The 72,089-nt window shown below is 46.1% G+C and overlaps 1 long non-coding RNA gene and 2 pseudogenes across 35 annotated transcripts; all 3 read right to left on the bottom strand.

Annotated features, from left to right (window-relative positions):
• Positions 1 to 17,225: 17,225 nt before the first annotated feature.
• Positions 17,226 to 18,220, bottom strand: LOC109740086 (RAF-like serine/threonine-protein kinase PRAF; annotated as a pseudogene).
• A 9,916-nt stretch (positions 18,221 to 28,136) lies between these two features.
• Positions 28,137 to 28,774, bottom strand: LOC109740087 (uncharacterized; annotated as a pseudogene).
• A 5,038-nt stretch (positions 28,775 to 33,812) lies between these two features.
• LOC109772350 (uncharacterized) lies at positions 33,813 to 53,436 on the bottom strand. Of its 35 annotated transcripts, none has more exons than XR_012202845.1 (14): positions 52,669 to 53,436; positions 52,539 to 52,571; positions 52,263 to 52,351; positions 51,979 to 52,031; positions 51,658 to 51,782; positions 51,154 to 51,361; positions 50,649 to 50,717; positions 50,482 to 50,550; positions 49,769 to 50,417; positions 49,368 to 49,510; positions 48,877 to 49,000; positions 48,073 to 48,190; positions 35,046 to 35,132; positions 33,813 to 34,264 (listed from the first exon to the last, which is right to left on the bottom strand). It is a non-coding gene; the product is annotated as an uncharacterized lncRNA (long non-coding RNA). The 35 variants fall into 35 exon arrangements; XR_012202844.1 differs by lacking the exon at positions 33,813 to 34,264 and adding an exon at positions 34,517 to 34,737; XR_012202846.1 differs by lacking the exon at positions 33,813 to 34,264 and adding an exon at positions 34,517 to 34,737 and having other exon boundaries at positions 35,046 to 35,123.
• Positions 53,437 to 72,089: the final 18,653 nt, after the last annotated feature.

Below are 72,089 nucleotides of genomic sequence, written 5' to 3'. Positions count from 1 at the left end.
CCGTAACTAACTCATTAGTCACATTGCTTGCAGGGCTTATAGTGATGTGCATTACCGAGAGGGGCCAGAGATACCTCTCCGATACACGGAGTGACAAATCCTAATCTCGATCTATGCCAACTCAACAAACACCATCGGAGACACCTGTAGAGCATCTTTATAATCACCCAGTTACGTTGTGACGTTTGATAGCACACAAAGTGTTCCTCCGGTATTCGGGAGTTGCATAATCTCATAGTTCGAGGAATATGTATAAGTCATGAAGAAAGCAATAGCAATAAAACTAAACAATCATTATGCTAAGCTAACGGACGGGTCTTGTCCATCACATCATTCTCTAATGATGTGATCCCGTTCATAAAATGACAACACATGTCTATGGTCAAGAAACTTAACCATCTTTGATCAACAAGCTAGTCAAGTAGATGCATACTAGGGACACTCTGTTTGTCTATGTATTCACACATGTACAAAGTTTCCGGTTAATACAATTCTAGCATGAATAATAAACATTTATCATGATATAAGGAAATATAAATAACAACTTTACTATTGCCTCTAGGGCATATTTCCTTCAGTCTCCCACTTGCACTAGAGTCAATAATCTAGATTACATAGTAATGATTCTAACACCCATGGAGTCTTGGTGCTGATCATGTTTTGCTCGTGAGAGAGGCTTAGTCAACGGGTCTGCAACATTCAGATCCGTATCTATCTTGCAAATCTCTATGTCTCCCTCCTTGACTTGATCACGGATGGAATTGAAGCGTCTCTTGACGTGTTTGGTTCTCTTGTGAATTCTGGATTCCTTCACCAAGGCAATTGCTCCAGTATTGTCACAAAAGATTTTCATTGGACTCGATGCACTAGGTATTACACCTAGATCGGATATGAACTCCTTCATCCAGACTCCTTCATTTGTTGCTTCCGAAGCAGCTATGTACTCCGCTTCACACGTAGATCCTGCCACGAAGCTCTGCTTGGAACTGCACCAACTGACAGCTCCACCATTCAATATAAATACGTATCTGGTTTGTGACTTAGAGTCATCCGGATCAGTGTCAAAGCTTTCATCGACGTAACCATTTACGATGAGCTCTTTGTCACCTCCATAAACGAGAAACATATCCTTTTCAGGTATTTCAGGATGTTCTTGACCGCTGTCCATGTTGGGGAACGTAGTAATTTCAAAAAAATTCCTACGCACACGCAAGATCATGGTGATGCATAGCAACAAGAGGGGAGAGTGTTGTCCACGTACCCTCGTAGACCGACAGTGGAAGCGTTATCACAACGCGGTTGATGTAGTCGTACGTCTTCACGATCCGACCGATCAAGTACCGAACGTACGGCACCTCCAAGTTCTACACACGTTCAGCTCGATGACGTCCCTCGAACTCCGATCCAGCCGAGTGTTGAGGGAGAGTTTCGTCAGCACGACGGCGTGGTGACGATGATGATGTTCCACCGACGCAGGGCTTCGCCTAAGCTCCGCGACGGTATTATCGAGGTGTAATCTGGTGGAGGGGGGCACTGCACACGGCTAAAATATCGTATATCAAGTGTGTTCTTAGGTGCCCCCTGCCCCCGTATATAAAGGAGCAAGGGGGAGGCCGGCTGCCCTAGGCGCGCCAAGGAGAGAGGGGGAGTCCTCCTCCTAGTAGGAGTAGGACTCCCCTTTCCTAGTCCTACTAGGAAAGAAGGGGGGGAAGGAAAGAGAGGGAGAGGGAGAGGGAAAGGGGGCTGCGCCCCCCTCTCCTAGTCCAACTAGGACTCCCCTTGGGAGGGGGCGCGCCACCTCCTGGCTGCTGCCCTCTCTCTCCCCTCAAGGCCCACTAAGGCCCAATACTTCCCCGGGGAGTTCCGGTAACCCTCCGGCACTCCGGTTTAATCCGAAACTTCTCCGGAACACTTCCGGTGTCCGAATATAGTCGTCCAATTTATCAATCTTTACGTCTCGACCATTTCGAGACTCCTCGTCATGTCTGTGATCACATTCGGGACTCCGAACAACCTTCGGTACATCAAATCACATAAACTCATAATATAACTGTCATCGTAACTTTAAGCATGCAGACCCTTTGGGTTCGAGAACTATGTAGACATGACCGAGACACCTCTCCGGTCAATAACCAATAGCGGGACCTGGATGCCCATATTGGCTCCCACATATTCTACGAAGATCTTTATCGGTCGGACCGCATAACAACATACGTTGTTCCCTTTGTCATCGGTATGTTACTTGCCCGAGATTCGATCGTCGGTATCTCGATACCTAGTTCAATCTCGTTACCGGCAAGTCTCTTTACTCGTTCCATAATACATCATCCCGCAACTAACTCATTAGTCACAATGCTTGCAAGGCTTATAGTGATGTGCATTACCAAGTGGGCCCAGAGATACCTCTCCGACAATCGGAGTGAAAAATCCTAATCTCGAAATACGCCAACCCAACAAGTACCTTTGGAGACACCTGTAGAGCACCTTTATAATCACCCAGTTATGTTGTGACGTTTGGTAGCACACAAAGTGTTCCTCCGGTAAACGGGAGTTGCATAATCTCATAGTCATAGGAACATGTATAAGTCATGAAGAAAGCAATAGCAACATACTAAACGATCGGGTGCTAAGCTAACGTAATGGGTCATGTCAATCACGTCATTCTCCTAATGAGGTGATCCCGTTAATCAAATGACAACTCATGTCTATGGCTAGGAAACATAACCATCTTTGATTAACGAGCTAGTCAAGTAGAGGCATACTAGTGACACTCTGTTTGTCTATGTATTCACACATGTATTATGTTTCCGGTTAATACAATTCTAGCATGAATAATAAACATTTATCATGACATAAGGAAATATATAATACTTTATTATTGCCTCTAGGGCATATTTCCTTCAGTCTCCCACTTGCACTAGAGTCAATAATCTAGTTCACATCGCCATGTGATTTAACATCAATAATTCACATCACCATGTGATTAACACCCATAGTTCACATCTCTATGTAACCAATACTCAAAGGGTTTACTAGAGTCAATAATCTAGTTCACATCGCTATGTGATTAACACCCAAAGAGTACTAAGGTGTGATCATGTTTTGATTGTGAGATAATTTTAGTCAACGGGTCTGTCACATTCAGACCCGTAAGTATTTTTCAAATTTCTATGTCTACAATGCTCTGCACGGAGCTACTCTAGCTAATTGCTCCCACTTTCAATATGTATCTAGACCGAGACTTAGAGTCATCTAGATTTAGTGCCAAAACTTGCATCGACGTAACCCTTTACGACGAACCTTTTGTCACTTCCATAATCGAGAAACATATCCTTATTCCACTAAGGATAATTTTGACCGTTGTCCAGTGATCTACTCTAGATCACTATTGTACTCCCTTGCCAAAAACTGTGTAGGGTATACAATAGATCTGGTACACAACATGGCATAGTTTATAGAACCTATGGCCAAGGCATAGGGAATGACTTTCATTCTCTTTCTATCTTTTTGCCGTGGTCGGGCTTTGAGTCTTTACTCAATTTCACACCTTGTAACACAGGCAAGAACTCTTTCTTTGACTGTTCTATTTTGAACTACTTCAAAATCTTGTTAAGGTATGTACTCATTGAAAAACTTATCAAGCGTCTTCATCTATCTCTATAGATCTTGATGCTCAATATGTAAGCAGCTTCACCGAGGTCTTTCTTTGAAAAACTCCTTTCAAACACTCCTTTATGCTTTGCAGAATAATTCTACATTATTTCTGATCAACAATATGTCATTCACATATACTTATCAGAAATGTTGTAGTGCTCCCACTCACTTTCTTGTAAATACAGGCTTCATCGCAAGTCTGTAAAAACTATATCCTTTGATCAACTTATCAAAGCGTATATTCCAACTCCGAGATGCTTGCACCAGTCCACAGATGGATCGCTGGAGCTTGCATATTTTGTTAGCACCTTTAGGATTGACAAAACCTTCTGGTTGCATTATATACAACTCTTCTTTAATAAATCCATTAAGGAATGCAGTTTTGTTTATCCATTTACCAGATTTCATAAAATGCGGCAATTGCTAACATGATTCGGACAGAATTTAAGCATAGATACGAGTGAGAAACTCTCATCGTAGTCAACACCATGAACTTTGTCAAAAAACCTTTTTCCGACAATTCTAGCTTTGTAGATAGTAACACTACTATCAGCGTCCATCTTCCTCTTGAAGATCCATTTAATCTCAATGGCTCGCCCATCATTGGGCAAGTCAATCAAAGTCCATACTTTGTTCTCAAACATGGATCTCATCTCAGATTTCATGGCCTCAAGCCATTTTGCGGAATCTGGGCTCACCATCGCTTCTTCATAGTTCGTAGGTTCGTCATGGTCTAGTAACATAACCTCCAGAACAGGATTACCGTACCACTCTGGTGCGGATCTTACTCTGGTTGACCTACGAGGTTCAGTAATAACTTGATCTGAAGTTCCATGATCATCATCATTAACTTCCTCACTAATTGGTGTAGGAGTCACAGGAACAGATTTCTGTGATGAACTACTTTCCAATAAGGGAGCAGGTATAGTTACCTCATCAAGTTCTACTTTCCTCCCACTCACTTCTTTCGAGAGAAACTCCTTCTCTAGAAAGGATCCATACTAAGCAACGAATGTCTTGCCTTCGGATCTGTGATAGAAGGTATACCCAACTGTTTCCTTTGGGTATCCTATGAAGACACATTTCTCCGATTTGGGTTTGAGCTTATCAGGATGAAACTTTTTCACATAAGCATCGCAACCCCAAAATTTTAAGAAACGACAACTTTGGTTTCTTGCTAAACCTCAGTTCACAAGGCGTCGTCTCAACGGATTTTGATGGTGCCCTATTTAACGTGAATGCAGCTGTCTCTAATGCATAACCCCAAAACGATAGTGGTAGATCGGTAAGATACATCATATATCGCACCATATCTAATAAAGTACGATTACGACGTTCGGACACACCATTACATCGTGGTGTTCCAGGTGGCGTGAGTAGTGAAACTATTTCACATTGTTTTAACTGAAGCCAAACTCGTAACTCAAATACTCTTCTCTACGATCAGATCATAGAAACTTTATTTTCTTGTCACGATGATTTTCCACTTCACTCTGAAATTCTTTGAACTTTTCAAATGTTTCAGACTTATGTTTCATCAAGTAGATATACCCATATCTGCTCAAATCATCTGTGAAGGTCAGAAAATAATGATACCTACTACGAGCCTCAATATTCATCGGACCACATACATCTGTATGTATGATTTCCAACAAATCTGTTGCTCTCTCCATAGTTCTGGAGAACGGCGTTTTTAGTCATCTTGCCCATGAGGCACGGTTCGCAAGCATCAAGTGATTCATAATCAAGTGATTCCAAAATCCCATCAGTATGGAGTTTCTTCATGCGCTTTACACCAATATGACCTAAACGGCAGTGCCACAAATAAGTTGCACTATCATTATTAACTTTGCATCTTTTGGCTTCAATATTATGAATATGTGTATCACTACGATTGAGATCCAACAAACCATTTTCGTTGGTGTGTATGACCATAGAAGGTTTTAATTCATGTAAACAGAACAACAATTGTTCTCTAACTTAAATGAATAACCGTATTGCAATAAACTTGATCAAATCATATTCATGCTCAACGCAAACACCAAATAACACTTATTTAGTTTCAACACTAATCCCGAAAGTATAGGGAGTGTGCGATGATGATCATATCAATCTTGGAACTACTTCCAACACACATCGTCACCTCGCCTTTTACTAGTCTCTGTTTATTCTGCAACTCCCGTTTTCGAGTTACTACTCTTTAGCAACTGAACCAGTATCAAATACTGAGGGGTTGCTATAAACACTAGTAAGTACACATTAATAACATGTATATCCAATATACCTTTGTTCACTTTGCCATCCTTCTTATCCACCAAATACTTGGGGTAGTTCCGCTTCCAGTGAACAATCTCTTTGCAGTAGAAGCACTTAGTCTCAGGCTTAGGACCAGACTTAGGCTTCTTCACTTGAGCAGCAACTTGCTTACCGTTCTTCTTGAAGTTCCCCTTCTTCCCTTTGCCCTTTTCTTGAAACTAGTGGTCTCATCAACTATCAACACTTGATGTTTTTCTTGATTTCTACCTTCGTCGATTTCAGCATCACGAAGAGCTCGGGAATTACTTTCGTCATCCCTTGCATACTATAGTTCATCACGAAGTTCTACTAACTTGGTGATGGTGACAAGAGAATTCTGTCAATCACTATTTTATCTGGAAGATTAACTCCCACTTGATTCAAGCGATTGTAGTACCCAGACAATCTGAGCACATGCTCACTAGTTGAGCGATTCTCCTCCATCTTTTAGCTATAGAACTTGTTGGAGACTTCATATCTCTCAACTCGGGTATTTGCTTGAAATATTAACTTCAACTCCTGGAACATCTTATATGTTCCATGACGTTCAAAACGTCTTTGAAGTCCTGATTCTAAGCTATTAAGCATGGTGCACTAAACTATCAAGTAGTCGTCATATTGAGCTAGCCAAACGTTCATAACGTCTGCATCTGCTCCTGCAATAGGTCTGTCACCTAGCGGTGCATCAAGGACATAATTCTTCTGTGCAGCAATGAGGATAATCCTCAGATCACGGATCCAATCCGCATCTTTGCTACTAACATCTTTCAACATAATTTTTCTCTAGGAACATATCAAAAATAAACACAGGGAAGCAACAACGCGAGCTATTGATCTATAACATAATTTTGCAAAATACTATCAGGACTAAGTTCATGATAGATTTAAGTTCAATTAATCATATTACTTAAGAACTCCCACTTAGATAGACATCCCTCTAATCATCTAAGTGATTGTGTGATCCAAAGCAACTAAACCATGTCCGATTAACACGTGAGATGGAGTAGTCTCAATGGTGAACATCACTATGTTGATCATATCTACTATATGATTCACGCTCGACCTTTCGGTCTCTGTGTTCCGAGGCCATATCTGTATATATGCTAGGCTCGTCAAGTTTAACCTGAGTATTCCGCGTGTGCAACTGTTTTGCACCCGTTGTATTTGAACGTAGAGCCTATCACACCCGATTAACACGTGGTGTCTCAGCACGAAGAACTTTCGCAACGGTGCATACTCAGGCAAAACACTTTTGTCTTGAAATTTTAGTGAGAGATCATCTTATAATGCTACCGTCAATCAAAGCAAGATAAGATGCATAAAGGATTAACATCACATGCAATCAATATAAGTGATATGATATGGCCATCATCATCTTGTGCTTGTGATCTCCATCTCCGAAGCACCGTGCTCGTGATCTCCATCTCCGAAGCGCCGTCATGATCACCATCGTCACCGGCTCGACACCTTGATCTCCATCGTAGTATCGTTGTCGTCTCGCCACCTTATTGCTTTTACGACTATCGCTACCGCTTAGTGATAAAGTAAAACTATTACATGGCGATTGCATCTCATACAATAAAGTGACAACCATATGGCTCCTGCCAGTTGCCGATAACTCGGTTACAAAACATGATCATCTCATACAACACATTATATCACATCATGTCTTGACCATATCACATCACAACATGCCCTGCAAAAACAAGTTAGACGTCCTCTATTTTGTTGTTGCAAGTTTTACGTGGCTGCTACGGGCTTAGCAAGAACCGTTCTTACCTACGCATCAAAACCACAACGATAGTTTGTCAAGTTGGTGTTGTTTTAACCTTCGCAAGGACCGGGCGTAGCCACACTCGGTTCAACTAAAGTGAGAGAGAGAGACACCCGCCGGTCACCTTTAAGCAACGAGTGCTCGCAACGGTGAAACCAGTCTCGCGTAAGCGTACGCGTAATGTCGGTCCGGGCCGCTTCATCTCACAATACCGCTGAACCAAAGTATGACATGCTGGTAAGCAGTATGACTTATATCGCCCACAACTCACTTGTGTTCTACTCGTGCATAGCATCAACGCATAAAACCTGGCTCTGATACCACTGTTGGGGAACGTAGTAATTTCAAAAAAATTCCTACGCACACGCAAGATCATGGTGATGCATAGCAACGAGAGGGGAGAGTGTTGTCCACGTACCCTCGTAGACCGACAGCGGAAGCGTTATCACAACGCGGTTGATGTAGTCGTACGTCTTCACGATCCGACCGATCAAGTACCGAACGTACGGCACCTCCAAGTTCTACACACGTTCAGCTCGATGACGTCCCTCGAACTCCGATCCAGCCGAGTGTTGAGGGAGAGTTTCGTCAGCACGACGGCGTGGTGACGATGATGATGTTCCACCGACGCAGGGCTTCGCCTAAGCTCCATGACGGTATTATCGAGGTGTAATCTGGTGGAGGGGGGCACCGCACACGGCTAAAATATCGTATATCAAGTGTGTTCTTAGGTGCCCCCCTGCCCCCGTATATAAAGGAGCAAGGGGGAGGCCGGCTGCCCTAGGCGCGCCAAGGAGAGAGGGGGAGTCCTCCTAGTAGGAGTAGGACTCCCCTTTCCTAGTCCTACTAGGAAAGAAGGGGGGAAGGAAAGAGAGGGAGAGGGAGAGGGAAAGGGGGCTGCGCCCCCCTCTCCTAGTCCAACTAGGACTCCCCTTGGGAGGGGGCGCGCCACCTCCTGGCTGCTGCCCTCTCTCTCCCCTCAAGGCCCACTAAGGCCCAATACTTCCCCGGGGGGTTCCGGTAACCCTCCGGCACTCCGGTTTAATCCGAAACTTCTCCGGAACACTTCCGGTATCCGAATATAGTCGTCCAATATATCAATCTTTACGTCTCGACCATTTCGAGACTCCTCGTCATGTTTGTGATCACATCCGGGACTCCGAACAACCTTCGGTACATCAAATCACATAAACTCATAATATAACTGTCATCGTAACTTTAAGCGTGCGGACCCTTTGGGTTCGAGAACTATGTAGACATGACCGAGACACCTCTCCGGTCAATAACCAATAGCGGGACCTGGATGCCCATATTGGCTCCCACATATTCTATGAAGATCTTTATCGGTCGGACCGCATAACAACATACGTTGTTCCCTTTGTCATCGGTATGTTACTTGCCCGAGATTCGATCGTCGGTATCTCGATACCTAGTTCAATCTCGTTACCGGCAAGTCTCTTTACTCATTCCGTAATACATCATCCCGCAACTAACTCATTAGTCACAATGCTTGCAAGGCTTATAGTGATGTGCATTACCGAGTGGGCCCAGAGATACCTCTCCGACAATCGGAGTGACAAATCCTAATCTCGAAATACGCCAACCCAACAAGTACCTTTGGAGACACCTGTAGAGCACCTTTATAATCACCCAGTTACGTTGTGACGTTTGGTAGCACACAAAGTGTTCCTCCGGTAAACGGGAGTTGCATAATCTCATAGTCATAGGAACATGTATAAGTCATGAAGAAAGCAATAGCAACATACTAAACGATCGGGTGCTAAGCTAACGTAATGGGTCATGTCAATCACGTCATTCTCCTAATGAGGTGATCCCGTTAATCAAATGACAACTCATGTCTATGGCTAGGAAACATAACCATCTTTGATTAACGAGCTAGTCAAGTAGAGGCATACTAGTGACACTCTGTTTGTCTATGTATTCACACATGTATTATGTTTCCGGTTAATACAATTCTAGCATGAATAATAAACATTTATCATGATATAAGGAAATATATAATACTTTATTATTGCCTCTAGGGCATATTTCCTTCAGTCCAGTGATCCACTCCTGGATTACTTTGGTACCTCCCTGCTAAACTAATAGCAAGGCACACATCAGGTCTGGTACATAGCATTGCATACATGATAGAACCTATGGCTGGGGCATAGGGAATGACTTTCATTTTCTCTCTATCTTCTACAGTGGTCGGGCATTGAGTCTGACTCAACTTCACACCTTGTAACACAGGTAAGAACCCTTTCTTTGACTGGTCCATTTTGAACTTCTTCAAAACTTTATCAAGGTATGTGCTTTGTGAAAGTCCAATTAAGCGTCTTGATCTATCTCTATAGATCTTGATGCCCAATATATAAGCAGCTTCACCGAGGTCTTTCATTGAAAAATTCTTATTCAAGTATCCTTTTATGCTATCCAGAGATTCAGTGTCATTTTCGATTAACAATATGTCATCCACATATAATATTAGAAATGCTACAGAGCTCCCACTCACTTTCTTGTAAATACAGGCTTCTCCAAAAGTCTGTATAAATCCATATGCTTTGATCATACTATCAAAGCGTATATTCCAACTCCGAGAGGCTTGCACCAGTCCATAAATGGATCGCTAGAGCTTGCACACTTTGTTAGCACCTTTAGGATCGACAAAACTTTCTGGTTGCATCATATACAACTCTTCTTTACGATATCCATTAAGGAATGCAGTTTTGACATCCATTTGCCATATTTCATAATCATATAATGCGGCAATTGCTAACATGATTCGGACAGACTTAAGCATCGCTACGAGTGAGAAGGTCTCATCATAGTCAACTCCTTGAACTTGTCGAAAACCTTTCGCAACAAGTCGAGCTTTGTAGACAGTAACATTACCGTCAGCGTCAGTCTTCTTCTTGAAGATCCATTTATTCTCTATGGCTTGCCGATCATCCGGCAAGTCTACCAAAGTCCACACTTTGTTCCCATACATGGATCCCATCTCAGATTTCATGGCCTCAAGCCATTTCGCGGAATCTAGGCTCATCATCGCTTCCTCATAGTTCATAGGTTCGTCATGGTCAAGTAACATGACCTTCAGAACAGGATTACCGTACCACTCTGGTGCGGATCGTACTCTGGTTGACCTACGAGGTTCGGTAGTAACTTGATCTGAAGTTTCATGATCATCATCATTAGCTTCCTCACTGATTGGTGTAGGAATCACATGAACTGATTTCTGTGATGAACTACTTTCCAATTCGGGAGAAGGTACAATTACCTCATCAAGTTCTACTTTCCTCCCACTCACTTCTTTCGAGAGAAACTCCTTCTCTAGAAAGGATCCATTCTTAGCAACGAATATCTTTCCTTAGGATCTGTGATAAAAGGTGTACCCAATAGTCTCCTTTCGGTATCCTATTAAGACACATTTCTCCGATTTGGGTTCGAGCTTATCAGGTTGAAGCTTTTTCACATAAGCATCGCAGCCCCAAACTTTAAGAAACGACAGCTTAGGTTTCTAGCCAAACCACAGTTCATATGGTGTCGTCTAAACGGATTTAGATGGTGCCCTATTTAACGTGAATGCAGTCGTCTCTAAAGCATAACCCCAAAACGATAGCGGTAAATCAGTAAGAGACATCATAGATCGCACCATATCTAATAAAGTACGGTTACGACGATCGGACACACCATTACGCTGTGGTGTTCCAGGTTGCGTGAGTTGCGAAACTATTCCACATTGTTTCAAATGAAGACCAAACTCATAACTCAAATATTCACCTCCACCATCAGATCGTAGAAACTTTATTTTCTTGTTACGATGATTTTCCACTTCACCCTGAAATTCTTTGAACTTTTCAAATGTTTCAGACTTATGTTTCATCAAGTAGATATACCCATATCTGCTCAAATCATCTGCGAAGGTCAGAAAATAACGATACCCGCCGCGAGCCTCAACACTCATTGGACCGCATACATCAGTATGTATTATTTCGAATAAGTCAGTTTCTTGCTCCATTGTTCCGGAGAACGGAGTCTTAGTCATCTTGCCCATGAGGCATGGTTCGCAAGCATCAAGTGATTCATAATCAAGTGATTCCAAAAGCCCATCTGCATGTATTTTCTTCATGCGCTTTACAACAATATGACCTAAACGGCAGTGCCACAAATAAGTTGCACTATCATTATTAACCTTGCATCTTTTGGCTTCAATAGTATGAATGTGTGTATCACTACAGTCGAGATTCAACAAAAATAGACCACTCATCAAAGGTGCATGACCATAAAAGATATTACTCATATAAATAGAACAACCATTATTCTCTGATTTAGATGAATAACCGTCTCGCATCAAACAAGATCTAGATATAATGTTCATGCTTAACGCTGGCACCAAATAACAATTATTCAGGTCTAAAACTAATCCCGACGGTAGATGTAGAGGTAGCGTGCCGACGGCGATCACATCGACTTTGGAACCATTTCCCATGCGCATCGTCACCTCGTCCTTAGCCAATCTTCGTTTAATCCATAGCCCCTGTTTCGAGTTGCAAATATGAGCAATAGAACCAGTATCAAATACCCAGGCGCTACTACGAGCATTAGTAAGGTACACATCAGTAACATGTATATCAAATATACCTTTCACTTTGCCATCCTTCTTATCCGCCAAATACTTGTGGCAGTTCCGCTTCGAGTGACCAGTCCCTTTGTAGTAGAAGCACTCAGTTTCAGGCTTAGGTCCAGACTTGGGTTTCTTCACTTGAGCAGCAATTTGCTTGCCGTTCTTCTTGAAGTTCCCCTTCTTCCCTTTGCCCTTTTTCTTGAAACTAGTGGTCTTGTTAACCATCAACACTTGACGCTCCTTCTTGATTTGTACCTCCGCAGCCTTTAGCATCGCGAAGAGCTCGGGAATTGTCTTATCCATCCCTGGCATATTATAGTTCATCACGAAGCTTTTGTAGCTTGGTGGCAGTGATTGAAGAACTCTGTCAATGACACTATCATCACGAAGATTAACTCCCAGTTGAGTCAAGTGGTTGTGGTACCCAGACATTCTGAGTATATGTTCACTGACAGAACTATTCTCCTCCATCTTGCAGCTATAGAACTTATTGGAGACTTCATATCTCTCAATTCGGGCATTTGCTTGAAATATTAACTTCAACTCCTGGAACATCTCATATGCTCCATGACGTTCAAAACGTCGTTGAAGTCCCGATTCTAAGCTGTAAAGCATGGCACACTTAACTATCGAGTAGTCATCAGCTTTGCTCTGCCAGACGTTCATAACGTCCGGAGTTGCTCCTGCAGCGGGTCTTGCACCTAGCGGTGCTTCCAGGACGTAATTCTTCTATGCAGCAATGAGGATAATCCTCAAGTTACGGACCCAGTCCGTGTAGTTGCTACCATCATCTTTCAACTTAGCTTTCTCTAGGAACGCATTAAAATTCAAGGGAACGGTAGCACGGGCCATTGATCTACAACAACATAGACATGCAAAATACTGTCAGGTACTAAGTTCATGATAAATTAAAGTTCAATTAATCATATTACTTAAGAACTCCCACTTAGATAGACATCCCTCTAGTCATATAAATGATCACATGATCCATATCAACTAAATCATGTCCGATCATCACGTGAGATGGAGAAGTTTTCAATGGTGAACATCACTATGGTGATCATATCTACTATATGATTCACGTTCGATCTTTCGATCTCAGTGTTCCGAGGCCATATCTGCATATGCTAGGCTCGTCAAGTTTAACCCGAGTATTCTGCGTGTGCAAAACTGGCTTGCACCCGTTGTATGCGAACGTAGAGCTTATTACACCCGATCATCACGTGGTGTCTCTGCACGAGGAACTGTAGCAACGGTGCATACTCGGGGAGAACACTTATACCTTGAAATTTTAGTGAGGGATCATCTTATAATGCTACCGCTGTACTAAGCAAAATAAGATGCATAAAAGATAAACATCACATGTAATCAAAATATGTGACATGATATGGCCATCGTCATCTTGTGCCTTTGATCTCCATCTCCAAAGCACCGTCATGATCTCCATCGTCACCGGCTTGACACCTTGATCTCCATCGTAGCATCGTTGTCGTCTCGCCAACTATTGCTTCTACGACTATCGCTACCGCTTAGTGATAAAGTAAAGCAATTATATGGCGATTGCATTTCATACAATAAAGCGACAACTATAACGCTCCTGCCAGTTGCCGATGACGGTTACAAAACATGATCATCTCATACAACAATTTATATATCATCACATCCTGACCATATCACATCACAACATGCCCTGCAAAAAAAAGTTAGACGTCCTCTACTTTGTTGTTGCAAGTTTTACGTGGCTGCTACGGGCTTCTAGCAAGAACCGTTCTTACCTACGCATCAAAACCACAACGATTTTTCGTCAAGTGTGATGTTTTAACCTTCAACAAGGACCGGCCATAGTCAAACTCGATTCAACTAAAGTTGGAGAAACTGACACCCGCTAGCCACATGTGTGCGAAGCACGTCGGTAGAATCAGTCTCATGAACGCGGTCATGTAAGGTCGATCCGGGCCGCTTCATCCAACAATACCGCCGAATCAAAGTAAGACGTTGGTGGTAAGCAGTATGACCGTTATCGCCCACAACTCTTTGTGTTCTACTCGTGCATATAACATCTACGCATAGACCTGGCTCGGATGCCACTGTTGGGGAACATAGTATTTCAACAAAATTCCTACGATCACGCAAGATCTATCTAGGAGAAGCATAGCAACGAGCGGGGAGAGTGTGTCCATGTACCCTCGTAGACCGAAAGCGGAAGCGTTTAGTAACGCGGTTGATGTAGTCGAACATCTTCATGATCCAATCGATCCAAGTACCGAACGTACGGCACCTCCGTGTTCTGCACACGTTCAGCACGATGGCGTCCCTCGAGCTCTTGATCCAGTTGAGGACGAGGGAGAGTTCCGTCAGCACGACGGCGTGACAACAGTGATGACGAAGTTGCCGGCGCAGGGCTTCACCTAAGCACTATGACGATATGACTGAGGTGTGTAACAGTGGAGGGGGGCACCGCACACGGCTAAGAGAAGACTTGGTGTGCCCCCTCCCACATATATAAAGGGGGAGGAGGACGAGGCCGGCCAAGGGGGGCGCGCACCATAGGGGAGTCCAACTGGATTCCCAATCCTAGTTGGAGTCCCCTTCCTTTACAAGAGAGGGTGAGAGGGAAGGAGGAGGGAGGGGAGAAGGAAAGAGGGGCACGCCGCCCCCTCCCTAGTCCAATTCGGACTTGTCGTGGCCATTCTCTCCTTTCCACTAAAGTCCATTAAGGCCCAATACTTCCCCGGGGGATTCCGGTAACCTCTCGGTACTCCGAAACTATTCCGGTGTCCGAATGTAACCTTCCAATATATGAATCTTTACCTCTCGACCATTTCGAGACCCCTCGTCATGTCCGTGACCTCATCCGGGACTCCGAACAAACTTCGGTCATCAAATCACATAACTCATAATACAAATCATCATTGAACGTTAAGCGTGCGGACCCTACGGGTTCGAGAACTATGTAGACATGACCGAGACACATCTCCGGTCAATAACCAATAGCGGAAACTGGATGCTCAATTGGCTCCTATATATTCTACGAAGATCTTTATCGGTCAAACCGCACAACAACATACTTCATTCCCTTTGTCATCGGTATGTTACTTGCCCGAGATTCGATCGTCGGTATCCTCATACCTAGTTCAATCTCATTACCAGCAAGTCTCTTTACTCGTTCCATAATGCATCATCCCGTAACTAACTCGTTAGTCACATTGCTTGCAAGGCTTATAGTGATGTGCATTACTGAGAGGGCCCAGAGATACCACTCCGATACACGGAGTGACAAATCCTAATCTCGATCTATGCCAACTCAACAAACACCATCGGAGACACCTGTAGAGCATATTTATAATCACTCAGTTACATTGTGACGTTTGATAGCACACAAAGTGTTCCTCCGGTATTCGGGAGTTGCATAATCTCATAGTCAGAGGAATATGTATAAGTCATGAAGAAAGCAATAGCAATAAAACTAAACGATCATTATGCTAAGCTAACAGATGGGTGTTGTACATCACATCATTCTCTAATGATGTGATCCCATTCATCAAATGGCAACAAATGTCTATGGTCAGGAAACTTAACCATCTTTGATCAACAAGCTAGTCAAGTAGAGGCATACTAGGGACACTCTGTTTGTCTATATATTCACACATGTACTAAGTTTTCGGTTAATACAATTCTAGCATAAATAATAAACATTTATCATGATATAAGGAAATATAAATAACAACTTTATTATTGCCTCTAGGGTATATTTCCTTCAGAGGCTTACTAAGGACACGGTATTTGTTTATGTATTCACACATGTATTTAAGTTTTCGATCAATACAATTCTAGCATGAATAATAAACCTTTATCATGATTAAGGAAATATAATAATAACCATTTTATTATTGCCTCTAGGGCATATTTCCATCAATGACAGTCATGCGCCAACATGGACAACAACGACTGCGCGAAAGGCTAAGAAGAGGAGGGAAGGGGACACGACCAGGTCGGGCACGGGTGTGGGCGCGAGGAAGTAAGCGGTCGCGGCCAGGAGCATGCTAGAGGCGAGTGCCGCGGCGTGATGGTAGGAACGGCACAGTGGGCGGTGGTAGATGGGAACCTTGATCTTTGAAGAGAGAAGGAGGCGAAGCGAGGGACGAAGGCGTGGGCGGCGTCGGTCGGGCCATTGGGGTGAGGAACGGGAGTTGTATGGGAAAAGCGGAGCGTGATGGGAAGTAAACCGGTGGAAAAGAATGTGTGGATCGTGAGGGTGCGGAGAGGGCTCGCGAAGGATTGGGAAGAACGCGGTCCGTTTTGGCAGGAAAAAGAACATTGCCTATTTTTTAGATAGTAGAGAAATTACTTTCATTGAAATCACATACCATCAGAGATTCTGTGAGTTATTCTCTTTGGTATCTTTCATTTCACTTAATGATGCAAAACATTAAGACGTGGGACATGAGTGCCTCGTCTCCGTCTCGACCAACGACTTACAAACGGACTACGCTCATCTAATAAGAACCAGATGTGGGCCATATTATTGTTCCAAAACGGAGATCACATTTTGTAATACAAAGGAGAATACAACCTTATGCATGAATCCATAGGAAGATGGATTGTTCATATTTCAGTAGCATATAGGCCCAGAGCCCAAACGAATATCCACATCTTAAAACACAAAAATTTGGAAGCGAAGCTCGTCTAAAGATATCACACTATACAAGATCAAAGTGTAGTTCAAAAGAGGCACACCAAAGTTAGGATGTACAGGCGTGCAACAATAAGTTCACAAATGTAACAGAACACGTGTGGTGATTAACATTGAATATAGAGGAATTGACACTTTAATTATAAAATATATCAACAATTTATAGTACACTGTAAGAAAAATTCAAGTCATCAATCTAGAATTTTGATTTGTCACATAATATCTACAACCGACTTACAATAATACTTGACCTGTGAGACATCTAATCTACACAAACTATGGATTTGCTAATTCTCACTTGGCTGAGTATTTTCTTATTCGATTGTGACTCAAAAAATTCTCAGCCCATGGCCACCTTAGAATTGAACACGGGTACGAGTATGATTGTCGGCCGGTGGATTACCACCTGCAGCATTATTGGCACAAAAAATACTGGAGCCGCCTGATACACTGTATTACTCTGCGAGGGGTGGTGTATGTTGGGTAGCTCTGGCTGCTGATGTCGACGTGGTGGTGATCAAAGAAGCCGTGTCATCTGTCGAGTCTGCCGTCAACAAAGGCGACGACGCTATCCGCCGTGCGGGAGCAGGGGCGAGCGACGGCTTGGAGGGTGCCGTGCCAGCCGTCAACATCTCGCACAACGGATTCGGCGACGTCGTGACCCGCGGCACGAGAGAGGGAGCGGGAGCGGCCAGGCCCTGGGAGGGCCGCCGGTCGACGTCGGCCGGCTTCGCGGCCTTCGCCGGTAACAGAGCTGGCGACGAGCGCTACGCTGCATCGGAGCTGGTTTTCCGAGGGCCTGGGAGGTCAGCGACGGGGCGGCAGCGTCATCTCGGAACAGGTAGACCCGGAACCGGCGCGTGTTGTGGTCGTCGAACAGCTGGGCCTACAGGTCCCGGTAGAGCAGCAGGTCCGGCATGTCCCACAGGTCCTCGTCCGTGTCGACGTCGCAGAGCGAGTCCAGCACCTCACCGGAGTAGCAGTACTTGACGGAGAAGTCAGAGAAGCCCGCACTCGCCGCCAGCAGGCCGTGGAATCCCCTCGTCGAGACGGACGAGAGGACGTTGAGGAGAAGGTTCTCCCCGCCGATGTACCTCGGCGGTCGTCCCTCGGCGCGCTCGATCCTCTCGCCGTAGCTAACCATCAGCTTCACGCGGCGCTGCGGGTCGGCTGCCATGCTCGGTGCGCGGCGTCGCCGATCTTCTGGCGAACGGGATACCGATGATCCAGTGGGTAGAGCTAGACTGGAGAGGGGAGTAGTATGGTGCATGGGGAAAGCCGCACTACTACCGTCGACGCAGTTTTTTCGGCAAAGGGTGATTTTTTATTGACTCATAGTGTAGCATCGAGGAATACAATCATAATGAGTACACACCCGGCCTCTGCATAATTAGGATGCACACAGCCAACACAACACACGCACACACGATCACTTCGGCAAAGAGCAAAGTCATAAAAGACCAAAGCTATGCCTAGGTGGAGAAAAGAAAACCCGAAGAATTGAAAGCAACGATAAACGGTATACAGCAGTGATCATCGGCGTCAACCATCTCTTCACAACACAAGGACTATGAGAAAGGCTCTTCAAAAGCGACGCCTCCAGGAAGGGAACGACGTTCAAGCGCCGCCGTCGCCGAATCCAACCACACCAAGGTTAGATCATGGGTTTTCACCCTGAAGATGTTGTCCGAGCCAATCTGAGCAATGCCCTCATTAAGGTAACGACGCAAAAGAACGCCGCCATTGCCAGATATGACCAACTAGGGTCAAACCTATGGTTTTCACCACGGAGCTCGAGACTAGGTACTAAAGAAGTACCACCCAATCGAAGTAGTCTTGTGTCGTCTCCTCCACTTTCCTCGATCCCAATAGTTGCATATGCGAACGGGGGATGTCCACACCCGTACGAGCAAGCTGACAAGACGAGACAAGATCTTCTCTCGCCACCATCTAACAAAGACTTTGACGGGGAAGAAGGACTATCGGCACCACCAAAATCCCGGGATGGGGACACTCTGAAGGCCTACACCATCCTCACAAGTAGCAGATGTTGACTGATCTGTATCAGACGGCAGCTCCACGAGCTGCCACTACCTCCACCGTCCTCGCCAGTGGACGCAGATCATCCAGGTTGAAGATCTTCAGGTAACCGGTCTAGCCCACAACCACACAGCAGCCTGTGGACCAGATTCACGGCCGAACCTGAGGGAACAACCACCATGAGCACTACGCACCAACGCCAAAAATGCACCCATGGAGCAGTGGCCCTAGCATGGATGTGCTCTCAGGTCGGAGGAAGTCACAGCACAAGACGTAGAAGAGCAACATATGTGCATGCTCCAGTGGTCCTGTCAACGAAGATGACTGCGTCACGAGCGTCCATGATGCCGACCTAGTTATCCCAAGCCATGCTTCCGCCAGATACGTGGAGTGCCGGAGCTGCCGCTGCAGCATCAACCTTCACAGCCGCCAGCGGCCATCTGCATCTCGTCGAACACGTTGCCCAAAGATCCACGGGAACGGAACCCCGCCGCCGCCGTCAGCCGCCCGGGCAAGGCCCGATGACGCCGACCGGCGGCGGCGAGGGGAAGGCGCATAGGGACGACGCCGGAAAAAGCGGATCGAGCGCCGCCCGAGTCGCCCAGGCGGACGACGCGGGGGCAGTTTTCAGCCCTCGTGGGATGCAGGGCTTCACAGAAGAACGCATTTATATAGGTTGAGCTTTGCCCCCTTCGAGCGAGAGCCGGACCCGGATTCATGACCGAATGAGATACTATGTGAGAATTAATGCAAGACTAGAAGAACGCCCGTGCATTGCAACGGGGCCACATTAACTTTAAAAGTTCAATGTCATTATGTTAATATTACATTTAATATTCTCATACATATTAAGTAACATTGACGACCTTTTTACCATCAAATTCTCACACACACACCCTCTCCCTCCCTCTTCGTCACTCTCTCTCCCCCTCTCCCTCACTCGGGAGGTGGGACGAAAATAAACCCGAAACGGAGACTACCAACTGTAGAGATTATTTAGTTGATAAGAATAAAGAGAAAACGGTGTTAAAAAGGGGACACATATTAGAATACGTTGAAAAACCAAAAGGACGATGTAAAAGGGGATTCGCCCTGCCCCCCGGGCCTTGCCACCGAACCGGCTCAGTGGTCCAGTCCCCGCGTGGTTATCTTCTCCTGTTCCCCGAGCCGCGTCGCTACAGAGCCGGGCTCCCGCCCGACCACCTCGCTGGCATCGAAGGGGAATGGATAAGGGTGACACCCTTCCTTCCCTGCCCCCATGGCCTCACTCCTCCTCGACGCCCCCTCCCAAATCCACTTCTCCTCCTCGCTCGCTCGATCACGTCGATCTGGACGAAGTCAGACGCCACGGCCACGATGACCGACCCCGTCCACATGGCCACTGCCCTCCCCGCGGGCTAGGAGCTTGTCGAGGAGCTCCGAACGCCTTCGCTACTTCGTCTGCGCCGACGAGATCAAGTCCAGCACCCCCGCATCGACGTCGCTGCCGTCTTCCTCAACCTTGGGCCACCACGACATTGCCGTTCGATCCGCGCCGCCCCGAGCTCCCATGTCTTCCCCTAGGGCGCCATTGACACCGCCATGATCTCCTCTTGCCTTTCCCCTGTTTCCCCTCTCGTTTGCTCTCGTTAGGTATTTCGCCGTGGCCGAGAACCGTCGTCTGCCATGGCCATTGCAGGGGCAGCCACCGAGCTCCTCGGATTGACCCCGTGGCACATGCCCGCTCCTATGCACGCCCATGCCCGAGCCTGCCGCTCTTCTTCCGCGCCCGCGGGGCCACTCCCTCTCCATGCCCACGCCCGTGCTACACCGCGTCGGTCGCGCCCGCCGCTGCCGTCGCGCTCGCCGCATCCACCGCACCACTGTGCCCCGCGCGACACACACCCTGGCCGTGCGCCACACTCTCGCTGGCTGCGCTTGCCCCGTCTGCTGCCGCCTATCCCTTCGCTCGCCCCGCTGTCGCGCGCCCTTGCCTCGCGCCGCCTCCAGTCGTGGCCATCTTCTGCCGGCCGCCCCCTCAGCCACGCCGGCCGCATCTCTGCCCTCCACCGTCGGCCGCTCGCCTCGCCTGCTGCTATGCGCTGCTCTACCGCTGGTACGCTACTGCGCCATGCCCTCGACACTGCCGTGGACAAATGTGGCGGAGGGATTGTTAATGGAGTACGAGAAGGAGGTGGCGGAGAAGGTGTGGAGAGGCAGGAGGTCTGGGGCGGTGTCACCTGGCTGTGGTGGAGGTGTTTATGCGAGAAGGAGCCGGAGTGGAAGGAGAGGTCACAATTGGAAAGAATCGCAAAAAAAATCATAACCCGGAGATCTCAGTTCAAAAAAAATGCTAATATCGATGGAGGGGTGATTTCCTTCAATAGGTGAAAAACATAGGAAATATTGGTTGTTATCAAGGAAAGGTAAAAATTTAGGAAAGTTAGAATTTTTGAACCGATTTCTATGCAAATGGGGTTTTATTGTTTGGTAACGTGATATTAGTACCTGCTCGTTTGTGACGTGTCTGATTAAGAAAGTTTGCAAATGTTAAGAAACTATTCATTGGGAGGAAAGTTGTGGCGTGTCTGTTATTTGTTTCCTAAAATAAATTTCACTAATAAGAGAAATCGATTGATTTAGATAAGTTAGGAAAGTTAGATTAAAATGTATTATTTGTTTCTGAAAATCTGTTATTTGTTTCCTAAGACAAATTGAATCAACAAAAGGAATCGATTGATTTGCATAATTTAAGGAAGTTAGATTAAAATGTATTATTTGTTTCCTGAAAATCTGTTATTTGTTTCCTAAGACAAATTGAACCAATAAAAGGAATCGATTGATTTGCATAATTTAAGGAAGTTAGATCCGTGATTTGTTATACGTTAGGAAAGTGTTGGTTGTAATAAAGAGTGGAGAGAAAAATAAACCGATGGACCAGGGAGGGAGGGGGTGGGAGGAGAGACAAAAAAAACCAGCGAAAATAAACCGCGGAGAGGGGGTGGTGGGAGGAGAGACGAAAAAACCCAGCGAAAATAAATCGCGGAGACGATTCACCAACTCGTCCATTAGGAGTAGAGATACGCATGCTATGCGTATTCAAGAAAAAAGAATTCAATCAGAACCGTCCAAAAGCGGGGCGACAGTTTTTAGCCGTCCGATGCTTCAGGATCACGATGGAGCAAATCGTGTGCCAGATTTTCCACCTCACTTATCAGTTATCACTACACGGGCTGGCAGGGGCGGAGCCAGGATTTGGGCATAGGGGATCGAGCCAAGTAGATAAAAAAAAATCTTGTGCAAAAGATATTATATAGAACAATCTTGAGAATTTGCACATCAACCTCATTAACAATTCAATACTAGGGTTGATGATTCGGAGGCTTTACGGGTGGCCCATCTTCTTAATTGCAGCCTGGGTTCCTTCCTCTTCAAGTACCCGGGCCTTCTGATTTCCCCGAACAAATTATGTGCCAAGGAATTCGCTCCTGTCGTTGCGAAGGTGGGGAACAAGGTGTTACTTTGGCGGGCCACATATAATACCAATGCTGGGAAGGTTGCCCTGAGTAATGCTTGCCTTTTCTCCCTACCTATGTTCATCATGGGATTCTATCTCCTATCTGCTGGTACACATGACGGATTTGATAAGCATAGGGGTGCTTTCTTTTGGAATTCTGTGGATAATAAACGAAAATACAGGTTGGTTAAGTGGAAAATTATCTGTAGACCCAAAAACCTTGGGGGTTGGGGATCATTAACACTGCTATTATGAACAGATGCCTCATGATCAAATGGTGGTGGAGAATCATGACCACGGGAGTTGACACCTTGTGGTTCTCTGTTCTTAAGGCTAAGTATTTTCCTACTTCAAATCCTATGTTTGCCTCTTCTCCGGGAGGGTCTCAATTTTGGAAAGACCTTGTCAAGGTTCGGCTCGACTGGTGGTGTGGAGACTCAACCCTCTCGGTGGTCGTCCCCATGTTGTTTTCTTACTGTCTGAATCCGGATATCTCCATCGCGGAGCTTTCGGCTAATAATTGGGACCTTGCCTTCCGCCGCTCGTTGTCCCCTACAGAGTTGGACGAATGGCAGCGCCGTACTGCCCTCTTCCCCGTGCTCTCGGAGATAGCTGACTCGGTGGTCTGGCCCCATTCTCCTTCTGGCCGTTTTCTATTAGGTGTCTGTATGCCAAGCTTATTGATGGCACCCCTACTAACAAATTCAGTCCAATTTGGTGTGCCTGTACTCCTCCTAAGGTGAAGATTTTCCTATGGCAAGCCTTCAGGGGCCGCCTCCCTTCGGCCGATCTAATCCGTAAGCTCAATGGCCCGGGCTCGGAACAGTGCGCGTTGTGCGATGCCCTGGAGGACACAAACCATATTTTCTTCCAATGTGTGCTGGCCAAGCTGGTTTGGTGCTGTTTTAGGTCGTGGCTCCAGGTGTCTTGGGCTCCAACTTCCTTCTTTGAGCTCCGGGTCCTCGCTAATGGCCTGGTTGGGGTTACCAAGCGATTATTTTGGGTCGGTCTGGCAGTGGTCTGTTGGGCCCTGTGGACAACCAGAAACAAGTTTACCATTGAGCATATTTTTCCTGCTAAACCTGCTGACTGCTTATATAAATCTTGCTTGTTCCTGCAGCAGTGGAGATCATTGACTAAGACGGAAGACTGGGATGCTTTCGATCTTCTATTCTCTAAGATTTGGGCTTCGGCGTCTTCTTTATCGCTGCAGGAGCCAGCTGACTAGTTGTCCTCGTTGTTCTTTTTACTTAGTTGATGGCTTCGTCTGTTCTTCGGTGTTAGCTCCTCTCTCTTAGTTCCGGCTTGCGTGCCGAGGTTGTGGCATGTGTGCCCTGTACCCCGTACTATCGTTATGACTTTGGTTGTGGCCGTTGCTGTGTGGTTTATCTGGAACACTGCCTGGTGGCTTTATGTATAAAGTCGAACTGATGCCTTTTCTCTAAAAAAAACATTCAGTACATTGAGAACTCGAAGAACCGGCTTAAAATGAATTAATCTTAATAGTGCTTGGTAGGGGGGTTTTTTCCCTCTCTTCACAGTTGAGGAATTTTAATTTAAGAATTAGCTACATTGCATAAAGCCAACGTAGGAAAATTTTGCATCACTAATAGGAACTCGTACAAGATAATTTGCATCATGATAATTTTTAGGACACATAAAAGATATGAATTCTTGGTAGCATCTCAAACCACAAAACAGAACACCGGAAATCTGATATATCATTTCAACACTAACACGAGATGAGAATTGAGAAAGACTAGTATAATTTGCATTGCGATAATTATACAAGATGAGATGAGATGAGAATTATACAAAAAATGTTCACCGTATATTATGAAAAGGTTCACGATGCATTATAAAATTTTCATCGTGTACCAAAAAATGTTCAACGTATATTGAGAGACTGTTCAACCTATATTTACAAATGGTTCACTGTGTATTTGAAATTTGTTCATATTATATTAATAAATTGTTCAATGTATACTACAAAATGTTCATTGTGTATTTGTAATTTGTCCGGCATTTTTGTACAAAAAGGTTTACTCTTTTTAGAAAGTTGCTCATTGTGTATTACAAATGGTCATTGTGTATTCAGAAGTCGTTCAGCTTATATATTCATATTTTTAAAAATTATTCGAAATGAACACTGAGCCAAAAAAAATATGACGGTATGGTTAACCGGATGTACAACATTGACCGCTACAGTACCAAAGTGCTACAGTGTCTCTACGCTGTCTCTTTTGAAGAAAACACCTTCGTGTTTTTGGTAATAAACCCATGGTCCACTTTTAAGACAAATTTTCGCTTTCTCGAAATCAACCCAAAGGCGGGTCTTAAGTCAATTTTTTTGCTTTTGCAGGAAACCCCCCAATATTTGGATTAATCAACCCGCAGTACGTATCAAATGTTTTTTCAATATCCATCTATTTAAAATCTTAACTTCAACTTTAACATGTTATATATGGAATTTGATTAAAAAATGTGTAGAATCTGAATATGATGTTATTTTGCCTGTTAGCCATTAAAAAATGTTATTTATGCTGCAATCTTAATCAATAGCGCATGATCAGTCTTTCTTTCATACTGGTGTTGTGCATGATCTGTCTTTCTTTCATACCAGTGTCGCGCATGATCCTTCTTCCTTTTATACCGGTGCAATCTGGATTGAAAATGAGCACCTCGGCAAAATCAAGATGGAAGACAAAAAAAACTATAACCATGCATGCACGTCTCGCCAAAACCTCATGGGGAAAAGCAGATTTATCTTCTTATGCAGAGATAGACAACTTTATTGACACCATTCAAACGTATTGTAATTGTGTGAGCATTCAAGCCACCATTAACGAGGGTGGGAAGGAGGATAAGTAGCAACACAGATGGGTTTCCATGTGTTGAAATAAAAAATGTGGACGTATTTGAGTCAGGAGTCATGGTTATTAGGTTATGGGATTGTGTTGTATTTTTTTCTCAAGTTCTAACGCACAAGCTCTTTTGCTAGCATAGTAATAAAACAGAAGAAATAGGGACAAAAAGAGAGGTCCCCAACGATCGTTCTCAGGTGGCTACGATGGTTGTTGGTGTTTCTAGCCACTACGCTAAGGCCGGGTTTGCATTAGGATAGGAGACGCGACCAACTTGAGGGAAAACACTCGGGTTTTTCTGTTTTCTCCTTTTTTTGGTTTTCTTATTTCTTCTTCAGGGTTTTTTCGTCATTATACTTCAGTTTTTTCTTTTGGTTTCTATTTGTTTCTTTCATGTTTTTATTCGTTTTCTCTTCTTTCTCCTTCTTCTTCTTTTTTTGTCTTCTTTCTTGGTTTTCAATGTTTTTGCTTTTTTCTTTGTTTATTTATTGGTTTACATAGTTTTTCAATTCTGTTTTACATTTGTTTCTTAGGTTTTATTTTTATAATTTTTCTTTGCTTTTATTTTTATTTTCATTTATTTTTCGTTTTCTTTCTCTTTTTGGTTTTCATTCTACATTTTTCGTATACGTCAAGAACATTTTCTAATACACATTTAACATTTTTTAAATACAAAGATTAATATTTTTAAATACATGGTAAAAATTCTATACACATTAAACTTTTTTTGGAAATTCTTGATTAACATTTTTCAAATACAAGTTTAACATTTTTTAACACATGGTCAACATTTTTTCTATACACATTTCCAAATGTTTGATCAACATTTTTTAAATACTTGCTCAATAATTTTTAATTGATTAAAAAAATTATATACATGATTAGAAAATTCTTCATTTTTTAAATATATGGTCAATATTTTTTCAATACACATTTAACATTTTCAAATGCTTAATTATCATTTTTCAAATACTTGTTCAACATTCTTTTAAATGCTTGATGAACATTTTTATATACATGGCAAACAAATTTCATCATTTTTAATATATGATCAACATTTTTTATACACATTTAATATTTTGCAAATGCTTGATTAACATTTTTAAAATACTTGTTGAACATTTTCTAAAATTCTTGATTAACATTTTTTGTATTCATGATCAAAACATTTCATCATTTTTCTAATACATGCTCAACGCTTCTTCTATACACATGTAACTTTTTTCAAATGCTTGATTAACATTTTTCAGATAATTATTCAGACATTTTTCAAATACTTGATTAACATTTTTCAAATACATGATCAATTTTTTATACATTTTTCGTATACATGATAAATATTTTCTATATACACATTTAATATTTCAAATGCTTGGTCAACATTTTTTTAATGTTTTTATAGATTGTTTTGTAATATTTATTTAGAATTTTAAAGTATAAAAAAAGTAAAAAATAAAGCAAAAAAGAAAACATAAAAGGTAAAAAAATAGTAAAAGGAGGTTGTAGCCTCCCGTGCGGCTGGGTCGGCCCATCTGGAGCTTCCCCGACGCGAGGCTTGCCTTCTGTCTCACTTTAAGCGAGACATACGGGCGCCTGTCCCTACTCGGTTCATGTCTCCGCCCCTGCCGTTTTTCATCCGTGGACACAAATTATAATGATAATTACTTTCATGGAAATTACATACCTTCTGTAGTTCTAATATTGACGGTGGTGTGAGTAGAGGATTCTTTGGCGGTTCAGTATTTCTGAAAGGTATATTGTGTTATTCCATCTAGGGACACCACGGTATCATAGGGAGTACAAAACTTACCTATTGATTCCTCCAGTACCAACACCTTCATCAGCGAGTTGTTCTCTTTGGTATTTTTCATTTCATTGATGGATGCAAAACATTAAGACGACGGACATGAGTGTCTCGTCCCCGTCTAGACCAACGACTAACAAACGGACTGCGCTCGTCTAATAAGGACCAGATGTGGGCCACGTTATTGTTTCAGAACAAAGAGCACATTGTGTAATACAAAGGAGAATACAACCTGACGCACGAATCTATAGGAAGATGGACTGCACATATTTCAGTAGCATATAGGCCCGGAGCCAAAACGAATATCCACATCTTAAAACACAAAATATTGGAAGCGAAGCTCGTCTAAAAAGATTGCACTACACAAAGATCAGCGTGTAGTTCAAAAAAGGCACACTAAAGTTAGGATATACACGCATGGTGATACTAACACTGAATATAGAGGAATTGACATCGTTAATAATAAAATATATAAACAATTTAGAGTAAACTATAAGAAAAATTGAAGTCACGCCTATAAGTTATATCCCATAGTGCATAACCACTGATCAATCTAGAATTTTGATTTGTCACCTCATATCTACAACCTGTGAGACATCTAATCTACACAAACTATGGGTTGCTAATTCTCACTTGACTGAGTATTTTTACATTCGATTGTGACTCCAAAAATTCTCAGCCCATGGCCACCTTTGAATTGTACAAAGGTACGAGGATGATCATCGGCTGATGGATTATGACCTGCGGCATTACTGGCACCAAGAGTACTGGAGCCGCCTGGTACACCGGATTACGCTGCTCTGCCGTCCGGAATGCCGCCGCGTGGGGTGGTGTATGTTGGGTAGCTCTGGCTGCTGATGTCGACGTGGTGATGATCAAAGAAGCCGTGTCATCTGTCGAGTCTGCCGTCAACAAAGGCGACGACGCTATCCGCCGTGCGAGAGCGGAGGCGAGCGGCGGCTTGGAGGGCGCCGTGCCAGCCGTCGACGTCTCGCACAACGGATTCGGCGACGTCATGATCCGCGGCACGGGAGAGGGAGCGGGAGCGGCCAGGCCCTGGGAGGGCCGCCCGTCGACGTCGGCCGGCTTCGCCGGCAACAGAGCTGGCGACGTCGCGCTACGCCGCATGGGAGCTGGTTTTCTGAGGGACTGGGAGGTCGGCGACGGGGCGGCGGCGGCGTCGCGGAACAGGTAGACCCGGAACCGGCGCCTGTTCTGGTCGTTGAACAGCCGGGCCTGCAGGTCCCGGTAGTGCAAGATGTCCAGCATGTCCCGCAGGTCCTCGTCCGTGTCCACGTCGCAGAGCGAGTCCAGCCCCTCGCCGGAGTAGCAGTACTTGACGGAGAAGTTGGAGAAGCCCGCGCGCGCCGCCAGCAGGTCGCGGAAGCCCCTCGTCGAGACGGACGAAAGGACGTTGAGGAGCAGGTGCTCGCCGCCGACGTACCTCGGCGGCCGACCCTCGGCGCGCTCGATCCTCCCGCCGTAGCTAACTATCAGCTTCACGCGGCGCTGCTGGTCAGCTGCCATGCTCGGTGCGCGGCGGTGCTGGTCAGCTGCCATGCTCGGTGCGCGGTGTCGCCGATCTTCTCGCGAACGGGATTCCGATGATCTGGTGGGTGGAGGTAGACTGGACGGGGCGTAGTATGGTGCACGGGGAAAGCCACGCTACTGCCGTCGACGCAGTTATATAGGTTGAGCTTTGCCCCCTTCGAGCGAGAGCCGGACCCGGACTCGTGACCGAACGAGATACTATGTCGGAATCTAAACGCTAGGCGACGCGCGCGCGCGCGCGATCCAGCGCTCGCGAGCGGCCGCATCCGAGCCGTCCGTGCAGCGACTAGGGGAGATGAAATCCTTTCTTCGGCGAGCGTGGCCGGCGTAGTCCGGCGACGACGGGCCAAGGGCGCGCGCACGTGAGGGCAGATGGGGACAGGAGCAGCTGGTCAGCGGCCTGAGGATGCAGCCATCCCTCCTATTTTCTCCTCCACAGCGAAACGTGCGTAGATTTGGTCGCCGACGTGTCGTCGGCACCCACGGCGGTGATAGGGGCAAGGATGGAGGTAGAGGGGCTGGGGGTTGCCGGAATCGAATGGAATTTGTCAGCCAAATTCAAATTCCGGCAGCCAATCGAGAGAGAGGGCCAATCGAGATGAATCGAGAGAGAAATTGATGCCCAATTGTATGAGCGAACAAAAATCCACATCCCGCGTGCATTTCCACCGCGATAATGCTCAGTGTGGGGGGCGTTTTTGCCTCTGTCCTAAGAGCTTTGCTACGCCTACGTAAAACTACTTAAGAAAATTATGTAAGAGCTGATTTGGCCTAATTTGGTTGGAGGAGAGATAAGGTCAAGCCCCACCCCGTGAAAATCAGGGAGGAGATGATTACTTTCTCCGTTCTTAAATATTTGTCTTTCTGGGGATTTCAACAAATCTACACTTTAAAATATGTCTATGTACATCGGTATGTGGTAGTCCCTTTAAAATTTCTAAGAAAACAAATATTTAGGAACAAAAGGAGTAGTTGGGAAGGAAAGAAACGTAAGCTTAAGTAACAAATTACGTAGGTGTAGCATTTTTGCGGTCCTAATCCTTGGATTAGAGGTGCATCAGCCCATAGTCATGGCTAGGAGGGAGGAAGTGCATATCCGTGGTGGGCAATAATTCCCGTCAGATCTCAGGGATGTAGGCAAATACCGTTTTTAGGCAAAACAACAGTGGATAGCAGATATAAGGTCCATTTTCAGGGTGGATTTTCTCATTTGGTTGTAAGGGATCCCGAGGATCCCTGTGTTTTCCCCGGGTGGGTACACGACGGGCCGAGTTCGCCCCGGGAAGCGGGCAGCCCCATTTGGTAGCACGTGAGGCGGGGAGATCCCTGGCCTTTCTGCGACCCATCCCCGGGATAGATCTCCCGATGTCAATAGGTCGGGGAGTAAACCCTCGACTCGCTCGCTCGCTCTCCCTTGCGACCGGTCAAGACGGCCTCCGCCTCCAGGCTCCATCTTCGTGCGATGACCAGACAACGCCGCCCCCCCCCCCCCCCCCCCGTCCTCCTTCAAGAGAACCGCCCCTCCTTCCCTCTGTACGTGATCTCCTCCCCTCTGCCCCCTCGTCCAAATTGGGGAGCTGATCTCCCCGTGGTGGGAGGGGATCCCAGATGACCATGGAAATTTCCCTGCTTCCCTGCGGGGGATTACAGCCCTGGGATACTTCCCCATTAGAACCAAACAAGGCCTTAGGGGAGGGTTTTTATGCAGGCAAAACAGATGAGTTTACAATCAGCAATAGTGCATATTTAGGCAAAATAGCAGATATAAAATCAGACTGTGTAAGTATGGGCATGAATTACGCCCTCCATGCTTGCCTATATCCCTGGGAGAAAAACACAAAGTGCACCCATCTCCTAGAAAAATAAGGTCATGTTCCCCACTCCCCAGGCAAATAGGATGTGCTTTTAGGCAATACAGTAGGAAATAATATGCGTTATCTGCTAGGCAAATAGTAATATGTTTCTTCCTAGGCAATACAATGTGTTTTTTTAGGCAATACAAGCTACAGAGGGTAAAGGAATAGTAGGCAATACTTAGTATACTGCATGCCATAAAGTAGGAAAAAACACTTCACTTGTAGAGGAACAGTAGGCAAAAATTACTTAGTATACTGCATTGCTTGGGTTTTTCCTTCGTAACATTTTGTGGATATGAAGTTGATTTGCAACATAAAGCCACCACACACTACCTGTGATAAGATATGTTGCCTACATCGGCATCATGTTTTGTCCCACTAACATATAAGCTATGCCACTTCTTTTTTCTCTTATGTGTGAATAGATATACTTCCGAAACGGCAGCTTTGTCGGAAGTGATGTAGACAAACTTCAACCGGGCGACAAAGAAGCTCAGCCGATGTGAATAAGTAAGTAAAAACACACAAAACAAATATCTATCAATTGAAGCTCCGATTTTTTTACCTTTTTTTCTCCCTTTTTCCATTATATATAACTGTGTGCGTGTCTCTACTGCTGCACGGCCCAGTTTTCTACTTTGATTTTTGCCTAATTATGTTCTCCGTACTTGCCTACATTTTATACCAACCGAAGAGAACCGCCGGCGCGGTCGATGCGCGGCCGGAGCTGACGGGCGGTGGCTGCTGCAGCTGCAGCGGTCGTGGCGGAGGCCGCCAGGAGCGGCGGTTGCCACTGCAGCCAGGGCGGGGCGTTGGTGGCGGTGGATGGCAGCTGCAGCGGCCCGGCGAGCGCGGCCTCCGCCTTGTGCGGCGGCTGCCACGGCAGCCACGGCGGCGCGGTGGCGGCGATGGGCGGCGCAGCCGAGTGCGACCCGGCGAGCGCGGTGGAGGCCGCTTGGTGCGGCGGCAGCCACGACAGCCACGACGGCGCGGTGGCGGCGATGGGCAACGCAACCGGGTGCGACCCGGCGAGCACGGAGGAGGCCGCCTGGTGCGGCGGCAGCCACGGCGGCGCAGCTGGGTGCGGCCCGTAGGACCCGGCCAAGAACAGGCGGATCTCCTGGACTGCCTGGGTTAGGTCCCGCAGCGCTCCGGACACCTCCTCCGGGGTGAGGACGGCGGGGGCGGGCGCGACGGAGGATCCCTGCACGGGCAGGAGCGGGGCGACGGTCGTGGTGGTCGCCGGAGGCGACGAGGTGACCGGCAGCGGAAGAGACGGGTTGGGCGGCGGTGAAGACATGATCGAACCGAAGCTAGCTGATACCAGATTGTTATGTGGCTGCTAGAAGGAGGGCGCGAGAGGGCCGGCCGGGGGCCTTTTTGCCCACGGCCGGGCAAGAGGGAAGGGATTTCCTTCTTAATTCTTGCTTGATTAGATTGATACATCTCCTCTCTTTATATAGAAAGGTTTACTTGACTCCCAAGCAAGGCTTACTTGACACCTAAGCAAGCGACCCTTATCTTTAATTAACTCAAGACTAACGGGCTATACCGTCAGCCTAGGCCCATTACACCCATTACGTACTCTAACAACCTGCCATCTTCTAGGCATTAGAATATGTTTTTCCAGGCAATATGGTGCGTTTTTTTAGGCAATACAATGTGTTTTTCTAGCTTTTTGATCTGTTACTGTAAGCGGGAGTTACAAATTGATCTCTCTAGAATATGTGGTAGCACAAGTCTGTATTATTCTGTAAATTCCCTCATGATATTCTCAGTGTTGTTAAAAAGTTAAATTCAGTCAAAAGTTTGCTCTGTTATCTCTGCTGGGATCTATTCCTACCTTTTTGCTTGAGATATATGTTGTCGTACAGATCTAGCGAAGGTTTCTTAGATAAAATCATGCAATAGTATGGCTGCTCTGGATTTTCTATCTTTTTCTATCTATTTTTGAATTCAGTAGATGTGCAGATTTAGCAAAGTGCAGTACTTGAGCGTAGCCACTTCTATCTGAGAGAATAATGAGCATGTGTAAGTGTAGGGCTGGCCTTTTCATAGGGAGCAGCCTCAGTTTATCTTCAAGGAATTATTGTAGTTCCAGATATTATTGTAGGCATCTTTTCAGCTGTAAGTTTTCAGATATTTTGTTTGTAGGCAGTTCCGGGTGATACGTAGGCATCTTAATTGTAGTTTTAGACATTATTGTAGGCATCTTTTGGATATGCAGGCATCTTTTCAACTGTAGAATTTCAGACATTTTTATTTGTACGCACGGAGTCGCCTACCAACACACGTGTAGTCACCACACCAAACGTTGAGCCTTAGAGCATCTCAATACACTAAGTCGCCCAAAGCCTCAATCAACAAAAAATGGCTGCCAAAGCCCCTACACACAGCCGCCTCGCGTGACAACAATGTCGGCTAAGCGGAGGGAACTAACTCGCCCCCCTACCACGGTAGTCCCACCGTGCCCCCGCCGCGAGTCTACTCTACCATGGTTCACACGCTAAAGTCGTTCAAACAACCCTGCACACACAAAGTTGCTACACTAAAACGGCCAGAGTCGCCCTAAACCCGAAATCACTAGAAAAGAGCTGCCTAAGCCCCTACACATAGTCACCTTGGCCCAACTACAAAGTCGCTTAATCGGGGGTACTAACTCGACCAAGCCCACATGCTAAAGTCACCCGCAACACCCAGAGTCGCCTAACAACCAACACATAGTCGCCGCAATCCTAGAGTATCCCAATACATTAAGTCGCCCAAAGCCCCAAATCATTCGAAAAGAGTTGCCTACGTCTAGCCCCTAGACGTAGTCGCCTTGGCCTGACTACAAAGTCGCCTAACCGGGGGAACTAACTCGACCAAGCCCACATGCTAAAGTCGCTTACAACACCCCTAAAATCGTGACACAATCGCCTACCAACCAACACATAGTCGCCGCAATGCTAGAGTATCCCAATACAGTAAGTCGCCCTAAGCCCCAAATCACTCAAAAAGAGATACCTAAGCCCCTACACGTAGTCGCCTTGGCCCGACTATAAAGTCGCCTAACCGGAGGAACTAACTCGACCAAGCCCACGTGCTAAAGTCACTTACAACACCCCTAAATTTGCGACATAGAGTCACCTACCAACCAACACATAGTCGCCACAATCTAGAGTATCACAAAACACTAACTCGCCCAAGCCCAAGTCACACAAAAGAGCCGCCTAAGCCCTTATACGTAGTCTCCTAACCGGGGAAACTAACTCGACCAAACCCACATGCTAAAGGCGCTTACAACACCCCTAAATTTGCGACACAGAGTCGCCTACCAACCAACACATAGTCGCCGCAATCCTAGAGTATCTGAAAACACTAACTCTCCCAAGCCCAAGTCACACAAAAGAGCCGCCTAAGCCCTTACACATAGTCGCCTTGGCCCGACTACAAAATCGCCTAACCTATTTGATTGGGAGGAGGGAGATGATGACTTTCAACACATCATCGGGGAGGTTGCTGATGAAGTCTAGGCTTGCTGGAGTCGCTTGCGGTTCTAGCTCACCCCGCCTCCGCTTGTTGGCAGCCCCGTTCTCCACCTCCGGAGTCTCCTTGTCAGCGGCGCTTTCTGATAGAAATGAGAGTACAGGGAATATTTAGTTAAAACGGGGCAATAGAAAAGTGTATTGATAACTAGAAGTTATTAGGTTGGAATATAGTAAGAAAAGAGAATAACAATTGGTTTCTTAAATACTACACAATTCATTTGACATTGCTGGGTAAGTCAACATGCAGATAGTTGAAAAGAAAATTTACTTCGAACAAAGTCTAGACGGATGATTTTGTCGGGGAAGTTAGCATATATCTCATGACCAGGCCCTTTTATGTGCAGTGCAATTTTATGCCATCTTTCAGTACATAAAACTTTGCAATTTCTTTCCAAAAGCCAGTGGCAAAATAGGAGTCACCACGTTCATCAAGTCTTACAGTAGCAACGATTGTAAATCCATGGTTTGTGTGCACTATGACATCTGTGGAGCCTTGATCTATGTAAAGGGAAAAATTGTGCACTACATAATCTGTTGCATAGCAAGGGATGTTCTGCAGAAAATGGTAGGATTGTTAAAGAAAATATGGTAACATGCAAATATGGGCCCAAATTGAAAGAATTGTACAGCAGTTGAAATCGTAGGACAAAAATCTATAAGGGTAGACATGATGTCATGGAAATATGAGAGTAATTGAAAGAACAATACATCATTAATTTGCATAATATAGAAAGAAGAGGGGGAAAAATCCCCTTTGACGTAAATGGTGCATGTGGCACCTTTTATCCAAATGTAGCAATATTTAGAATATGCTCAGGAAAGTAGGCCATGCCAACCGATATAGGGTGAGATTGAACATACCGTGCACATCCTCAAGTTATCTGGTACGGTGAGATGGAATCTCTGGCGGCGGTCGCAAAGTCCTGAAGTGTCGGCGCACTGTATATTCTATGAATGAAAGAAAATTCTCAAATCAGCTCGAATAAAAATGAATTCACGGCGATTTCTGATACGTCTGCAACGTATCTATAATTTTTTATCGTTCCATGCTATTATATTATCTGTTTTGGATGTTTAATGGGCTTTAATATGCCCTTTTATATTATTTTTGGGACTAACCTATTAACCGAAGGCCCAGTGCCAGTTTCTGTTTTTTCCTATTTTAGAGTTTTGCAGAAAAGGAATACCAAACGGAGTCCAAACGGAATGAAACCTTCGCGATGATATTTCTTGGACCGAAAGCAATCCACGAGACTTGGAGTCGAAGTCTGGAACGCCACGAGGAAGCCACGAGGCAGGAGGGCGCGCCCAGGGGGGCAGGCGCGCCCCCCACCCTCGTGGGCCCGTCGTAGCTCCACCGACGTACTTCTTTCGCCTATATATACTCTTATACCCTAGAAACATCAGGGGGAGCCACAAAACCACTTTTCCACCGCCGCAACCTTCTGTACCCGTGAGATCCCATCTTGGGGCCTTTTTCGGCGATCTGCCGGAGGGGGAATCGATCACGGAAGGCTTCTATATCAACACCATTGCCTCTCCGATGATGCGTGAGTAGTTTACTACAGACCTTCGGGTCCATAATTATTAGCTAGATGGCTTCTTCTCTTTCTTTGATTCTCAATACAAAGTTCTCCTCGATGTTCTTGGAGATCTATTCAATTTAATACTCTTTTGCGGTGTGTTTGCCGAGATCCGATGAATTGTGGATTTACGAACAAGATTATCTATGAATATTATTTGGTTCTTCTCTGAATTCTTATATGCATGGTTTGATAACTTTTCAAGTCTCTTCGAATTATCGGTTTAGTTTGGCCTACTAGATTGATCTTTCTTGGAATGGGAGAAGTGCTTAGCTTTGGGTTCAATCTTGCGGTGTCCTTTCCCAGTGACAGTAGGGGCAGCAAGGCACGTATTGTATTGTTGCCATCGAGGATAAAAAGATGGGGTTTATATCATATTGCTTGAGTTTATCCCTCTACATCATGTCATCTTGCTTAATGCGTTACTCCGTTCTTATGAACTTAATACTCTAGATGCATGCTGGATAGCGGTCGATGTGTGGAGTAATAGTAGTAGATGCAGAATCATTTCGGTCTACTTGACACGGACGTGATGCCTATATTCATGATCATTGCCTTAGATATCTTCATAACTATGCGCTTTTCTATCAATTGCTCGGCAGTAATTTGTTCACCCACCGTAATACATGCTATCTTGAGAGAAGCCACTAGTGAAACCTATGCCCCCCAGGTCTCTTTCCTATTATATTACATCTCTTTTATTTACATCACATCTCGTTTACTATTTTGCAATCTTTACTTTCCAATCTATACAACAAAAATACCAAAAATATTTACTTTACTATCTCTATTAGATCTCACTTTTGAGAATGACCGTTGTCGGTGTCAAAACCGGCGGATCTCGGGTAGGGGATCCCGAACTGTGCGTCTAAGGTCGATGGTAACAAGAGGCGGGGGACACGATGTTTACCCAGGTCCGGGCCCTCTTGATGGAGGTAATACCCTACTTCCTGCTTGATTGATCTTGATGAATACGAGGATTACAAGAGTTGATCTACCACGAGATCGTAGTGGCTAAACCCTAGATGTCTAGCCTGTATGATTATGATTGCCTCTACGGACTAAACCCTCCAGTTTATATAGACACCAGAGGGGCCTAGGGTTGTACAGAGTCGGTTTACAGAGGAAGGAATCTTCATATCCGAACGCCAAGCTTGCCTTCCACGCAAAGGAGAGTCCCATCCGGACACGGGAGGAAGTCTTCTATCTTGTATCTTCATGGCCCATCTGTCCGGCCCAAGTCACATAGGCCGGACGCCCGAGGACCCCTTAATCTAGGACTCCCTCAGTAGCCCCTGAACCAGGCTTCAATGCCGATGTGTCCGACGCGCAGATTGTCTTCAGCATTGCAAGGCGGGTTCCTCCTTCGAATATTCCAAAGTAGTCTTCGAACACAGATAACGTGTCTGGCTCTGCAAAATAAGCTCCGCAAAGAGTATAATATTTAACAAGTCCCATCTACTGACATCTTCTGTAGTGAGACGCCACGTCTCCGCCCGGTCATTATTTCGAACCTTTTTAGCCTCCCACTCCGTGTTTCGAGATGCGGTTTCCATTGGCACGTCTTGTCAAAGCAGAGATCGTGTCCCCTTATTGCGGGATTCTCATCAATATGGGCGTGGGTAATCCAACCGCGTCGTCTGCATGACCCTTGGGGAATAGGCGAGTTTTAAGGCGAATGGGGACGCGCTTGATATTTGCTTCCTTTATAAAGAGATAAGGATTCACCTTTTCACCCACGCCTTCTTTATCTCTGCCCACCCATTCTCGAGCTCCAGCACCCAAGCTTCCATCCTTTCCGCCTCAAAAAAGCACTCCGACCATGTCCGGATCTAGAGCGCAGGGCAAGTGGATGGCCTCCTCCGTCACGGAGAAGGACATCACGTAGCTCCGGGAAGCGGGGTACTTGGCCCAGGAAATCGCCCACCGGCTTCCGGCCAAGGGGCAGATCACCCCCACCCCGAAGCCCCATGAGAGGGTGGTGTTCATTCCCCACTTCGTTCGCGGGTTAGGGTTTCCTCTCCACCCCTTCATCCGCGGACTCATGTTCTACTATGGGCTAGATTTCCATGATCTGGCCCCCAACTCCTTCCTCGACATCTTGGCATTCATTGTCATATGCGAGGCCTTCCTCCGCATCCCACCCCACTTCGGATTGTGGCTAAAGACCTTCAACGTGAAGCCGAAGGTGGTGGGTGGTCAACACGCAAAGTGTGGAGGCGCTATGGTGAGCAAGATGTCCAATGTCACGTGGCCCGAAGGCACTTTTGTGGAGACCGTCAAAGGGTGGCAGCAGCAGTGGTTCTACGTCACAAAGCCCCGCGACACCACCTGGGCTGCGGCTCCCGAATTCAAGTCCGGGGCCCCAATGCGGTTTACCTCCTGGCTAGAGAAGGGCCTGGACTGGGCGTCGTCGGACGAGGTGTCAGCGCTACAGATGTGCATCAAGAGCATGGTGGACAAGAACATCAAGCTTGTCAATGTGATCCAGGTGATGCTTTTTCGCCGGATCCTTCCTTGCCAAAGCCGGACTTGCAATTTATGGGAGTTCGATCCGGCCAAGCACCAGACCTTGCAGCAGTTCTTCGGCTCCACGCACGAAGGCATCTGGAAGGTGCTTTTCAAGGCCAATGAGACGTGGCCGCAGACGACCGAGGACCGTGGGTATAACCTGACCCATCCCGCCAGTTCGGTAAGCTTTTCATATTTCAAGGTGTATCCTTCACCTGTACATTCAAGGAAGATATCTGAGCTTCCCTGTCTGTCTTTTTAGGGCTGGACAAAGAAGGCGGAGCGGATCCAGTGTCCGGCTCCGCTGCCCGAAAATCCAGCATTCCCACTTCTAACGAAGATGTTGGTTCCGGCGCCCTACTAGGCGCCGGAGAAGAAGGCCAAGGAGACCAGAAGTGGCCTCTGCCGTAAAGGCACTTCGGACGTGATGTCTGAAGACGCCAAAAACCACTCTGTCGCCGCCGAGGACGAGGAGGAGGAGGAAGGCAACTCTCCCCCCGAGGGGGGAAGGAAGAATAGGGCGGCCTCCATGGATCTGGAGGCAGAGGCGTCCAAGAAGGGGAAGATCTCCCTCGTGGACAACTCCGCGTTGGACACCGGTAGCAGCTCCGAGTGGCACCCCAGGGAGAAGCCCCTGGCCCAATCGTAAGTACTCAAAGGCACTTATACACACATATATCCAACTTCTTTACTTTGTGGTTTTAATATGTCGAATCATGCACTGCAGTCCGGCCCACGCCTGCCCCAAGCGATCCTCATCTTCGGGGAATTCGCTGGATCCGAAGGTGATGGACAGCGGGTCACTTCCGGCGGCCTCCTCTCCCAAGTCCATGGACGACGCCGAGGTGCTGTCCTGAAGGACCTCCCCAGGCCAGGGAGAGATACAGGAGGCCGTCAGGGTGGCGCCAGAGGGTGATACCTCGGCCGCCGGACACATGGGGGTGCAAATCCCCCCGGAGACTGGCGTTGGGGGCCATATCCAATTCGCCCCCCAGCCGAATACTATTCCGGAGGCCCATACGGCTCCGGAATCAGGCAAGTAGCTTCCTTCGAAAGAAGGAGGTGCACCTATTCCGCCGGTGACCTCTGTCCATCCAGAGGCACTGGATACTTTACTGGAAGCACTGCAAAGTGCTTCCATTGTTGAGGAACACCGTACCCTCATGGGTACGGTGGTTGAGAGGGTTCAGTCCGCTAAGAGCAGACTGACCGAAGCCTACACCAGCCTTCTAACAGGTTTTGAGGTATGCGACGTAATTTATGCAAAAAGAATGTCATAGTATAGACAGTAGCCCCTGAGACTCTGTCCGGTGTTCGAAAAGAAAAGCCGGACAGAGGATCAAATAATTTTCGCAGGAGACTAACCATACATGTCTATGTAAATAAGCAGGCGTCGATGCTGGCTGCGACCTCCCACTCTGCCGAAGTCTCCAAACTGAAGCAGAGTCTGGAGCGGGCCGAGGAAGAGCTCGGTCGTGTGAAAAAACAACTAGAGGACAAGCAAGGTATGCAATGGACTATTCAGATCTAAAAAGATATGAATTGTTTGTGTTGATCATGTTATCATGATATTTCATAGGTGTTGCGACCGAGGTGGAGTCCCTCAAGAACGCGCTGGCCGAGGCCCAGAAGAAAGCGGCGAAAGAACAAGCCGCCCGCGAAAAACATGAGGCCAGAGTCGGGGAGGTCCAGCAGGAGCTCCAGGACGCCGTAAAGAAATGCGAGTCCTTGGAACGCAATATTGCGGACCAAGAGTCCGAACTTGCCAAGGCCCGCCAAAGCGCACAAGAGGCCCGGGTTGAAGCCCAGGGTGCCCTCCAGAAAATCCAGGAGACCAGGAAAATCGCGACGGGTAAGGCCTTTATTATGCAGAGTCAGAATCGAGAGCGTTGCCAATTGCGGAAGGCTACCCTGCCACTCTCGACGCGGCCGCTTGAGCTGTTGAGCAGACTCGAAACAGAACAAGGGCGTTGCCAATTGCGGAAGGGTCCCTTTGCGTGCAGGCTTTCATACATAGGGCAGGACCTTCGAGGACAATAACCTCATATATAAAAAGGAAATTGCTCAAAGTTTCGCATGACTTAGCTTTTCTGTCGTCGCACGGGCGTCCACCGCATGCGCAGATGGTGGCGTCAAGCTCGGTCGTCTTCTTCCTTGGAAGGACGGCCGCCATGAAGCCGCTCGCTAGGCTCTGACTGCCAGGGCGATGTCGTTGCTCGCGGGTCGTGCCTCGGGTCCTGTCCGCGACCGGCCCGCTGCTTGCCCGCACCGATACGGGCCATCCGGCTCCCGTCGAACCGACCGCCGTGGCCGCCTTCTTCTTGGGAGCCATGGCGATGAAGAACTGCTAGGCTAACTGCTAGACCAGATTCTCACAACTGCGCCCCCCTACCTGGCGCGCCAAAGATGTCGGTGGGAACGACACCTACTGGCTCACTGGGATCCCTTCTACGGTCGGCGGGCGCGAGGTTGTGCAAAGAGCAGGTCTGACAGGAAGCACACAGGTCGTTTACACAGGTTCGGGCCGCGAAGATGCATAATACCCTAGTCCTGCTTTGGTGGATGTATTGAGTGTTCTTGTGTTCTTGAGCTAGCTACGGGGTGCAACTTGCCCAAAAGAGCCGAATCCCTCTCCTGGTCGCCTCGGGCCTCCTTTTATAGGCAAAAGGGATCGCCACAGTGGCACACGGGAGGTGGAAAGGTCTACAGTTGATAAGCCTATCCTCTGGGACCGTCAGACAAACGCATTTAATGCGCTGCCGACGTGCCCCCCTTGCTTTATCAGGGACGGCAAGGAAGCACGTCTCAGCTGTCGCCGCCTCACCTGGCCTTGACACGCGTTCGAGCTGATGAGGCGTCGAGGCGCCACGTCGGCTAGCTGCTGGGCTGGCGCGGTGGTGGAGCCTTCACGAAGGGTTGCATGCCACCACGCAGGTGCTTGCTGAGTCGGTGTAGAGGCCGCCCGTCGCCACGCAGGTGCCTGCCCAGCTGGTTGAGCTAGCAGCTGCTTGGGGACGGCGACGGAGTCTTGGCTGGCGTGGACCTGGCAGTGGCCCCGCTGATGCCCTCGGCAAGGGTCTTGCCGGGGGCCCGGCAAGGGTCTTGCCGTGGCGTTGCAATCTTCCCCGGCAAGGCGCTTTCCGGGGGTCTTGTGGATTCCCTCGGCTAGGATCCCGCCGAGGGTCGCCGTCTTCTAGTCCTCATCTGATCTCACATGTTTATGATCTTGACGAAGATCTGCATGCCACCTCAGAGGTGCCTCCCGAGCCTTGGTTCCAATGTAGTTGGTGGTGTTGGGACCCATGGGCTCAAGGGTGGCTTGCTCTGCTGGCATCGGGCAGGTCGCCCCGGCAAGGCTCTTGCCGGGGCTACGGAGGCTGCCTCGGCAAGGATCTTGCCGAGGGAGTCCACCTCGCCCTCTTGCTCTCTTGCGTTTCTGGTCTTGGCGTTGCCTTGGTTGTCTTGTGCTTTGGCTTCTCTCTGGCTTCCCTCTTCTGCCTTGCTAAGTGTGGCCGTGGCGCGTGGCTCTGACTGCCCGTGCACAAGTAAAGGGGTCAAAAGGGGAGCCCCTACTTTTGTACACCGACAGAGTATGCGGTCCAAGCTGGATGAGCCTGGATTGTTTCTTTTAAATGGCTTCTTCCGCTGGCCGGACTTGGAGCCACTGAATCCGGTGTTGACCGTCATGTCATCGATATTGTCACCGTTGTTTTGACACTTGTGCCTGTTACGTCGGGGCCTGCCGTTGCTATTTCTGGCTTCAGAGGTGTCAGGTTCGCTTGCATTATTATTGCTACGGGCTAGCCAGCTATCGTCGCCCGCGCAAAAGCGGGTCATAAGTGCTGTGAGGGCTTCCATGGACTTCTGCTTTTCTTGGCCGAGGTGTCGGGCGAGCCATTCATTGCGGATGCTATGCTTAAAGGCCGCTAGGGCTTCGACATCTGGACAGTCGACAATCTGGTTTTTTTAGTTAGGAACCTGGTCCAGAATTTCCTGGCTGACTCTCCGGGCTGTTGGACTATGTGACTTAAGTCATCGGCATCCGAAGGTCGGACGTATGTACCTTGGAAGTTGTCGCGGAAGGTGTCTTCCAAGTCCTCCCAGCTGCCAATAAAGTTCTCTGGCAGGCTGTTTAACCAGTGCCGAGCGGGTCCCTTGAGTTTTAGCGGGAGGTATTTGATTGCATGAAGATCATCGTCGCGGGCCATGTGAATATGGAGAAGAAAGTCCTCAATCCATACCGCGGGATCTGTTGTTCCATCATATGATTCGATATTCACGGGTTTAAACCCTTCTGGGAATTCATGCTCCATTACTCCATCAGTAAAGCAGAGGGGGTGTGCGGCGCCTCTATATCGGGCCAAGTCGTGTCGTTGCTCGGATGGAGTCCGTCTGCGGTTTTCGGCCCGAATGTGGTTATGCTTGTCACGTCCGACTAGATAGCCGTCGTCGAGCATCGGGGCACGCCCCCGCGATCCGTAGATCAATCTGGTCTGACCTGCTCTATTTTCCAGGTCCTGCCGCAGGTCGTATGTATATCCCCGAGCTGTTGTGTCTCTACCTTTACGACGAGGTGGTATGGGCTAGTGTTCGGCTTGAATTGTCGTCTTGTCCCGGCCACGTGGTGGTCGGTCAGCCGCGTTACGCGCCGATGATACGGGGTCCAGTGCCTCGTCATCGAATTAGGGTAGAAGTTTACACTTCGGGTAACTTTTGGTTGGGCGCTCGAGGCCGTATTCCTCGGCTGCCAGGACATTAGTCCACCTGTCATTGAGTAGATCTTGATCAGCTTGAAGCTGCTACTGCTTCTTTTTCAGGCTCCTTGTTATGGCCATTAGCCGGTGCTTAAAGCGCTCCTGCTCGAGAGGTTCCTTAGGCACGATAAAGTCTTCGTTGCCGAGGCTCACCTCATCCTCGGAGAGTGGAAGATAATTGTTGTCCTCCGAGTCTTTGTTTACGGCCTGTTCATCAGGGCTAACTTGCCCATCTTCCTGATCGTCCTGTTCAGAGGTTGGCTCGACAGGTTCTTCTTCGTCTTCGGCATCGTCCGGAGTATTATTGTCTCTCGTGCCGGTATTGCTGTCTTTTCCACGGCGTGATTTAGAGCGGCGCCGCTGACGTCGGCGCTTTGGTTGTATCTCAGGAGGTTTATCCTCGACTGGATTCTTCTCGTTATAGCCGTTACCCTCTTTGGGTGTATCCACCATGTACACGTCATACGAAGTGGCGGCCGTCCAGCGTCCGGTAAACGGCGGGTTTTGGGCCTGCTCCTCTCCGGCATCGTCGTCCATACTGTCGATGTCTTCAGAGCCATAGTCGAGCATGTCAGTTAAGTCCTCGACAGTGGCTATGAAGTGGGTGGTGGGTGGGACGTAAAATTCCCCGCTCTCAGCCCCTAGTCCGGGCTGGGCGTAGTTCGGACGTTGCTCCTCTGTAATGACGAGGGATCGCATCAAGTCCAGAGCCTCGCTTAAATGCGAGGTTTGGCCAAGGAGAAGAGAGTCCGTGGAGTACGATGGGAAGGGGATTCCCTGGCCGAGCTCACACGATGTTGACTCCGAGGGTTCGGAGCCAGTGTCCGGAGAAGAGTCCAGCTTCTTGATGGTTGCCAGCGATACTACTTCCTCCGGCTCTCCATACTGGGCTTAGTGGTCGCAGATAGTCCGGCGGGCTCAGGAATCCCGTCTTCGGACCTGGCGATGCGCTCCGAATCTAAGCCAGAGCGGAGGTTGGGGTCGTGAACCCTTGGAAGATCAAGTCTCCTCGGATATCAGCGACATAGTCCAGATTTCCAAAACTAATCTGGTGACCTGGGGCGTAGCTGTCGATCTGCTCCAGACAGCCAAGCGAGTTGGCCCGAAGTGCGAAGCCGCTGAATACGACGATCTGGCCGGGAAGAAAAACCTCCCCCAAGGCAGCATTGTTGTAGGTGACTGATGGAGCCATCGAACCTTCTGATGACGACACAGTGGAACTCTCAATGAAAGCACCAATGTCGGTGTCAAAACTGGCGGATCTCGAGTAGGGGGTCCCGAACTGTGCGTCTAAGGTCGATGGTAACAGGAGGCGGGGGACATGATGTTTACCCAGGTTCGGGCCCTCTTAATGGAGGTAATACCCTACTTCCTGCTTGAATGATCTTGATGAATATGAGGATTACAAGAGTTGATCAACCACGAGATCGTAGTGGCTAAACCCTAGATGTCTAGCCTGTATGATTATGATCGCCTCTACGGAGTAAACCCTCCGGTTTATATAGACACCGGAGGGGCCTAGGGTTGTACAGAGTCGGTTTACAGATGAAGGAATCTTCACATCCGAACGCCAAGCTTGCCTTCGACACAAAGGAGAGTCCCATCCGGACACGGGAGGAAGTCTTCTGTCTTGTATCTTCATCTCCCATCAGTCCGGCCCACGTCACATAGGCCGGACGCCCGAGGACCCCTTAATCCAGGACTCCCTCAACCGTGAAGGGATTGACAACCCCTTTATCGCGTTGGTTGCAAGGTTCTTGATTGTTTGTGCAGGTACTAGGTGACTTGTGCGTTGTCTCCTACTGGATTGATACCTTCGTTCTCAAAACTGAGGGAAATACTTATGCTACTTTGCTGCATCATCCTTTCCTCTTCAAGGGAAAACCAACACATGCTCAAGAGGTAGCAAGAAGGATTTCTGGCGCCGTTTCCGGGGAGATCTACGCCAAGTCAAGACATACCAAGTACCCATCATAAACTCTTCCCCTCGCATTACATTATTTGCCATTTGCCTCTCGTTTTCCTCTCCCCCACTTCTAAAATGATTTTCGAAAACCTTTGCCTTTTCTTCGCCCCTCTTTCGTTCGCCTCTTTTCGCTTGCTTCTTGTGCATCCGTGTGTTAGATCATTTGTTTCACCTTCATGGCTAGTCCTCCTATCATTGTTAATACTCCCGATAATGAAGTTCTCAATTTTAAACATAGGGAGGGAGAAAATCTAAAAGATGCTGCGTATAGAATTTGCAATGCTCAAAATAGATCTACTAGAAAGCAATCCACTTCCATTCTTCTTCACAATTTTTACGTAGGCATCACTCCTTGAAATAGATATGTTCTTGACACCATTACCGGAGGGAATTTCTTGGGAAGCCATACTTTTCATTCTTATAATGCTATGATAGATTTGTTAGGCCCACCACCTTTTTTGGTCAATGAAACTATTTTAACTTTGGAACATGTGATGCAAAGGCTTGATATTATTGAAAATAAAATTTCCACTGTAGAGTTAATCAAAAATTTGGATAAAAAGATCCACAACCAAATTACCCAATATGGATCTAAGGTAGGAGTTACTCTGAAAAATCTTAGGGAGAAGGAACCCACAGTTAATGAGAAGATAGATCAAGATTCCACTAGAATTGATAAACTCGAAGATATTATTACCAACTTGGGGTCCACTTTTTCTGCCATTAAAAATACCTCAAATCCTCCTCCTACCAAAGTTGCCGAGTTTATCTATGTTCCTAAAAATAAGGGTGAATACTCTAGTAAGGAAAATGAAGACCTCAAATCAATAAGTGTTCACCCCAACTTTTTCGATATCATTAAGAAACCTTTTGCTACAAATGAATTTCTTGATTTCTTGCCTAGGAGTTTGATCATTAATAAGACCAAAGAACCTCCTAAGGTTTATGTGTGTTCAATTGAAGAATTGTATACGAAAGATGGCAATACCTAGATCTATTCTTGTTTTTATGCCTAGCTAGGGGCGTTAAACGATAGCGCTTGTTGGGAGGCAACCCAATTTTATTTTTGTTCTTTGCTTTTTGCTCCGGTTTGGTAATAAATAATTCATATAGATTCTGTTTAGATGTGGTTTTATATTTTAATTAGTGTTTGTGCCAAGTAGAACCTTTGGAAAGACTTGGGTGAAGTCTTTGCGATCTTGCTGTAAAAAACAGAAACTTTTGCGCTCGCGAGATTAGCTGTCATTTTTTACTGGAAAGCGCTTTTAGGTTGATTCTTTTTACAGATGATTAATAGACAAATTTCTCACGTAGACCAATTTATTTCAGAATTTTTGGAGTTATAGAAGTATTCAAAAGTTACAGATTGCTACAGACTGTTCTGTTTTTGACAGATTCTGTTTTTCGTGTGTTGTTTGCTTATTTTGATGAATCTATGAATAGTATTGGGGAGTATGAACCATAGAGAAGTTGGATTACAGTAGGTTTAACACCAATATAAATAAAAAAAATGGTGGTTTATTTTCTTATACTAACGGAGCTCATGAGATTTTCTGTTGAAGTTTTGTGTTGTGAAGTTTTCAAGTTTTTGGGTAAAGATTTTATGGATTTTGGAATAAGGAGTGGCAAGAGCCTAAGCTTGGGGATGCCCAAGGCACCCCAAGGTAAAATTTAAGGACAACCAAAAGCCTAAGCTTGGGGATGCTCCGAAAGGCATCCCCTCTTTCGTTTTCGTCTATCGATAACTTTACTTGAGACTATATTTTTATTCATCACACGACATGTGTTTTGCTTGGAGCGTCTTGTATGATTTGAGTCTTTGCTTTTTAGTTTATCATAATAATCCTTGTTGTACCCACCTTTTGGGAGAGACACGCATGAATCAGAATTTATCAGAACTAGTACAATGCCCGTGCGTTGCTACGGGCTACAATGCACATAAACGAATCAAATAAATTATTAAAGTCGTTTTCAAAGTCGAAGCTCATTTCTCCCTCATACGTCCGGTGCCCAACGAGCTCCCCAAAATTCAACCGCCTGGATAGTCCGGACTTACCCATATCCAGATAATATGTGGGGAAGAAATGTCATTGTTCGGACTATCCACCATTTGTTATCTCCAACCCGCGGGCGCAACACAAATTTCCTTTTCCCTGTCACACCCTCCCCTTCCCGCTCGGTTTCCCACTGTAGTGAGACGTTTCTCGAGACATCTCTTGCTCTCCCACACAGCTAGCCAGCCGTTGGCCGTTTGCCGCATTATCATACCCCAAGCTATCAAACAGTATTGCTGACACTGCATATTTGGCTTCACACAAAACTTTAGATCTTGTGTTGAATCTAACCTCATAGATTGAGTATGAAAACATTTACAAATATGTTGATACTAATGATAATAATATAATATATGATTCTGTCTACAGCCGAGCATCTTCTCTAGCAGAATGCTCGGGTGTTGCCATAGAACAATATAAGAGAAATGCATCCAACTAAGTGTTTCATCTTAATATTAACAGGTATAATGCAAGGGAGGGCGATATGCCCCAATACCAACACGTGTCATTGATTGGTTGATGTGTGAAGTGTGATACTCTTGTTCTTATCTATGTCTTCAATAATGTGGATCGAGGTCCTTGCTTCCTCCTTCTATGTGCATCACATCTCTTTGTCCTCATGGGTTTACCCTTCTATGTCCATCACATCTCTTTAACCTCATTGTGTCTCCTACATCATCACCTCATAAGGTGACTCGTGCTTGTGTCCTAGTGTTTTTAATTTTCGCAAACCCCTTGGTGTGTACTTTCATATATTCGTAGTAAAATTAAGGGATAGTGTACGGATGGCGAAAAACAACTCATAATTGCCACAAATGATTGTTGAGTAAAATAAGAAACAACACATAGTTGCATGAGACCAAGAAAATATCAAGTCTGTATGATTTATTAACTTTAAAAATATTCCTAGATGAAATGACAAATGTTTTTGTAGTGCCAAATTAATTTTGATAAAATTGTAGAACCAGATCCTGTTTTACGAATTAGTAATTCGATTCCAGAGAGGGCATCACAACTTACATGTTTTGAGACAGCAAATCATTTGCTCCGCAGTTGTTCGCTAAAAAAAGTATCCAGTAATTATCCTTCCACATGTTGTTGCCCAATCATTGGACTTTCCTTGTTGGGAAGTAAGTTCCTATTGTAGATGAATTCCTTAATCGTTATCTTCAAAATTCAATTAATACAAGATATATAGCATAACAGCATAAACAACACTAAGGTACAAAACTGGTGCATAACAGGGGTAGGTTCTTTTGAGCACATATCACCTAGCTTCCTAGTCAAATAGACTTAATTGGACCTTCAAGGGTTCACGTCAAATTACTAAATACTATATTTGCAACAAAATAATCAACAACTTTGAATATGTTTAGGCATGTATGCTGTCATTGGAAAATTCAAGAAAGGAAATAGCCAAAGACGACACTAATACTACAAGAAAGCAGTGACAGTAAGACATGCCTGTGCACTTAAGATTACGTCGGAGACAATGATCGACGCTGTTTTATTTCATGAAATTCATTGCATAAAAAGGAGATATTTATCTACTGATATTATTCATTGTGCGATATGATGGAGAAATAAGCACACAGTGGAATCTTTGATCAAGCTAGATGTCAAGACTTCATGCAAGATACTGATTTAAATAATTGTAGTTATAAATTATAAATCATGTAACCATGAGCAGCAGTAAGGCATGCTTTTGTAGATCAGATAATAATTCAACATTGAGCATGAATCCATGAACCGCAAAAAAATGGCATGTTTCTTTTACTAATAGGAAAACTCAAGTCAACACATAGAAAGTTACGGTAAGTATACTTCATTCCCGAGTGGTTTGCGTTAGCCTGATAGTATGCATGTCTAATAGATATTGCTTATCTCTCATGACAATTGATGCTCTCCTTCAGCTTAGGGCCTTCCAAGATTGAAAGGTAAATGATTTCTGCAAAAAGAAAGAAACATGAAAAATCTATTAGATAACAATAATCTTGGATATTGCCAAATGTGACTATATCCGAATTCTAAGCGCACATGCATTCTGTAGTTTTCTATTAACAAACAGGTATTTCCAAAACCAACATACAGCCTCCTGCCCTCCTGCATAAAGCTATCGGTTTTAAGCCCCAGACAAACCAGGCAGTAAAACACGCTTTTATTGTATGAATTATGAATGAATGAAAGGGAGATGTACATTTTTAAGAAAAACCGCATAACAAATAGAACACTACATAGGACTCAAAAAAGTTAATACAGATTTTTTTTGGGGGGGGGGGGTTTTGGGGGGGGGGGGGGGGGGGGGCATTACATACCCAGTGGTCATTCACATTGGCTGCCTCGGCCTTGTGTCGTTGTCCAACAGCACATCGTCCATGGCCGCAGGCCACGCAACATCGTCCAGGGTTGAATCCGCAACATGAGAGATGACATCCGATTTGTTATTAGTGCAGTTTACCTGTCATAAATTCAGAGAAACATCAATTAGATCACAGGGCTGTGTTGTAAATGAACAGGAACCGGTGCACTAAACATCTGTAAAATTAGGCCTGCTCATGAGAGCACAGCAATAATACATAAAATCTTCCCAGTACCAATATGTAACAACGACATCAATATTAATCAAAAAAATATTCATAGCTAAGTGTTCCAAACTGAAAATTGAGACAACCCAATAATGCACAAGGAACCAGAGGAGGAGACATGGAGCATCTACCAGTGGTGGCCAACAAATCTAACCAGGTCTCTTCGCGCACCTCTCCAGGGTCTCCGGCAGCGACAAGCTCGAACTGCCCCCACTTTCGTCTTCGTCACCCCCGCCTGCTCTGGAGTCTCACAGTCCAGCTCGTAGTTGGTGACGAGATCGAAGTGCGTCTTGTCGAGCTCGAGCACGAGCACGAGCCCCTCGCCCTAGTCAAGCTCATACACGTCACGGGTGTTCTGGGACCCGCCAAGCATACGAACGGCGGGGCGTACCCACTGACGCCATACTCGTCGGAGATGAGTCGGGCGATGGGGGAATCGACCCCACCAAGACGGGCAGGGTCGTTGAAGCAAGCGAGGGCGAGGGAATCAATTTCCTACTTTGTGTTGTTCTCCCTCCAGACTCCACTTGCTAACACCACCAATGGAGTAGTGCTTTCATTGTCTTTGACTCGTCGTGGTATGTAGTCACGGAAGATTCTTTTATTGTTTTCTCATAAGTAATGTCTGCTCTTTTGCTCATGGCAGCAGTCTTGATTATTTTGCACCCGCAGCATTTCATCAGACGTAAATATAAGGGTATGCCCGAACATTGCTTGTCAGATTATCCATTCCTTTCCTCTCATCCAAGATGCATCAAGAAAGTGAGCCAAAACTGGGAACTAAAGGTGCATATAGTGAATTAGTAATGCACATAGATAGACATATAAAATGTGGCAAACTAACCAGGAGGAACTCTTTGCCTCTTAGAAATGAAATAACAACTTGGTTCAGGTAGAAAATGAAATACTCCCTCTGTCCCAAAATAAGTGTCACGGATTTAGTACAATTTTAGTGCAAAGGTGTACTAAGTTAACGTCACTTATTTTTGAACAAAGGTAGTAGTAAGTTACCTGAGATAATGTACCTATGATTAAATGATTAAATGACCTGACAAAAGGGCTCCCTCTGTATTAATCATTCTGCAGAAAAAACAAAATTATGAGTTCCTTGGTCTGAAGCACCTAACTGCAGTTTTGTAGTAAATGTCTGAAAAGTAAAATCATGCTAAAATACATGATATATGTCAGCAAATACAAACTTTTTTTCATGCATATGTTTAGTAGAACTAAATCAACATATATAAATGGCAGGCATTACATCCATCAGAGTCCAAGGCTCTTTTTGGTGTCTTCAAATGCTGCACCCACTACTACCGGTTGGCTGGAACAATTGCTGATTTTTAATGACTCCCTCCATCTTAATCTTTCAGTATAACTACAATTTATTAAGAGCTCCTAGCTGTGAAGAACCTAACTGCAGTTTTTTAATAAATGTCTGAAAAGTAAAATCATACTAAAATGGATGATATATGTTGCAAATATGAAGTATAAAAAGAAAGTTAATAATATACCATACATTAATATGAGTAAACTCAGCAGATCTGAACATGCAGGCTTTAGCATCAGGGATTATAGCTTTGGCAGTGAGTTTCTCGTTCCAGCACACAGACATTGCCTTGTATCTCTTTGTACAGACCTCAACATGAGAATCTTGTGAACTTATTTCCATTACCTTGGGATGGTGAAATCTTTATGATACAAAGCTGATGCATGTATTAGTTAACCTGCAGAGAATTCCATATTTTGATCTATATAAGTAAGAAAGTGTACAAATGAGGAATAGCTTTATTTAGGGCTTCTCATATAGGCCATTGAGTAAATTGCATGAAAAAGAGTCTTATGTATTAAAATAGAAATACACAATTCATAAAATATTCAGGAACAAACAAAATATAGGAAACAAATAGAAACATGTAGTTGGTAAAGGAATCACACAAATAAATTATGATATATGATAGAAATTGCCAATGGCCTTAGTTACTGCTATCCAATATTCTGATTTCTGCAGTTAACTACTAACCCATGACCTGTAATCCAATATTACTACTCCGGATTAGTAGTAAACTGATGTTCAGTATCAACCTCCTGATCCATAGCAACCATCTATAGGTCGCATCCTCCTCATTCCCATCTTGTTCATCGTCCCTGTTACAAAGAAACATCATCTCGATGTAAAATCATAGTGCTTGAAACTAATTCGTATCTCTAGCAGTACATTACATCCGATGTACTAACTGAAAAAAATATAATCAATTGCTAGCAGTACATTACATCAATGTTAGGAAAAATGTGTAGTTGGCTATGTCGCATGTCCGTTGCTGGAAAAGGGCCAGAAGAATACCTTGGTCCAGAGAAATGGGGTTCAGTGCACACAACCCTCGTAAAATAACCTGGCTGAAAGGATATTAGAGTATCAGGTACCCACAGCGACACACATCCTAATTAAAACGTTGGATAACCTGATAAAAGTGTTTCTCCGTGTACCAGAAGCACGGGTGCATGAGATGGACTAACTATGAGATGCAAAACTCTGTGTATTTGTAGGCATCTTTTGATTTTCTCAAGCATCAAGAAGAAGATGGGGAATACGCGAAATACACTTCAAGTTTTATGTGTGGAAAATACCTGAGAGCACAACCAAAGCACGCCCCTCAATTTTTTCGCTCAGATATTACTCTGCTCAACTCCTTCACCGGGTCCAGTGAAACATCAACCTAAAACAGCAATTACAACCAGTAAACCAAATGCTTGATACTTTTATTATTCAGAAAACACACAAAAGTTAGGTGGAGGGTTAAGACTACATCTCATGTTTGAGTTGTACCGAAGGACAAGGGTGGAAACAGTTTGACAGAGCACATAGTTAGAACCAAGAGGGTGGAAGAAATTAGTAGTTAGTACCTTGGGGAGATTAGGCATTGGTCCATTGACGAACTGCAAAACACAGTATCACATATTGGGCAAGTCTGAAACCACATTAGCATGGCAAATCAGAGCGGAAAACACGATTTTGGATGAGGATGGTTTGTACCTGCACATGTGCAAAGGGACCCGTGAGATCAGGCTGCGCGCGGTCCAGCAGCGTGTCCTCCTAGTCCTCGGCCGCCTCCGTCTCCTCCTCCTTTTCCTTCTCCTCATCCACAGGCTCGGCGGCGGCGACGGGGTCGACCACCGCTGCTCGGGCTCCATCAGCGCGGCTCAAGCGGCGAGGTAGCGAGGCATGGCGGGATAGGGTTAGGGTTGCGTGCGGGAGCGGCGCTTGGGGGCGGAGTCGCGGCAAAGGGTCGTGAGGCAGGAGGTGGCGGCGGCACCCGTGGCAGGAGGTGCTGCTCCACCGACGTGGAGGCTCTACGGCGGCTCCCCCGGCCGGATCTGGCACTCTCTCCGTCAGATCGGATTGGGGAGGGAAGCTCCGCAGGGATCGGCGGCAGATCGATGGGAGGGCGGCGACGAAGGGACGAAAGTAGCGCAGGGACGAATGCAAGTTGTGCGTTCGAGAGGATGTGCCTGTCCAGAAGGGGATCGCCGTCGGATCCTGGGCGTGATCGCCGGCGTCTCCTAAACGGGATCGCGGCGCCGTCTCGTGAAGCGATCCTGAAGCAGATCGTACGATGGACGGGCGGCGGCTGTGATGTGCGAGGGCGACGGCGAAGGATAGGATCGGCCGCGGCACAGGGATGGATGTCCGGCGGGGGCGAAGGGGTGGATCGGGTGTGCGAAGGGCTGGTTGGCGGCGGAGAACGATCTGCTGTCGGCACGAGGCATCGATCGTAGGGTTTTTTGGGCACAGTTTTTTTTCATGGAAGGGTTGCGAGTTAACGGGGGTGGGAGGATGATGAACAAAAAACAGCGAAATTAAACCGTGGAGACTATTCACCAAGTCGTCCATTAGAGTAGAGATACTCTATGTGCTTCACTTATATCTTTTGAGCTAGATAATTTTGCTCTAGTGCTTCACTTATATCTTTTTAGAGCACGGTGGTGGTTTTATTTTATAGAAATTATTGATCTCTCATGTTTCACTTATATTATATTAAGATTCTTTTAGAACAGCATGGTAATTTGCTTTGGCTATAAGACTAGTCCTAATATGATGGGCATCCAAGATAGGTATAATAAAGACTTTCATATAAAGTGCGTTGAATACTATGAGAAGTTTGATTCTTTATGATTGTTTTGAGATATGAAGATGGTGATATTATAGTCATTCTAGTAGAGTGGTTGTGAATTTGAGAGATACTTGTGTTAAAGTTTGCGACTCCCGTAGCATGCACGTATGGTGAACCGTTATGTGATGAAGTCGGAGCATGATTTATTTTTTAATTGTCTTCCTTATGAGTGGCGGTCGGGGACGAGCGATGGTCTTTTCCTACCAATCTATCCCCCTAGGAGCATGCCCGTAGTACTTTGTTTCGACGACTAATAGATTCTTGCAATAAGTATGTGAGTTCTTTATGACTAATGTTGAGTCCATGGATTATACGCACTCTCACCCTTCCACCATTGATAGCCTCTCTAGTACCGCGCAACTTTCACCGGTACCATAAACCCACCATTTACCTTCCTCAAAACAGCCACCATACCTACCTATTTTGGCATTTCCATAGCCATTCCGAGATATATTGCCATGCAACTTTCCACCGTTCCGTTTATTATGACACGCTCCATCATTGTCATATTGCCTTGCATGATCATGTAGTTGACATTCTATTTATGGCAAAGCCACCATCCATAATTCTTTCATACATATTACTCTTGATTCATTGCACATCCCGATACACTGCCGGAAGCATTCACATAGAGTCCTATTTTGTTCTAAGTATCGAGTTGTAATTCTTGAGTTGTAAGTAAATAAAAGTGTGATGATCATCATTATTAGAGCATTGTCCCAGTGAGGAAAGGATGATGGAGACTATGATTCCCCACAAGTCGGTATGAGACTTCGGACGAAAAAAAAGATGTCATAAAAAAAAGGCCCAAAAAAATAAAAATAAATAAAAAATGAGAGAAAAAGAGAGAAGGGGCAATGTTACTATCCTTTTACCACACTTGTTGTAACGCCCACGATGCGGCTATATCTCCCACGTGTCGAGGCACGACTTAGAGGCATAACCGCATTGTGGTTTTGTCGCAAGAAGGGTCATCTTCACACAATCCCATGTAATGAACAAGAATGGGATAAAGAGTTGGCTTACAATCGCCACTTCACACAATACATAAATAAATCATACATCAATCAGAGTACACACATAGGTCCGACTACGGAACCAAAATAAAAGAAGACAACCCAACTGCTAGATCCCCGATCGTCCCAACTGGGCTCCACTACTGATCAATAGGAAAAGAAACATAGTAACGACCAAGGTTCTCGTCGAACTCCCACTTGAGTTCGGTAGCATCGCTTGCACTTGTATCCTCGGCACCTGCAACTGTTTTGGTAGAATCTGTGAGTCACGAGGACTCAGCAATCTCACACCCACGAGATCAAGACTATTTAAGCTTATAGGAAAGGATGGGGTAATGAGGTGGAGCTGCAGCAAGCACTAAGCATATATGGTGGCTAACATACGCAAATAAGAGCGAGAAGAGGAGCAACGGAACGGTCGTCAACTAGTAATGATCAAGAAGTGATCCTGAACTCCTACTTACGTCAAACATAACCCAAAAACCGTGTTCACTTCCCGGACTCCGCCGAAAAAAGACCATCACGGCTACACACGCGGTTGATGCGTTTTAATTAAGTCAAGTGTCAAGTTCTCTACAACCGGATATTAACAAATTCCTATCTGCCACATAACCCGGAAAGAAACAAACAACATAGTAAACAACCATCACATACACATGGCATGATGCGCAAACAAGTATGATGCATGTCCGTTTTAATGAGCATGGCATGGCAAAGTGCAACAAACAACACTACAAATTAAGTGGAGCTCAATATGCAACGAGTTGCATATTGAAGAAACACCACATTTAATTATTTAGTTAACTCTCGGTTATGTACCCAACGATATTAAATGTTTTTAAACATGGCAAGAGGTGAAGCATATGGAAACTAACTATTTAGGCAAGTTTAAATGAGGCCGGAAATAACGAATAACAATTCCGAAAAATCCCCATATGCATATTTAGCAATTTAATGGAAACAACAAATATAAACATTTTAAATGTTGTTATCATGATGCAGATGACATTTACAAGTTTTATGCAATTTATGAAAATGTTGACATAAGCATGTTATGAAGCATTTGTCACCGTGGTGGAAGAAAGGGGTGCCACGACAATGAATCCAAAAATGATGCCACGACAACATATCGGTTCCGATAGCTCACGGAGATACCGGTGCAAAAGAAGTGGGCGTGAGCGTGCCATGCAAGATGGTGGGGTGATCCCAGTTACCGGGTGTCCCACAAGACGGTGGCAAGGAAACGAGTGACAGTGTGCGACGAACAAGTCGGGCACGGTGCAAACGCAAGCAACTCATACAACACATGCATTCGTTCACGGGCGGTCGTTCTCGGTGGTTATACCTTTGAAGCGTGTATTTCGGGGCGGTTCAAAATCGTCGAGGGAAGTAGAGGTACACACGAAGGTAGTCGAACTTGACGATTCCGTTACACGGGTCTTCGGCGACGGTAGTGGAAGTAGTGGCACACGTTCGTTTTCGGAGAGGTACTTGACTGGTCCGAGGTCTCCAGGCCTAGTGGTACTTGGCGAATTCGGAGATGGTGGAAGACGAACTTGGCGGTCCTCGTTGACCTGGTACTTGGCGTATCCAGTCTCCGGGATCGTCGCGGTTCGGGCGTGTAGGCGAACGGCGATGAAGCCGTTGGTCTTGCGTCGACAACAACCGACAGTGAAGGCGCACGAAACAGCAACAGGAGGCTGCAGAGGTGGCGACCATCTGGCTGTCACGGTCGCACGCAGCGCACCACAGGGAGAAGACAAAGGCCTCGGGCATGAAGGCTTGAGCGTTGTAGGAGGAAGGGGCCGACGGGGTCTGGGCTGCATCTTGGCGATCCAGTGACAGCAGGGGATGGAGCTCGATGGAGGCGGAGCAGCGGTTGGTGGCGTGTGCGGGCGCCGTGTGGAGGTGCAGGAAGGCGGGTTCGCGGCATCCATGGCCACAGCGAGGGGGTCGGGCGCGAGGCTCCTTTGGCGGCCATGGCTGCACGAGCTCGCGGACGGAGCTGCAGGTGCGAGCAGCCGAAGGAGGGCGTTGGCGCGGGAGGAGAAACAGGGCGCGACACATGGTGGTGCGGCGGGGTAGGAGAGGCCGGCGTGGTCACACGCGCAAGGCAACAACCTGCTTGGCAGCGGAGGACGCGGGTTTGCGGGAGCTTGAGGGACGGGGCAAAGGAGGTCGGCGGCGAGGATGACCGGGAGCTGGGCGGGCGAGGCGCGCGGCGCGAGGGCCCTGCTCCTCTGCGTGTGGCGGCGCAGGAGGACGAAGGGGAGAGGGTGGAGACCGAGAGAAGAGCGAGAGAGATGGGGATCAGGGCTGCGGCGGCGGGCAGAGGGAAAGAGCAAGACGAGCGAGAGGAGGGGCTCGGCCTAGGGTTTAGGTTAAGTGGGGCGGCTGGGCCTCGTGGCCTTCTGGGTTCCTTTCTCCCTCTCTGTCTTAAACTTTCTTTAACAGAAAAGAATTAGAGAGAAGAAAAGAAAGAGAGGGTTAGGGAAAGAAGTTGGACATGGGGATTATTTTCCCGGACTCACGAAAATGTGCTTGTTCCGAGAAAATAGAAAAGGTCATGATTGAAAGATTTAAATTCAAGCTCATTTGATTTAAATACAAGTGATTTGAATAGGAAGTGAGGGTTGGGAAGGTCCAAAAATGTTCGGATTTTTGTGGAGCTCCGGAATATGATGAAAGAATACATGGCAAGATTGGAGACCAAGAATTAAGATAACAAAGGCATTGGGATAATTTGCAAGTGTGTTGTGGTGATTTCCAAATTAAAGAAATATTTAATATAGCTCCCTAATATTGGGAGGATATGTTATAAAGAGAAGTCACCATGTGCATTTCCCTCGATTTAAATGGATCGAAGATCCATGCAATTTACTTAGTTGAGTTTTAAAAATTAAATGGCATGATGGCATGATGACATGATGCAATGCAAAATAAATAGAGCAAGCAAAAGAAACACACGGCGATCACGAAATATATGGAAGGCGTCTGGAGCGTCGGTCTCGGGGCGTCACAACACTCCACCACTACAAGAGGATCTCGTCCCGAGATCTAGGATGGCACCGGAGAAAAGCGGAAGAGGAAGAGGTAAAACAAAGTTGCTTCTTGACAAACGAGTGAAACCATTGAACCTTTAGAGGTCGCAAAGCTTGAAGAAATGACACGATGGAGGTAAACAAAATTTAAAACACTCCGTTCAGCAAGTGGAACAAGGAACATTAGAAGAACCTTGTAGGTTGAATGACAAACAAAATGGTTACGATGGACAAGAAGTACATGCAAGCACTCCGGTTGAAACGAGATGTATGAGGAACGATAAAGATCAATTACGACAACACTCCGGTTAAAACAAGATAGAGAAGGAATAGGAGTGATATAATTTGGACAGCACTCCGACTGTAAATGGAAGGAATTGAACATGATCTTCACAATTCGAGATGATAAGCGAAGAGAGCAACATCACCATGCCTCCGGAAGAAATAAGTAAAAGAGGATAGATCATTGGAATAACGAATGGAGAAGAAAATGACAACTTCAGCCACAAATGAGCTTGGAAAGCACCCTTCCAAGAAGGTTAGAACGGAGTTGTTGGAAAAACAACAACGGTAAGAATAAGCTTGTTGTGGCTTATGGAAACAACTCAAAACTTAGAGGTGAAATTCTGCCACTAACGAAAACAATTAAAATAATAGATAACACCAACGAGATGAAAACTTCTTTCACCAAGAGGATAGGAGAAAACTTGGATCATTGATAAGCACCATAATAGCAACATTCCTTAGGGAAGGCTTTAGGCGAAATATAACCCAATACAACTCCAACAAAAAGATTGATTGGTTGAAAAGATCTCTTGAACGAAGACAAAATGATGGATTTAAATATGTCACTCTTGAAAACTTTGTGAAACATGAAACCCGAAGGAAAATTATCGAGAATGACATAACACCACCTCAAAAGATAAGGTAGGAAGAATTGCACTACGGAATGCAAGATGAAGAATGCTTGAACTCCTCAAAACAAAACATGTGTTGAACACCATGTTTATTTTTAGAGTATATCATGGCGGATCATAACTTCGAGAGAATTCTTGAAGAACAATTGAAGAATGAAAGGAATCCTTGACGACCCACCATGTAGAGCCTCCACAAAGAACTCTGGTAATAAAAGGATGATAAAAAGAAAGAGAAGTTGACGACACAAGGTGAAGCCTTGCAATGATTTAGATGGAGCTTCGCGACGAGATAAAGCGGAAAACTTGGAACTCCGGAAAAGAAAAGATGAAGCGTCTCGAACCGAGAAATGTGACATGATGAACAACTCCGGAAAGAAGAAACTAGATCACTTGGATGAAACCATAATAAGAATTGCGTTATGCATATCCTTCACCAATTTAGGTTGATGACAAGCAACGGATTTTGCATACTACTTATTCTCGTAGAAAGGATTAAGAGAGATATAGCGCAAACTTGAGAAAAAGTCTTCAACGAACCACCGGTAGGATTGAAACAACGAATAAATTGATATGATAACGAAGGAAGAGAAATCTTGAACGAACCACCGCGAGAATTGAAAACAATTGAAGAAAAGAGGACGAAACACCATAAGAATTAAAGAACGCGTGAAAATACTCGAGGGAAATTAGATACATGAGAACGAATAGATCACGAGCTGACTAGAGGATACTTGAACGATGCACCGGGAGAATATGGAGATGAACGAAGAGGCATCAATTTAGAATAATTGTAGAACGAGGCTGAAAACTTAGAACGAAGAAATCTTCTGAAATGATGGCCTTTGGATGATCAAGAAGCGAAAACAACTCATGAAATGCTCCGGATGGGTATGAAAAGAATTGTCACAAACGAAAAACAATTATGAGAGGATGGCATAAGCTAGAACTATGAATCTTCAAGAGAGTGGATAAGATACAAGAGAAATTCTTCTTCGGTCTTCAAATGTTGAGAATGATGACGAGAACCACCACCATGAATTGTTGGCACTCCGGAATGAAGAATAGAAGGTTGAACCAACGATGAAAGAATTTGAAAGATCTTGGTGAAAGACATTTGACTGATGATAATTCATTCTTAACTTTGCAATGAATTTAAGAATAACTCCGGAAAGAATTAGAAGAGTCAGGTAAGATCCTGGAAAAAGACCTGTGGGTTAGGGCCCACTCAAAAGATACACCGTTGAACGATTAAAAGAAAGATTGCGCCGGTTGAATTAAATGGCTTGAATAAGGTAAGACCACGAAATAGCTTGAAAGGATTACGAATAGAAACTTGAATCTTCTGGGATATCTTTAGCACTCCAGAACAATTGAATAGCGAGAAGTGGATGATTAAGAGGTGCACCGGTACGACAAAACCATTTGAAACGAGGAAAAGATATGATCGACAAAGCTTGAATTTAGTTCACTGGAGAAGAAAAAGAACGAAAAATGATAAAGTTAAGGCTCCGTTAGTATCTTCATGGGAAATCACCGGATAAGAACATTGAAAGAAAAGAATGAAGGGACTTCACATGAATAAAATGGATACTTGATTAAGAAATCTGAGTCCTTGAAGAAAAAGGGTGGGAGGGCGGGAAAAACAAAGACAACTTGGGACGGATGAAGCAAACACCGTTGCAAAGAACTGAGAATTGATCTCGCGAATGTTGAAATGACCGGATCCACTTGAAGAGAAGCACGCCGGTTGGAAAAGAGTCGACATGATAACCTCAGAGATCAAGAAGGATTAGCACTCCCATAGAAATATGATAACACCATTTAGGAAAGGTATGGAATCAACACTTGACATTGAAGCAACTCGAATACCACAACTTAAAACAAAACAAAGGATTGGCTCGCAGAATAAGCCGGAACAAACATATGATAGAGATTTCGTCCGAAGTTTTCATGGTGGGGCCCACACGGGCTCGATCGTACAACACCATCATGTACAAGGCAGTGCACATGACATATGAAGCGTCCCCGAGTCGGCATGGCCAAGGACTCTTTAAGACACTACGAGGCCACTGTAAAACCAACCGTGGAAAGGCGGACCACTAGACGTCGAACCCCAATCTCATATCATGCATCTGTCGGAAAGATATCCTAGGAGCTACTTGAATTCCCACTTATAAACTCCCGAAACTTTCTGGTTATGCAATCAGGTGTTGGGGATACAGGGGACACAATATATCTCACCCAAACTAACAATACCTAGATCCAGTTGTATCCATCCTTCAACACATAACCAAGAAACCTTCGGAAATCATTTACCTCAACCTTCGAAAAGCATCCGTTATACGAGTTATGGCAATACTCCCGAACTCCCGCCCCAGTACTGGGTGGCGTCGAGGTAATCTCACCAACAACTGCATAAAAGAGATTTTCGATGTCGGCGAAACTCAGGTATTCCAGAACTGCAACGATAAAATTGTGACGACAACACCTCGGAGCTCAACTCCCCGGGACACTGCCACAACCCCTAAATGTCAGGAGGCACCAAGAACAATGTTCTCGTCACGAAACCATCGGAACGATTCCAAGATACCCGCGTGATCCTAAAAAAAAATTCGTGAAATTTGAGGAGAGAAAAGTCAAAACTTCTACGTCAGGAGACCTCACCAGAGCGACGAAGGGACTGAGGAGTAAAAAGAATCCTACTCTCCGATATATATAATCCTAAGACTCAAAACATTTTTGTTCTAGACTCAACAACGTCAATGATTCGATCAAGCAGGAGGCTCCTAAGTCGGGGATGGCTCTGATTACCAACTTGTAACGCCCACGATGCGGCTATATCTCCCACGTGTCGAGGCACGACTTAGAGGCATAACCGCATTGTGGTTTTGTCGCAAGAAGGGTCATCTTCACACAATCCCATGTAATGAACAAGAATGGGATAAAGAGTTGGCTTACAATCGCCACTTCACACAATACATAAATAAATTATACATCAATCAGAGTACACACATAGGTCCGACTACGGAACCAAAATAAAAGAAGACAACCCAACTGCTAGATCCCCGATCGTCCCAACTGGGCTCCACTACTGATCAACAGGAAAAGAAACATAGTAACGACCAAGGTTCTCGTCGAACTCCCACTTGAGTTCGGTAGCATCGCCTGCACTGGTATCCTTGGCACCTGCAACTATTTTGGTAGAACCTGTGAGTCACGAGGACTCAACAATCTCACACCCGCGAGATCAAGACTATTTAAGCTTATAGGAAAGGATGGGGTAATGAGGTGGAGCTGCAGCAAGCACTAAGCATATATGGTGGCTAACATACGCAAATAAGAGCGAGAAGAGGAGCAACGGAACGGTCGTCAACTAGTAATGATCAAGAAGTTATCCTGAACTCCTACTTACGTCAAACATAACCCAAAAACCGTGTTCACTTCCCGGACTCCGACGAAAAGAGACCATCACGGCTACACACGCGGTTGATGCGTTTTAATTAAGTCAAGTGTCAAGTTCTCTACAACCGGATATTAACAAATTCCCATCTGCCACATAACCGCGGGCACAGCTCTCGAAAGTTTATACCCTGCAGGGGTGTCCCAACTTAGCCCATTATAAGCTCTCACGGTCAACGAAGGATATTCCTTCTCCCGGGAAGACCCGATCAGTCTCGGAATCCCGGTTACAAGACATTTCGACAATGGTAAAACAAAACCAGCAAAGCCGCCCGAATGTGCCGACAAATCCCGATAGGAGCTGCACATATCTCGTTCTCGGGGCACACCGGATGAGCAGTCCGTACAACTAAAACCAGCCCTCAAGTTTCCCCGAGGTGGCGCTGCAAAGGGCTCTAGTTTGGACCAACACTCGGAGGAGCACTGGCCCGGGGGGGTAAATAAAGATGACCCTCGGGCTCCGGAAACCAAAGGGAAAAAGTCTAGCTGAGGCAAATGTAAAACCAAGGTTGGGCCTTGCTGGAATAGTTTTATTCAAAGCGAACTGTCAAGGGGGTCCCATAAATCACCCAACCGCGTAAGGGATGCAAAATCAAGGAACATAACACTGGTATGACGGAAACTAGGGTGGCAAGAGTGGAACAAAACACCAGGCATAAGGTCGAGCCTTCCACCCTTTACCAAGTATATAGATGCATTAATTAAGATAAGAGATGTTGTGATATCCCAACATAATTATGTTCCAACATGGAGCAATCTTCAGCTTCACCTGCAACTAACAACGCTATAAGAGGGGCTGAGCAAAAGCGGTAACATAGCCAAACAACGGTTTGCTAGGAAAGGTGGGTTAGAGGCTTGACATGGCAATATGGGAGGCATGATATGGCAAGTGGTAGGTAGCGCGACATAGCAATAGAGCGAACAACTAGCAAGCAAAGATAGAAGTGATTTTGAGGGTATGGTCATCTTGCCTGAAATCCCGCAAGGAAGAGGAACGAGTCCATGAAGAAGACAAACGGATGTAGTCGAACGGATCCTCACAACTCTGGAACGAAACCGAAGCTAACGAGAGAAGCAACCCAGAAATAAACAAACAACATAGTAAACAACCATCACATACACATGGCATGATGCGCAAACAAGTATGATACATGTCCGTTTTAATGAGCATGGCATGGCAAAGTGCAACAAACAACAATACAAATTAAGTGGAGCTCAATATGCAACGAGTTGCATATTGAAGAAACACCACATTTAATTATTTAGTTAACTCTCGGTTATGTACCCAACGATATTAAATGTTTTTAAACATGGCAAGAGGTGAAGCATATGGAAACTAACTATTTAGGCAAGTTTAAATGAGGCCGGAAATAACGAATAACAATTCCGAAAAATCCCCATATGCATATTTAGCAATTTAATGGAAACAACAAATATAAACATTTTAAATGTTGTTATCATGATGCAGATGACATTTACAAGTTTTATGCAATTTATGAAAATGTTGACATAAGCATGTTATGAAGCATTTGTCACCGTGGTGGAAGAAAGGGGTGCCACGACAATGAATCCAAAAATGATGCCACGACAACATATCGGTTCCGATAGCTCACGGAGATACCGGTGCAAAAGAAGTGGCCGTGAGCGTGCCATGCAAGATGGTGGGGTGATCCCGGTTACCGGGTGTCCCACAAGACGGTGGCAAGGAAACGAGTGACAGCGTGCGACGAACAAGTCGGGCACGGTGCAAACGCAAGCAACTCATACAACACATGCATTCGTTCACGGGCGGTCGTTCTCGGCGGTTATACCTTTGAAGTGTGTATTTCAGGGTGGTTCAAAATCGTCGAGGGAAGTAGAGGTACACACGAAGGTAGTCGAACTTGACGGTTCCGTTACACGGGTCTTCGGCGACGGTAGTGGAAGTAGTGGCACACGTTCGTTTTCGGAGAGGTACTTGACGGGTCCGAGGTCTCCGGGCATAGTGGTACTTGGCGAATTCGGAGATGGTGAAAGATGAACTTGGCGGTCCTCGTTGACCTGGTACTTGGCGTATCCAGTCTCCGGGATCGTCGCGGTTCGGGCGTGTAGGCGAACGACGATGAAGCCGTTGGTCTTGCGTCGACAACAACTGACAGCGAAGGCGCACGAAATAGCAGCAGGAGGCTGCAGAGGTGGCGACCATCTGGCTGTCACGGTCGCACGCAGCGCACCACAGGGAGAAGACAAAGGCCTCGGGCATGAAGGCTTGAGCGTTGTAGGAGGAAGGGGCCGACGGGGTCGGGGCTGCATCTTGGCGATCCAGTGACAGCAGGGGATGGAGCTCGATGGAGGCAGAGCAGCGGTTGGTGGCGTGTGCGGGCGCCGTGTGGAGGTGCAGGAAGGCGGGTCCGCGGCATCCATGGCCTCAGCGAGGGGGTCGGGCGCGAGGCTCCTGTGGCGGCCATGGCTGCACGAGCTCGCGGACGGAGCTGCAGGCGCGAGCAGCCGAAGGAGGGCGTTGGCGCGGGAGGAGAAATAGGGCGCGGCACATGGTGCTGCGGCGGGGTAGGAGAGGCCGGCGTGGTCGCGCGCGCAAGGCAGCAGCCTGCTTGGCAGCGGAGGACGTGGGATTGCGGGAGCTTGAGGGATGGGGCAAAGGAGGTCGGCAGCGAGGATGACCGGGAGCTGGGCGGGCGAGGCGCGCGGCACGAGGGCCCTGCTCCTCTGCGTGTGGCGGCGCAGGAGGACGAAGGGGAGAGGGTGGAGACCAAGAGAAGAGCGAGAGAGATGGGGATCAGGGCTGCGGCGGCGGGCAGAGGGAAAGAGCAAGACGAGCGAGAGGAGGGGCTCGGCCTAGGGTTTAGGTTAAGTGGGGCGGCTGGGCCTCGTGGCCTGCTGGGTTCCTTTCTCCCTCTCTCTCTTAAACTTTCTTTAACAGAAAAGAATTAGAGAGAAGAAAAGAAAGAGAGGGTTAGGGAAAGAAGTTGGACATGGGGATTATTTTCCCGGACTCACGAAAATGTGCTTGTTCCGAGAAAATAGAAAAGGTCATGATTGAAAGATTTAAATTCAAGCTCATTTGATTTAAATACAAGTGATTTGAATAGGAAGTGAGGGTTGGGAAGGTCCAAAAATGTTCGGATTTTTGGTGGAGCTCCGGAATATGATGAAAGAATATATGGCAAGATTGGAGACCAAGAATTAAGATAACAAAGGCATTGGGATAATTTGCAAGTGTGTTGTGGTGATTTCCAAATTAAAGAAATATTTAATATAGCTCCCTAATATTGGGAGGATATGTTATAAAGAGAAGTCACCATGTGCATTTCCCTCGATTTAAATGGATCGAAGATCCATGCAATTTACTTAGTTGGTTTTAAAAATTAAATGGCATGATGGCATGATGACATGATGCAATGCAAAATAAATAGAGCAAGCAAAAGAAACACACGGCGATCACGAAATATATGGAAGGCGTCTGGAGCGTCGGTCTCGGGGCGTCACACTTGTGCTTCAAAGTAGCACCATGATCTTCATGATAGAGAGTCTCCTATGTTGTCACTATCATATACTAGTGGCAATTTTTCATTATAGAACTTGGCTTGTATATTCCAATAATGGGCTTCCTCAAATTGCCCTAGGTCTTCGTGAGCAAGCGAGTTGGATGCACACCCACTTAGTTTCTTTTTTGAGCTTTCATACACTTATAGCTCTAGTGCATCCGTTGCATGGCAATCCCTACTCACTCACATTGATATCTATTGATGGGCATGTCCATAGCCCATTGATACACCTAGTTGATGTGAGACTATCTTCTCTATTTTGTCTTCTCCACAACCACCCTCTATTCCACCTATAGTGCTATATCCATGGCTCACACTCATGTATTGCGTGAAGATTGAAAAAGTTTGAGAACATCAAAAGTATGAAACAATTGCTTGGCTTGTCATCGGGATTGTGCATGATTTAAATATTTTGTGTGATGAAGATAGAGCATAGCCAGACTATATGATTTTGTAGGAATAGCTTTCTTTGGCCATGTTATTTTAAGAAGACATGATTGCTTTGTTTGTATGCTTGAAGTATTATTGTTTTTATGTCAATATTAAACTTTTGTCTTGAATCTTTTGGGTCTGAACATTCATGCCACAATAAAAAAATTACATTGATAATTATGTTAGGTAGCATTCCACATCAAAAATTCTATTTTTATCATTTACCTACTCAAGGATGAGTAGGAATTAAGCTTGGGGATGCTTGATACGTCTCCAACATAACTATAAATTTTGATTGTTCCATGCTATTATATTATCTGTTTTGGATGTGTAATGGGCTTTAATATGCTCTTTTATATTATTTTTGGGACTAACCTATTAACCGGAGGCCCAGCGCCAGTTTCTGTTTTTTTTGCCTATTTTAGAGTTTTGCAGAAAAGGAATACCAAATGGAGTCCAAACGGAATGAAACCTTCGCGATGATCTTTCTTGGACCGAAAGCAATCCAAGAGACTTGGAGTCGAAGTCTGGAACGCCACGAGGAAGCCACGAGGCAGGAGGGCGTGCCCCCCACCCTCGTGAGCCCCTCGTAGCTCCACCGACGTACTTCTTTCGCCTATATATACTCTTATACCCTAGAAACATCAGGGGGAGCCACGAAACCACTTTTCCACCGCCACGGCCGTCTGTACCCGTGAGATCCCATCTTGGGGCCTTTTCCGGCGATCTGCTGGAGGGGGGATCGATCATGGAGGGCTTCTACATAAACACCATTGCCTCTCCTATGATTCGTGAGTAGTTTACCACAGACCTTCGGGTCCATAGTTATTAGCTAGATGGCTTCTTCTCTCTCTTTGATTCTCAATACAAAGTTCTCCTCGATGTTCTTGGAGATCTATTCGATGTAATACTCTTTTGCAGTGTGTTTGTCGAGATCCGATGAATTGTGGATTTATGGACAAGATTATCTATGAATATTATTTGTTTCTTCTCTGAATTCTTATATGCATGATTTGATATCTTTGCAAGTCTCTTCGAATTATCGGTTTAGTTTGGCCTACTAAATTGATCTTTCTTGCAATGGGAGAAGTGCTTAGCTTTGGGTTCAATCTTGCGGTGTCCTATCCCAGTGACAGTAGGGCAGCAAGGCACGTATTGTATTGTTGCCATCGAGGATAAAAAGATGGGGTTTATATCATATTGCTTGAGTTTATCCCTCTACATCATGTCATCTTGCTTAATGTGTTACTCCGTTCTTATGAACTTAATACTCTAGATGCATGCTGGATAGCGGTCGATGTGTGGAGTAATAGTAGTAGATGCAGAATCGTTTCGGTCTACTTGACACAGACCTGATGCCTATATTAATGATCATTGGCTTAGATATCTTCATAACTATGCGCTTTTCTATCAATTGCTCGGCAGTAATTTGTTCACCCATCGTAATACATGCTATCTTGAGAGAAGCCACTAGTGAAACCTATGGCCCCTGGGTCTCTTTCCTATTATATTACATCTCTTTTATTTACATCGCATCTCGTTTACTATTTTGCAATATTTACTTTCCAATCTATACAACAAAAATACCAAAAATATTTACTTTATTATCTCTACTAGATCTCACTTTTGCAAGTGACCGTGAAGGGATTGACAAACCCTTTATGGCGTTGGTTGCAAGGTTCTTGATTGTTTTTGCAGGTACTAGTTGACTTGTGCGTTGTCTCCTAATGGATTGATACCTTGGTTCTCAAAACTGAGGGAAATACTTACGCTACTTTGCTGCATCACCCTTTCCTCTTCAAGGGAAAACCAACGCATGCTCAAGAGGTAGCAATTTTCGCCGGGTGATTAAAGGAGGCAGATGAACTGGGATAAGAGATGAGATAATATCTCATTAAATTAGTTACCTTGTCATCCATGAGAAAGAACCCTCAATACGGCAGATTCCCCAACCGAGCGGAGTTGGGTCGACCGCGAGCAGCGTCGAGAAAGTTGATGGCGATAGGCGGCGGCAAGCGGAAGTGGTGACATGCGGTGGGCTTTGCCGGCAGCTTGGTGGCGGCAGGCGGCGAGCTAAGTGTTTACCGCCGCGATTGGCGGTGCCATGGCATAGACGCGGAGGAGCTTGTGCAGGTGTGAATGGGGAATGTACCGGAGGGGCCGAGGGGGTGGCGGGTGGGGTGAGGGTTTTTGTGACATGGGGATGGTGGGGGTTTTATTTTTTATTTTTTTGAACTGGGTGGTGAGGGTTTTCTATCCCACAAAGAATTTTGGGGGCGGCGGTTTGCTAGAGCGAACCGTGTGTGGTTGACGCAGCAGGCAAAATGAAAGTCATTGCACATGGTTCCAAATATGGGAACCATGTGTGATTGACGTACTACCTCCGTCCTAGTTTATTGGTCCCCCGTTGCAATTTTTACCAAAATTTGGCGAAATATTTAACATACTCAGACATAGATAATAAGCGTACACGTACATAAGCATAGTTCAACCGTCATTAAGCATACTCAAGCGTACATAGTTCGATCCATCCCACATTTCATCTCACATGCGGCCGGCACGATCTTGAAGCTTCTCCAGGTACTCGGCGTACGCGTCGTGCGCCACCCTGCGAGAATACTTCTGCTTGAAGGAGCCAACGGCCCGTCCTCTTGCATGCGCCAGAACACTTAGATACGCGTCATGAAGCTTCTGGTTGGAAAATGGGCATCCATAGCCGCCGTTCCAGGTCCTAATACGCCTGTTATGCATTCCCGCATAAAGATCCCTCAGGATTTGCCTCTTGTACCTCCTCTGGCCATCTTCATCCTCGCTGTCCACTTCGTCAGACATCACCTATACAAATAGTAAAACAAATTTGGCATCAAATCAATGATTACATGCCATGAAGTAGGATTAGGAATTTATGGCTATTTATTTATACATATCCAGAGATTATGGTTCGATTTTTAAGCACACTCGTCTATGTACAGACCAATCTTGAAGAAAATAATGGCACAAACATATGTAAGTCATTCAAAATCAATTGTCAAGCCCTGGCTAGGAATTATTAGCACGAACACTAATCCTAGTCGGATTACTAGCAGAAATCATTTGCACAGATGAAACAACCAATCACTTATCACCTGTACCATTCCAACAATCAATACACTACACGGATCTAACAAAACTTACTCAGATTTCATGGATTGGGAGAACATAACCATAGGATTTCTATTCCAAAAAGGGGGAAGCAGGAGTAACCAGAGAAACCCTATGATCTATTTGACACATAAAGGGGTATAGATGACTAACCAGCTGTCCGTCGTCGTCGGAGTCGTCGCCGGAGTGGTCGTCGGAGTCGGTGTGGAACTCCGCCTCCGGCTATGGAAGCTCGACGACGTCGACGATGTCAGGGTGCAGCGATAACTCGGCGGCGGCGACGACAACCTCTGTCTCCATCTCCACTTCGTGCTCCAGTGCTTTAGCAGCCTCGGCATCGCCACTCCCTCTGATAGGGCGCTTCGGTGGATCCTCATACAGTGACGGCTTTGAGGACTGAGAGCGGCGTCGAGGATGCAAGCGGAGAGAGAGAGGATTATGTGTGTGTAGAGAGGATGGGGGGTGCGGCCGCTCGGGCGCACCATTAATATGGAGTAGTGGGAGTTGTGGGAGAGAGGCGGGCGACTGTCAAACCGATGGCTCGCCTCCCGGTGAGCCTACGCACCAGACTACTGGCATGCCTACCAAAGTTTCACACAGCTACGGGCACGCCTCCCCACGACACTGCGATGCGAGCACGCCTCCGTCAATTCACACACCTGCACGCACGTTGTCGGTGTCAAAACCGGCAGATCTCAGGTAGGGGGTCCCGAACTGTGCGTCTAAGGTCGATGGTAACAGGAGACAGGGGACACAATGTTTACCCAGGTTCGGGCCCTCTCTATGGAGGTAATACCCTACTTCCTGCTTGATTGATCTTGATGAATATGAGTATTACAAGAGTTGATCTACCACGAGATCGTAATGGCTAAAACCCTAGAAGTCTAGCCTATATGACTATGGCTATTTCAGGACTAAGCACTCCGGTTTATATAGACACCGGAGGGGACTAGGGTTGTACAAAGTCGGTTATAGAGAAAGGAAACTTCATATTTGGTCGCCAAGCTTGCCCTCCACGCCAAGGAGAGACCCATCCGGATATGGGAGAGAGTCTTCGGTCTTGTTTCTTCACAGCCCATTGGTCCGGCCCATGTCCAACAGGCCGGACGCCCGAGGACCCTTAATCCAGGACTCCCTTAGTAGCCCCTGAACCAGGCTTCAATGACGAGGTGTCCAGTGCGCAGATTGTCTTCGGCATTGCCAGGCGGGTTCCCCTTTCCGAATACTTCAAGATAGTCTTTGGACGCAACGAACGTGTCCGGATCTGCAACACAAGTACCACACACACAGCCGTAGAGAGTATAATATTTCACGAGTCCCATCCGCTGACAACTTTTCGCAAGATGACATCACATCTGCCCGGTCATTATTTCGAACCGTTTTCGCCTGCTGTTCCGCGTTTCGAGATGCGGTTTCCATTGGCACGTCTTGTCAAAGCAGAGATCGTGTCCCCTTATTGCGGGGTTCTCATCAATACGGGCGTGGGTAATCCAACCGTGCCGTTTGCACAACCCTTGGGAATAGGCGAGTTTTAAGGCAAGTGGGGAGGCGTTCGATATTGATTGCCTTTATAAGGGGATAAGGATTCCCTTTCTTCACCCACGCCTTCTCTCTTCCTCTGCCCTTCCATTCTCGAGCTCCAGCGCCCAAGTTCTCATCTTTTCCACCTCGAGCAAGCACTCAACCATGTCCGGATCTGGAGGGCAAGGCAAGTGGATGGCCTCCTCCGTTAAGGAGAAGGACATCGCCGAGCTTCGGGAGGCCGGGTATCTGGCGAAAGAGATCGCCCACCGGCTTCGGGCCAAGGGGCAAGTCGTCCCTACACCGAAGCCCAACGAGGGTGGTGTTCCTCCCTCATTTCGTCCGTGGGTTAGGGTTTCCACTCCACCCTTTCGTCCGCGGACTTATGTTCTATTATGGGCTAGATTTCCATGATCTAGCCCCGAACTCTTTCCTCAACATCTCGGCATTCATTGTCGTGTGTGAGGCTTTCCTCCGCATCCAGCCCCACTTCGGACTGTGGCTCAAGATCTTCAACGTGAAGCCGAAGGTGGTGGATGGCCAACACGCGAAGTGCGGAGGAGCCATGGTGAGCAAGATGCCAAACGTCACATGGCCCAAAGGCACGTTTGTGGAGACTGTCAAGGAGTGGCAGAAGCTGTGGTTCTATATCACAGAGCCCCGCAACGCCACTTGGGCCGCGGCTTCCGAATTCAAGTCTGGAGCTCCAATGCGGCTTACCTCCTGGATGGAGAAAGGCCCAAATTGGTCTTCGTCGGATGAGCTGATAGCGCTGCAAACGCGCATCCAAAGCATGGTGGACAAAAACATCAAGCTCGTCGACGTGATCCAGGTGATGCTGGTTCGCCGGATCCTCCCCTGCCAAAGCCGAACCTCCCCTTTATGGGAATTCAATCCGGAGAAGGACCAAACCTTGGTGAGGCTCTTCAGAACCACTCACGAAGATGCCTGGAAGTTGCTCTTCAAGGGCGACGAGAAGCCGCCGGCAATAGACTCGGACCGTGGGCACGATCTTGCCCATTCCGCCAATGCGGTAAGTCCTTCACATCTCAAGGCGTACCCTCTACTTGCTTGTTCAAGGAGGGTAACTAAACTTTACTAATTTATCCTAGTATGGACAGAGAAAGCGGAGCGGATTCAATGTTCGGCTCCGCTGCCCGAAGAACCCGTCATCCCGCTCCTGGAGAAGATGCTGGTTTCGGTGCCCTACA

Source organism: Aegilops tauschii, chromosome 2 (genome assembly GCF_002575655.3).
Source record: "Aegilops tauschii subsp. strangulata cultivar AL8/78 chromosome 2, Aet v6.0, whole genome shotgun sequence".
Taxonomy (NCBI): Eukaryota; Viridiplantae; Streptophyta; class Magnoliopsida; order Poales; family Poaceae; genus Aegilops; species Aegilops tauschii.
Note: the sequence above shows the minus strand (reverse complement) of the source record. Positions and strands in the feature narration are given on the sequence as shown.